Source organism: Felis catus, chromosome F2 (assembly GCF_018350175.1).
Source record: "Felis catus isolate Fca126 chromosome F2, F.catus_Fca126_mat1.0, whole genome shotgun sequence".
Taxonomy (NCBI): domain Eukaryota; kingdom Metazoa; phylum Chordata; class Mammalia; order Carnivora; family Felidae; genus Felis; species Felis catus.
Window position 1 is genome coordinate 2528787 of NC_058385.1, and position 72089 is coordinate 2600875.

The window sequence follows — 72089 nt, forward strand, 5'->3', positions numbered from 1 at the left end:
CCCTTGACATCATGTGATGGTAATGACTGTTTACCTCTGAGTTCTTCATAACAAACAAGATATATTCCAGTCTGAACATGAGAAAAACATCCCACAAACTACAATTCAGGGAAATTTCTGCAAAATACCTGACCAGCACTTCTCAAAATTCTTAAGGTCATTGAAGACCAGGAAAGTCCGAGAAACTCCCAGCCAACAGGTGCCTAAAAAGACATGATGGCTAAGAATAATGTGGGACCCTGGATAGAATCCTGGAACAGAAACAGAGCACTGGACCAAAATGAAGGAAGTGTGACAAATTCTAGAGTTTAGGAAAGTGATAGTGTACCATATCAGTTTCTGAGTTTTGACAAATGGAAGGAACATGGTAACTTAACATGATAATCAGGGAAACAATAAGAGTATGGTGGGAACTCTACAGACTTTGCAACTTGTGTACAAATAGAGACTCTTCTACATAAATATGAAAGTATTCTAAAATAAAAATATGTTTTAACAAAAAGCAGGGCAGAGGTAAGGCAAAATTCCTATTGTCAGTGTTGTTAGTCATCTTGTACATTGAACATCAGTATTTAATAAATATATATTACGTTTCCGTTATATAAGTATTCTATAATCATTCTATCAGTATTTAAATATTTAGTGAGTATCCCAATTATTTTATCATAAAACTTTAATCTTCATTGCTTCGTTTCCACCTTTTTTCCCTCACCTGTAATGTTTAGTCTTTTCCCCCTGAAATATTTTGTTCATTATATGTTTTCCCAATCATTCAATAGCTTCAAATATACTCCCCAGTAATAAGAAGTTGATATCTGGACTTCTGGTCTCTGAAGTCTGTGTATTGTTGTGGTTGGAATATGCTGAAAGGTGCTGTGTGCCAATTGCTTACATCCTTCCTACCCCAACACCCTTCTTGTTTCGCACCCATCATGGCACCTCTCTGCTTATATCAGCATTAACATTTTTACTTTCATTCTGCTTACGTGTCATCATGATAACCGGGACCATAAACTACAGAACATTAGTTAGTTACCATGTCAATCTTCAGTCACCTTTGTATTGCTTCTGCAGCTTTCCCTTTGTAGTCCTCTGTGGCATAGTGACGGGACAGCATACCCATTCCTGGGTTAGGTTCTTTCCTTCCACGTGCATGAATCCTGCCGTAGAAACACTCTGGCCTTTACTCTGCCATGCATTCTTGTCCATAAAAGTATCAGTCAATTATCTGACCAGTGAGTATAATAGAACCACCAATACTCACAGCAGACTCCCTTTTTTACTCTGTGTTTGAGATATTTCTCTCTGTAGGAAGCAAACAGAAAAAGGAAATCGAGAGGACGAAAGGAAAAGGGGAGGGAGTAAGAGAGACAGAAACAAAGAAACAAAGAGAAAAGATCCATTCCTTCAATTTATAGGTTTTTCCTGGCAGACCCTTCCCCTAAGGGACATGAGTGCAATACTGTCTATAATTAGGGAAGTAGGTATTTGTCTGTAGCTCTATTATTAAAGGTGTTGTTTTAATCTCTGCTTGCCCAATCTCCTTGTCCAACCCACAAGTGATTCTGAATCTGTCTGGAGAAGAATTATTTATTGGGTTTTCTGGAATCCACACATACCCGCTATTACGGTCTTACTTATGTTCTATAATCCCCTTACCCTAATAGCAACATGTACTAAGAATAGGCATTTTAAAACTATTTTTGTAGCAAGCCATGGAACCACTAATGACTCAGTAATTTAAATTAACACATTGATCTAGGTCACCTTTATAATTCCCTTTTTACATATGAAAATTCAATGTGGAGGCCCAGACAGCAGCAATTCTGAGGAACTAAGCCACTGAATGAGAGCGGCCTCAGCACCGGCTCCTGCCTAATGATTTCCAAATCCATTCTACCTCTGCTGCCCGTGCTCCTGTCTTTGTTTTGCTTTGCTTTGCTTCAATCTCTCCTTTGGACTGTTAATCTCATTGGACCTCAGGTTCTACCCTAACCAATTTTTCTTCTTGGGCTTCTACAGTTTTTCTTTTCAAACTCTCATGGTTTGGGCTCAAAAACTTCCACTAGTCAAATTTCCTGAGCAAGGCACTCGGGTTGTTTATAACTGGACACCACCTACACGAACACCTCTCATTACCTCACCTCATTCTCTTGTTCTTACAGACACAGCGGTCTGTCTCTATGTCGCCAGCTTGCCAATATGTCCATTCTAGATGGGTTTTCCAAACAGCCTATATGAATATTTCTGCTATTCATTGCTTCTCTTTCATAAAAGCAGAGCTCAAAAATGATTTCCTGCTTCAAGCCCTTATGAACAATTGCTTGGGATTTGCTTACTCTTCCCCCTAGTGCGAAAAAAAAACCCCAATAATATCATTTATGCCTTTTATCAGCATTCTTGTTTTTGTTAATTAATAAATATTGAAACTATACATGAATATAGTAAATATCTCTATTATTTAATACATTAATTGATATGTGTTAATACTGGCTTTATTAAATGTTTAATAAATTAATAGTACTATAAAATATTAAATGCTTAAACGTGTATAAAATGTTAAATAAAATCATTAAATATAAAAGCGCATTAAATATTTAATATATTATATTAAGTATATTCTATATTATACATATTTATATATATACATTTATACTAATTGCATATTCAGAATCTTTCTAGGAAGTAGAAATAATGGACCTTATTCCCTATTGCAATAACATATTAATATTTAAAATCTGCCCTTAACATTTTAACTAGTGTCTTAGACAGTTTGGCTTGCATTACAAAATACCACGGAATAGGAAGCTTAAACAATAGAAATATGATTCTCACAGTTCCAGAAAGTCCAAGATCCAGGTACCCCCATATTTGCTGTATGGTCAGGACCTTTGTTAGGGTGGCCCGTGACACAGGTGGCAAAGAGTTGCACAGAATGGAGCACCAAGCAGGACAGGACAGAGTTTATTTGCTCTCCAAGGGAGAAGAGGGGCCGGACATCTAGAGAAATGTCAGCTCTGAGCTTCCGTCAGGCTGGGCCTTTTAAGTTTTGTTGTTGTTTGTTTATTTGTTTGTTTGTTTGTTTGTTAAGGATGTGACAGTGTTGAAGTTGAGCTCACGGCAGGTATGGAGAGGTATGGCCAGGAAAAGCAAGAGGTGGCAGGTTTTTCAAAGGCCTCTGTCCAAGACTTGTCTGGGATGTGGGTTGTGGTCAGGCTAGAGAAGATTATGTTTTATAGCTATGATTTATTCTCTGAGAATGTAGGGCCCCTTGACCCAGAAAACCAAAGAGGGCCAAGTGCAGACATCTGTGAGTTTTGTCTGTAAGTGTGGTGGGGCTTTGAGTAGAATCCTTTCATTGCTCCTCTCCTTATTTAAAACTATTTTTGATTGGGAGAAGTCATTTTTCCGTAAGTACTTCCTGCCGGGTAAGGGCATAGAACTGTCCCTACTTAGCTGCAAGAGAACTGAGAGTGAAAGATTGATAGTGGACTGCTCTGAAAGCAAGGGCTTAAACGTGAGCTTGTTGAGACCTTAGAGAACGAAGAAGAGCTGAGATTTGGTCCTGAATGAAATTAGATATTTTAAGATACGGGGCCCAAAAATAAGGGCTAGTCCAATAACCACTAAAGGTCCCAGGAAAGGAGAGAACCATGAGAACCAAGAGGCAGATATCTAGTTTCCAGGAAAACCAATCAGAACCCCAGTTCTTATATGGTTTTTGACTGCTTCTAGTTGTGTTGATGATTTTTGTCAAGGCTGTCTCAGACCTGGCCTGACTCATTTAAGTAGAAGCAATATTATTTCCATAGTAAAACATAAGTTCTCCCCTGATTAGCAGTCAATAGGTCTAAAGCTCAACAGTTTTGAAGATCTACTCCTGCCAGGGAATCAATCTGTCTCTCCAAGTGCTTGGAGTGTGGAAGCCAAGCCAGCTTCTTTTTGACTCAAGGTAAGAGACAGCTCCTGTGTATGGATAGAATGGGCTATTCCTCCTGTGCCTAACACAATTTTTGTAAAGATGGCAAGGAGGAAGAGGATAGACATTGGCTCAGTTCTGCAGCAGTGGGATAAAGACTGGGTTTTTACTCAAGTGCCTGTTACACTCTGCCCCAAGTATATGAGGACTGGTGAGTTGGGCAAGTGATGTCAAAAATTAGGTATATGAGGGCTCAGTGCTCCTTCCATGTGGGGGGGGGGTAAGCAGACAAAGGCCTATGTTTTATAGAGAAAATAGATGTGAGAGTTGGGCTCCATGTAGGGCAAGAGGGTGAGTTGGCCTGGTGTAAGCAAAAATCCTAAGGATGAGACATATTGTTGATTAAGTTGAGCTTTGGAGAGGGAGACATTATCACCTTTGTTGGGAAGGCAAGGAAAGTGATGGCGTAAGAAATAGAAGTGGGCAAAGAACAGCTACAGAGGAGAAGGTCATCCACATGTTGGATAAGGGCACTATTTGGAAGAGAAAGGTTAGAGGAATCTGATGCCAGTACTTACCCAAAGAGGTGGTTAAGCTATCCCTAAAGCCCTATGGGAGAATTGTCCAAGTTAACTGTTGGGGGTGTTGGGTGTTGGGGTCAGTCCAGCTGACCCCTCTGTATATTTAGTGTATAATTACTCAGGCTAGGACTTCCAGTACTTATTAAATAAAAGTATTAGTAGCAGGCATCCTTGTTTTGTTCCTGATCTTAAAGCAAAATTTTCAGTCTTTCACCATTGAATATAATGTCAGCCGTGAGCTTTTTGTAAGTGACTTTTATTATGTTAATGCTTTTCTACTCCTGGTTCACTGAGTATTTTTATTATAAAAGGGTATTAAATTTTGCCAACTTTTTTTTTCTACATCAATTGAGATAATCATGTGGTTTTTCTTCTTTATTCTATTATTGTGGTATATTATATTTATTGATTTTTATATGTTGAACTCTCTGTGAATTCCAGGAATAAACCCACTTGATCATGGTGTATAATTTTTTAAATGTGTCACTGAGTTCTCTTTGCTAGGATTTTCTAGAAGATTTTTGCATCAATCTTCATCTGGGACATTCATTGGTCTATAGTTTTCTTGTAGTGTCTGACTTTAGTATCAGGATAATGCTGGCCTCTTAAAATGACTTTGGACGTGCCTCTTTTAAATATTTTTGAAGAGTTTGAGGCTTGGTGTTAATTATTCATTAAACGTTTGATAGCATTCACCAGTGAAGCCATCTGGTCCTGGTCTTTTCTTTGTCGGGCTTTGATTATAGATTCAATTACCTTAACTTGCTATAGATCTGTTAAGATTTTCTATTTTTTTCTAACAATCTAATTTTAGTGGCTTGTTATACCTTTCAAAGAATTTGTTCATTTCATGTAAGTTTTCTGACTTGTTGGCGTATAATTTTTCCTAGTATTCTTTTATAATTATATTCATTTCTGTAAAATCAGTTGTACTTTTTTCTCTTTCATTCTGATTTTAATTGAATCTTCTTTTTTTTTAGTCGATCTAGCTAAAGGTTTGCTAATTTTGCTGAGCTTTCAAACAACAAATTATTGGTTTCACTGATATTGTCTATTGTTTTCCACTTCTGTATACTTTTTTTTATCTCTACTCGAATCTTTATTATTTCCTTTCTTCTCTTAGCTTTGGGTTTCGTTTGTTCTTTTTCTGATTCCTTGAGTATAAAGATAGGTTTCTGATTTTAAATCTTTTTGTTTGTTTTCATTTGTCTTAAGGTGTTTCTAATTCCCCTTTTCCTAATTTTTCTTTGGCTCATTGTTAAGTGAATGTTATTTCCACTTTTTGTGAATTTTTCAGTTTTCCTTCTACTATTTATTTCTAGTTTCTTTCCATTGTGCTCATAAAAGACACTGTGTATGATTTCAATCTTTTTAAATGTTTTAAGACTGTAGCCTAACATTTGCTCTATCCTAGAGAATATTCTATACGTGCTTGACAAAAATGTGAGTTCTGTATATGTTCTGTATATGTCTGTTAGGGCCAATTGTACTGTACTGTTTTTAAGTCCTCTGTTACTTTTTTGATTTGTCTAGTTGTTTCATTATTGGAAATGAGGTATTAAAGTTTCCTGCTATTATTATAAAGCTATCTACATTTCCCTTTAATACTGTTTATGTTTGTTTCATATATGTAGGAGCTCTGATGCATATATATTTATAATTTTCATATTTTCTTCAATTGAACCTTTTATAATTATATAATATTCTTTGCCTCTTGTAACAATTTTTAGCTTAAAGCTTATTTTTTTGTTAGACTAGAATGGCCACTCCTACTCTCTTTTGCTTGTTATTTGCATGGAATATCTTTTCCATTCTTTCACTGTGAACCTATTCATGTCCTCAGGTCTAAAATGAAACAGCATAGTTGAATCTTATTGCTTTATCCATTCTGCTAATTCTTTTGACTGGTAATTTCAATCCCTTTTACATTTAATATAATTACTAATAGAGAAGAGCTTACTTTTACTATTGTGTTAATTGTTTTCTGTATGTCTCTAACTTTTTGTCCCTTAATTCCTCCCTTGACTTGTTTTGTGTTTAATTGAGTGTTTTATAATGACACATTTTCATTTCTCGTTTCCTTTTGTGTATGTTTTATAGATTTTTTTTGTATCTTTATCATGAGGATTACATAAAACATTCCAATGTTGTAACACTCTATTTTGATGTGATAACAACTTAACTTCAATCACTTATAAAAATCTACTTTTCACTTTTGCCACTAATTTTTTGTTGTTAATGTTACAAATTACATTTTTATGTATTGCATACCAATTAAAATAAATCTACAGTTATTTTTATACTTCTTTTATTTTTTAAATTTTATAAAAGAATTAAAAGGGGGATTATAAACCAAAATTAAATAATGGGTTTTTTTGTACGTATAGTTAGAGCTGAGAGCTTCATATTTTCTAATTGCTCCAAGTTACTCTCAGTTACCTTTTTATTTCAATTTTAAGACTTCCTTTAGCATTTCGTGGAGAGCATGAGTAGTAGTAATGAACTCCCCTACCTTTTGTTTATTTGAGAATGCCTTAACTTCCTCCACATTGTTTAACAACAGTTTTTCCAGACATAGAATTTTTGTTTGAAAGGTTTTTTTTTCTTTCAGCCCTTTGAAGATATCATCCCATCTATCTATCTATCTATCTATCAATGCCCTTCTTACAAGGTTTCTGTTGAGAAATCCACAGATCATGTTATAAGGACTTCCATATTCATTACATACTATTTTTCTATTGCTGCTTTCAAGATTTTCTCTTTGTCTTGACTCTTGACAGTTTGATTATGATGTGCCTCACTGTGGGTTTCTTTGAGTTTCCTATTTAGAGGTCATTGAGATTCTTATATTTGTATATTCATGTCTTTCCTCAAATGTATATACTCTGTATTCTTCAAATTCAACATATTTCTTCAGACAAGTTTTGTGCCCCTTTTTCTAACTTATCTCCTTCTGGGTCTCTTATAATGTATACGTTTGTCTGCCTGATGGCATCCCAAAACTTCCTTTGACTCTGTTCACTTTTCTTCATTTTCTTTTCAGTCTCAGACTCCATAATTTCCAATAAACTGTCTTTTAGGTCACTAGTTTTTAATTTTGCCTGCTCAAGTCTGCTGTTGAAGTTCTTTAGTGAATTTTTCAATTCAGTTGTTGTATTTTTTTTCCAGCTCCAGAGTTTCTACTTGGTTCATTTTTATAATTTCCATATCTTTGTTTGATATTCTTATTTTGTTCATGTATTGTTTTCCTGATTTTATTCATTATGTCTTTCTGTATTCATTAAACTATTCAAGACAGATGTTTTAAAAGTCTTTGCCAGTTAATACATAAACCTGGTTGTTTTAGGGTCAATTTCTAGAGACTTATGTTGTTCTTTTAAATAGTCCTTGTTCTCTGTCTCTTTGTATGCCTTGTGCTCTTTGTTGAAAATTGAGAATTTGGAAAAAATAGCCATTTCTTCCAGTCTTCGAAAGGGTCATCTGAAGCTCTTTACCTCATGGCATTCACCACTGCTTTCAACAGCCTCCAACCTAATATCCTACCTATGCTGACTGTTCTCTTCAGCTCTCCAAGTCAAGTACAAACCAGTACCCAGACAGCCCCCAGAGAAGCCAACATATTGCAAGTTCCACTTTTTTCCTTTTTTTTTTTTTTTTTTTTTTTTTTTTTTTTTTTTTTTTTTTGAGCAGCAGGCAAAAGTTTGTTAGAGTATAAGATTGGAAAGTAAGAGTAGTAGGAAAGCTGTCTTCACAGAGAGGGGACACTCAAAAGTGAATGCCCCTTTTCCATCTATCCTTAAGAGGAACTTGGAACTGAGCAGTTTATTCCCCACTACACCATGGTCCACCAGAGGTGGGATATGGCAAGGGCAAGCGAAAATGCCATGAAATTTCCTGGCATTTTGATGGAGGCTTTTTATTGGTTAGGTGTTTGCTTGATTACTGCCACATCTTGACTACTTTCTGGAGTTCTTACAAAGCCATTGTAACCTGTATGTTGCTTTTTATTTAGTCTTTCCGTGGGCAGTGAGGGCTTGGAACTTCTTGTCTGCCATCTGGCTGACACCACTCCAGAATAATCCGCTTTTATGTTCCAATAAACTTTGTGGCCGTGCTCAAACGTCCAATCCCCGTCTTCAGTTGAAGATATTTCGGGATGATTCACTAGGCAGGGCTGATAATGACAGCACCCCCTACCCAGAACCGCAAGTGTACAGGTACATTCTATGAAAAGAAGATCATGCTAACATTCAAAAATGTGAATTTAAACAGATAAAACCTTGAAATATAAACACTGAAAAACGTTATAAATATCTTCTCAAATATAGATTTATAATTGATATAGTGTTACCTCATTCATTCTTTTTGTTAAATAAAATACTGACAAGTACTAAATAAGCAATAAATATTTTCTCTTTCTCCTTTTACTCCACCGTCTTCCACGAGAATGTACTCTTTCCAACTCTTCTCCCTCCCACTATGTTAACCAAAATTTTACAATCTCAGCAATTTTACAATCTTCACTGAATGCTGAAGATTCATTCTATTAATTATATTCAATAGATGGTAACATAGCATGAACATATTAAAATATCCGTGCACTTCAAATATTGGTGTATGATAGTCTTTAATGACTAAATTACAGTACACTTATGTAATACTCTTGATTAAATGTATGCAAAACCTTCTGACCTTGAAATTATACTAAATAATGATTGGCACAATTTACTACCGAGCATAACCAGGAACAGTGTAAAATGTACTTTGAATTATTCTTATCATACCTGGGAAAATTAGAGCATTATATTTTTCATGGCACTTACAAAAATCAATAAAATTTAGTTCCGCTATTTCTGATAAAGTGTCCTTATCTTAGAATCACCAAAGGGGTCAAATTGGGTCAAAGCCCTTTCTACCTTGGTCTGTGGAAGCTAGACCCTGCTGGACTCTTCAAGTTCCTTCGGTGTACAAAACAAGTTTGGAGATAACGCAGATGTTTCTTTGCAAACTATGCAAGAGTTTTTGGAGACAAAAAAATTGCGGGATTGAAGACTTTTATTACAAATATGAAGCTTATTTGTAGCATCTGCATATTAATGAATCTTATGGCCTTTATACCACGGTTCTTTTAGCTGCAGTCTGTCACAAAATGGAGAATCTTTAGAGTCCCTTCAGGAACGATACGAGATCCTTAAAAATCAGGACAATAAAGTTAAGCAGGACATCTGGGAACATGAAGAATGTGACAATGTGATCAGAATATGCTCTGTCAAAATGAGAACATTGAAGAAGGATTTCTAATGGCTCCCTAAACAGACCTATTGGGTGACATAAAGTTGAAATACCAAAGTGGAAATGAAAATTATTTTCTCCCTAGCACTGTCATAGCATTTATCTTATTGCCTTTTGGTTTCACATTTTTGTTTCCTTCATAGGATCACGAGCAATTTGAGGACAAGTTCTGCCTGTTCTTTTTTTACTTTTATTGTGTGTGTGTGTGTGTGTGTGTGTGCCACAGCCCACTGTGTAATGTCTGACACATAATGGACATTCAGTCAGTATTTGTTGAGTGAGTAAAGGAAGGTTAATGTTCTGCCAGCAACATTTTCTATGGGGATAACAAGCACTGGCCAATTAGAAATTAGAAGGCATTTATAAATATATGATGAGAGAGAATCAATAGATTTCAAAATATTCTTTTGAGTCTTCTAGGCTACTAATTGACTGAATGTTCCAAAATCATACGATAGAAATTACTGAAATGGGCCCCAGGACTTAAGGACCACTCTGTGGAACTGATGGGATTATACCTTGGATGTTAGACCCAAAATGAAAATATCAGAATTTGACTCTTCACAGAAAGTATAAAAAATTCTAAATATTAATATACTTAAATAATATGTACAAATACTGATTAGCTATATTTAAGTTTTTCTTATTTGCTATTTCCCATAATGTTTGATTTGACCAATTATGATAAAAATACAGATGGATGATGATAATGATGATGATGATGATGATGATATTTGTGGTGATTTACACACATGGGACCTACTTTGATAATATGCAAACAACTGCTGCAATGTAATATGTAATACAGGCATAATTTCCCTTAATCTTATTGAACAGATAGATTATATTGAGTTTTCTATAGACATGTAGCAGTTTATTCATCTAAAGTTTGTAGAATATAAACCCAAAGAATAACGTTCTTTAGAAAATCAAAGAACAAAAAAGGCTTATACAGAATCAAAAAGGTTGAGAGAGATCCTTAGATCGGGGAATTTTCTCCAAAACACCCATAAGGATTTATTCCCCTTGTGAACATATCATTATCCAGGATCTTGCCTTTATATAGTTTTGAGGCTTATGAACCTAAATTTAGAAAATATTTCAGGTTAGGACTAATTTTAATCTAATTTGTAAATCTGGTACAGTAAACCTACATGTCTATTTATTGATTTCACATGGATGTTTTACATAGCATGGACTCAAAGTCTCCCTATGGTATAGTCCTTTTTTTCTCTCTCTCTCTAAAGAGAGGGATATGTTAGCTTGAGTTCCTCAGACGTGGACCCAGAGATAATCTGTGATTACAAAAGTTTCCCAGAAGAAATGAGTCAAGGAGGAAATGGGACAGAGAAGTGGGGAGACTACTGGTACTCTGTCAGAGACTCGCAGGAAATTTGGAGTGTGCCCAACCTCCGAATTGTCCCGCCCAGGAATAAGGCATCTGGGACACCTGTTATTGCAACCTGTCACTTACTAGTTAAGCCTCATGCCTGTAAGGATGCAAATTCCCAAGTAAATTTTGTTCTCCATTCACACAGCTGATGAAGCCTCTCATTCCCCTTGGGTAGCGTTCCAGAAAGAACGAGTTACAGGTACTCGCTGCTGGGAGCGAACGCTCACAGAAGCTTTGGGGGTGCACAAAATGCTCAAAAGGAAGCCAAGTGGTTCTGGGAAGAGCACCCATATGGTTGTCTCATACACATAGACATGTATGGGAAGCTAAATCATGATTGTAAAGTTTTGTGAAAGCAAATCAGTAGCAAACTTGACTGAGAGACTGGATCATTTCATGTTTTCAGATAAAATAATCTGGTACATCAGTAATTACAGGAAACATGGTCTTTCCCATAAGGAAAGAAGCTAGTCAGCAAAGTTTTCCCTGTCCTGAAAAAGTGTGCATTTTGCCTTCGTGATTACATATACTTTTTCTTTCTTCTTTTCTTCCTCCCTTCCTTTCTTTCTCTTTCTCTTTCCTTCCTTTCTTCTTTCTCTTTTTCTTTCCTTTCTTTCTTCCTTTCTTTACTTTTTCCAAATGTCTTACCTTTTATTTATTTATTTATTTTACAAATAATCAGTCCCCATTCAGAATATCTTGTTCTTTCTTTGGAAATGTCAATAATCTTAACCAGAATATATAAAGATTATCAGGCCAGCAATTTATTGTATAATTTTGACATACTAGTGTCAGTTTGCAACCCTTTCAGAAGCTTCTTTGGTGTAATCTCAAACCAGCCAACATAAGGACAAGGCAGGTAGAGGCTGAGGAAAGAAGCAGCCGCTCCAGGTTCATAGGTGGAAGTTTTAATAAACCAAGAAAACTTACACATGAGGCTTGTCTTGGGGGGCAGCTAGATAAATAGATCCCCACACTTGCCCTCAGCATCTCAGGTTTATAAAAAGGCCTTAGTTTTAGTCAGGTACACCATGCAGGTGTGTTCAACATCTCAAGGCTCTGTCCCAGAGCAGCTTCTGAGAGAGGGAAAGGCAAGTGGAACCCACATTGCAAGGACAGGGGAAGGGATGGAGAACCTCTGAGTTCCCTGGGGGCAGCCCAAAGATCAATCACCTCTCTTCGATGACATTGTCCAACAATTACCACAATGCTTTTATGTTTAAAATGTAATTTTTAGGAGACAAAATTGTTTCCAAGTTATCGATAGAGGTTTGCTGAAGGGTTGAAGTGCTAACAACACACACTGACACTGCATGAAGTTACTAAAGCAGATTTAGTTATTTTACTTTGATCAGAGCAAAATAAACAAACAACAACTATAGACGGTATGAAACTTTTAATCCATTTTGTCAGCACATACCTAATGTTACATTAATAGACATTTCTACAAAAATAAATTTAAAAAAACAGATGCTTCCAGTTTGGATTTTCTCATTTTTTTTTCAACGTTTTTTATTTATTTTTTGGGGGGGACAGAGAGAGAGACAGAGCATGAACGGGGGAGGGGCAGAGAGAGAGGGAGACACAGAATCGGAAACAGGCTCCAGGCTCTGAGCCATCAGCCCAGAGCCCGACGCGGGGCTCGAACTCACTGGACCGCGAGATCGTGACCTGGCTGAAGTCGGATGCTTAACCGACTGCGCCACCCAGGCGCCCCAAGGATTTTCTCATTTTTAATGGGGTGGTCCTAGATATGATGGCATTATCTTTCTTCCCATTGTAAACAACGAAAACACTGGGTGAAATACACATTCAAACTTTTTCCACATATCAGACCACACACACACATACACACACACACACACACACACACACACACAGGACTGTGAGCTATAAGTAAGAGAAAGAAAGGGAACCCACAACAGTGCTTACTCACTCTCAGAGGCTGCTCTGGACCATGGGACAGAGCAGGAAGAGTCAGGGGCAACCCCAAGCAGAGAGGCAAGGCCTCTCTGAGTCCAGGACTGTTAGGGGAGGATTCAGGGGAGGAACAGGTGGATGGGATTTGAGTGCTGGAGTTATAAAGAGGAAGGGACCCTGCAAACAAGCTCAAAAATCTGCATAAAGGACCCCTAACGTGTATGGGGTAATACTGAGTCCCACCTGCACAGAGTGAAGCATCACATGACTGGCAATAAAGGGAAAGGAAGTATAATAATTCCATCAGCTTGCACGACATGGGGAAAGTGTTCTGATCAGCAAGGTTAAGACTCCTTGTCAAACCCCCTGGGTATTCACCCCAGAATTGTAGTGCAGGGCCAAACTTCCATACTGTGCTGAAAAGCAAGACTTAGACTTTTTAGTTTGCTCTCACTTTCTTAATAAGCCCTAAGACATAAAGTCCATGTTACCAATCACTTGCAATTTATGCTAGCATTTTGGCTATTAACATACCTTTTTTACTATTCTAATTTTTTTTATTTAATGTTATCCCATTATCAGACCACATTACATTCTCTGAATACACTAGAGTAATCCTTTTTTCATTTTGCCTTTCTACTGAGTTTTTTTTTTAATGAAACATACCTGTATATTTGTCCCTGTTTTATTTAGCTTACTTCTTATTTGTTTGTCATCAAATTACTGAGTAGTTTTTTTTTCTTAACAGAGCCTCATTTATTTATAATAATAATAAATGATATATTGTTATTATGAACACATATTGTAATAAAAGTCAATGAGCCAGACTATCTTTAGAATAGTCTTGACCAAAACACTTCCTTTCTGTTATAATTCACAATGGACATGAATCTCACTATTATATATGAATTCTTTCCTTAGTACTAAAAATTGCTGGTGTATTCATTACATACACAGTGTTTTTCCTTGTCTCATTGCCTGGGAAACAATATAATTATGGAAAATATTGTGTTTGCCTGTGCATAATATTTCCCAAATGAGAGATAAATGCCTAGATTTCTGCCATGATACGAGTATGTTCTGTCTGAAATATTTTCATATTCATTGAGTATTATGCACAAAGAGTAGGGTATGTATGAATATAAATGTTATATGCTTTCCTCTAAATGTAATTAGTTCCACAAAGAATATAGCTCTTTATTTAAAAATATAAAAAGTGGGAAGGGACCATGGAAAGTTTTTTGCATCTCTCCTCCCTGAAATGCAGCCAGATCAACACCAAATCATCTTGCACACCTAGAAAACTGATTTGAGGATAACACAACAGTCTGCCCAATTTATTTTATTTTTTTTTTCAATTTTTTTTAACATTTATTCATTTTTGAGACAGAGAGAGACAGAGCATGAGAATGGGGAGGGTCAGAGAGAGGGAGACACAGAATCTGAAACAGGTTCCAGGCTCTGAGCTGTCAGCCCAGAGCCCGACGCGGGGCTCGAACTCACGGACCGCGAGATCATGACCTGAGCCGAATCAGCCGCTCAACCTACTGAGGCACCCAGGCGCCCCCAGTCTGCCCAATTTAAACCACAGAACTCAGCAGGCGAAGTCCCAGCAGAATCCAGAGAACAACCACATTTGCTGGTGTTGGAACAAGGACATTAAGAGTCAAGCCTGATCTGTCAGATGTGTGTTGTGAGTTACCATAATCCCTGAAATGCTGCTGCTACACGATCACACAAACTTTTTCTGGGGTGGGCTGTCATCTGGGCATTGCTCAGTGAGACCATTCCCCAGAGGGTCTGAGCAGGTCAAAGCCCCAGTCCCTCAGAAGTGAGGGCTTGTGAAAGAGCCCCATCTGAAATAAAACTCAGGAGGGAGGTGCTGCCTCTCAGCCTGATGGCTTGGTCACAGGCTGTGTAAGAAGCAGGGAGTGGGCAGAAGACTGAGACAAAGGAGGGGTGCTTGATTACCAGTGGGGGAGAGCACAGAGTTCTGAAACTAGAGACTGGGTAGCTGTGTGATGCCATTTTCACCCCTCCTGCACATGTGCATACATGCCTACACACACCAGAACAATCCACCCCAGTAAGCTAAGCAGTGCCATCTAGTGGAGAATGGAACCATTACACTAAGCCCCACCCAACTGGGCCAATTACACTCTTGAGGAACACCACAGGTCTCTCCCTCTGCTTAGTTTACAGACTATAAAGTGCTTCATAGATTGACTTTTAGGGGAAACTGGATGTAATTTCAGTAGGATTTCATTCTGTTAGCTTGTCCATCTATTGATTTTTTTCCTTTCCCTTGTTTTCTCATTCTTGAATACAGAAAAAGAAAAAAAATATTTTTATTTTCCGTTTTTTTAAATTTTTTAATGTTTATTTACTTTTGAGAGAGAGCAAGCAGAGTAGGAACAGAGAGAGATAGAGACTCAGAATCTGAAGCAGGCTCAGCCTCTGAGCTGTCAGCACATATCCCGATGTAGGGCTCGAACCCATGAACCGCGAGATCATGACCTGAGCTGAAGTCGGACGCTTAACTGACTGAGCCACCCAGGTGCCCCCTTATTTTCTGTTTTTGTAAGAAAGAGTTTTCTTTATTTTTTTCTACTGTATTTTTCACTTTTTTGTAAATGTTTTAAATTCTATTTTACTTTCATAGTTTCATTTTATTCTATTTTATGGTATTCAGTTTTTCAAATTTGCAAAAGTTTTCCTTTTTTTTCTTTCACTTTTTTCTCTATTCTATCAAGCTTCTTCCAACAACCAGACCAAAACACATCTAGAGGTTAGAACCCTTAATTTGATTTTTTGTATTGTTTTTAAGTTTTTAATTTTTATATTTTTTACTTTATTAATTCCTTTTCTTCCTTCAAAGTGACAAAACAAAGGATTCACCCCAAAAGAAAGAATAGGAATAAATAACATCCAGGGACTTAATCAACACAGATAAAAGCAAGATGTTTGAACCAGAATTTAGAGTTATGATAATAAGAATACTAGCTGGGGTTTAATATAGATTAGAATCCCTTTCTGTAGAGATAAAGAAGTAAAAGCTAGTCAGGATGAAATTTAAAATGCTATAACTGAGCTTCAATCTCAAATGGATGCCATGGCAGCAAGGATGGATGGGGCAGAGCAGAGAATCAGCGATACAGAGGACAAAATTATGGAGAATAATGAAGCAGAAAAAAAGAGGGATACTAAGGCAAAGGAGTACAATATAAGAACTAGAGAAATCAGTGACTCATTAAAAAGGGGGGAAAAACATCCAAATCATAGGATTCCAGAAGACAAAGAAAGAGAAAAAGGGATAGAAGGTTTATGTGAGCAAATCATAGTGGAAAACTTTCCTAACCTGGGGAAAGACACAGATATCAAAATCCAGGAAGCACAGAGAACTCCCATTAGATTCAACAAAAATTGGCCAACAAGGCATATCATAGTCAAATTCGCAAAATACTCAGGGAAGGAAAGAATCATGAAAGCAGCAAGGGAAAAAAGTCCTTAACCTACAAGGGAAGGAATATCAGGTTCACAGCAGACCTATCCACAGAACTTGAAAGGCCAGAAAGGAGTGGCAGAATATATTCAATGTGCTGAATCAGAAAAATATGCAGCCAAGAATTCTTTATCCAGCAAGACTGTCATTCAAAATAGAAGGAGAGATGGAAAGTTTCCCAGACAAACAAAAACTAAACCAGCCTCACAAAAAAATGTTAAGGGGGACTCTCTGAGGGGAGAAAAGACAAAAACAAAACAAAACAAAGCAAAACAAAACACCAAAAGACCAAAAGCAACAAAGACTAGAAAGGACCAGAGAACACCATGAGAAACTCCAACTCTACAGTCAACATAATGTCAATAAATTCAGATATTTCAGAATTCACTCAATAGACTAATTGTTTCAATAAAAAGACATAGGGTAAGAGAATGGATAAGAAAACAAGATCCATCTATATGCTGTTTACAAGAGACCCATTTTAGACCTAAAAACGCTTTCAGATTGAAAGGAAGGGGATGGAGAACCATCTATCATGCTAATAGTTATCAAACAACAACAACTACAATTACAACAAAAAAACCCAGAGTGGCCATACTTATACCAGACAAAATAGTTTTATTTTAAAGCTAGATTTTAAAATAAAGACTGTAACAAGAGATGAAGAAAGACATTATATCATAACTAAAGGGTCTATCCACCAAGAGTATCTAACAACTGTAAACATTTACGCTCCAAACATGAGGCACCCAAATATGTAAACCAATCACAAAGATACAGAAACTCATTGATAATAATACCATAATAGTAGGGTATTTCACCACCCCACTTACAACAATGGATGGATCATTTAAACAGAAAATCAACAAGGAAACAATGGCTTTGAATGAGGCTCTGGACTGGATGGACTTGACAGATATATTCAGAACATTTCATCCTAAAGCAGCAGAATATACATTTTTCCCAAGTGCACATGGAACATTCTCCACAATAGATCACATACTGGGACACAAATCAGTCCTAAACAAGTAAAAATAGATTGAGGTCCTATCTTGCATATTTTTAGACCACTACACTATGAAACTTGAAATCAACCACATGAAAAAATTTGGAAAGATAACAAGTACTTGGAGACTAAAGAACATCCTACTAAAGAATGAATGGGCTAACCAAGAAGTTAAAGATGAAATTAAAAAGGACATGGAAGCCAACAAAAATGACCATAACTCAAAACCTCTGGGATGCAGCAAAGGCGGTAATAAGAGCAATCCAGGTCTTCCTAAAGAAGGAAGAAAGATCTCAGATACACAAACTAAACTTACACCTTAAAGAGCTGGAAAAAGAACAGCAAATAAAACCCCAAACCAGCAGAAGACAGGAAATAATAAAGATTAGAGCAAACCAAACCAAACAAAACAAAACAAAAAACAGTAGAACAGATCAATGAAACCAGGTACCTGTTCTTTGAAAGAATTAACAAAATCGATAAACCCCTAGCCAGTTTGATCAAAAAGAAAAAGGAAAGGACCCAAATAAATAAAATCAAGAATGAAAGAGGAGAGATCACAACCAACACAGCAGAAATAAAAAACAATTATAAGAGAATATTATGAGTAATTATATGCCAATAAAATTGTCAATCTGGGAGAAATGGGAAAATTCTTAGAAACATATAAGCTACCAAAACCAAAGCAGGAAAAACAAAATTTGGACAAACCCATAACCAGTAAACAAATCGAATCAGTAATCAAAATCTCCCCAAAAAACAAGATACCAGGTCCAGATGGCTTTCCATGGGGAATTACACCAAATATTTAAAGAAGAACAGCTTTTGAAGCCATTCCAAAAAATAGAAGTGGAAGGAAAACTTCCAGAATCATTCTAAGAAGGCAGCATTACCTTGATTCCAATACCAGACAAAGACCCCACTAAAAAGGAGAACTATAGAACAATTTTGTTGATGAACATGGATGCAAAAATCCTCAACAAGATACTAGCCCTAGCCAACTGGATCCAATAATACATTAACAGAATTACTCACCATGACCAAGTGGGATTTATACCTGGGATGCAGGGCGGTTCAATATCCACAAAACAATCAATGTGATACATCACATCAACAAAAGAAAGGATAAGAACCACATGATCCCTTCAATACATTTAGGTGAATGCAGATTCCCTTCCGCTGGGCTTCCTTGGAAACACCTGACGAAAAACAATTTTGGAAAGCCCTGTATGATTTATTTAGTTTCTTGGACCAGGGTTGTCATATGGCGGTTCCCAATATCTTTCAAATTTATAGCAGTCACTTAGAATATTAGTTAATGGACAATTCATGTATTCTCAGCATTCTTATTTTAATTGCTGAAGAAAAATGCCCTAGTATCGTAAAGTTGTGAAGTTTTACCCAATTTGAATATAAGATTTAATCCAAAAGTTAATCCTAACATTCCTAGCTTCTTTATATGACAAAACCTAAAAATTTATAACATAGAGTACATCTTTATGAATACAACCTTTAGGAATACAACCTTCAGCAAAGCTCTGATCAAAATTATATATAGTATACTTGGAAATTTAATTAATATTCAAGCCTCTGATACCTTATGTAGATCATCTGATTAATATATATAAATAAACAGGATCTACATGGGAAACATCGTATAATGTATTAAAAATTGTCTCCTGGCTAAACTCAGGATTTTTACAAATGTGACCATAATACTATAGACGCACAGCAAAGGGTGTACGTTACTTTACTGCAGGTAAACAGTCAGTGAAATATTATGTATGACTCCTCAGAGCAGAGACACAACAAAATCCTGCAACATGGAAAAGTTTTGGAGACCCACAAAGCCCAGCTAACATGGCGAGAGGTTCTTGGTCTCAGTCATCTATGAGAATAATATGGGATCTTGTCAGTTGTTCTGGTTTGTCTTTTGCAAGAGTATTTTTTATATTCCTGTCACTGACAACTGTTCTAGAGAAACTGGCTAGTACTTGTTAAGCTGCCAGGGGAGCCCAGAATATTCTAAGCATGAGGTGTCCCAATCACATTACCCTCCCTGCCAACCCAGGCCCAGGCCCAGGCTCATCTAAGGCTAGTCTTGATTAAACAATAATTAAAACATTTGATCCAATAGTGGTACCAGAAAGGCATCAGAAAAGGGAAAGGATGGGGATGTGTGAGGAAGTGACCTTCCTGCCATGTTTCCACAGCTGGACCCAAGCCTTTACTTGCTCTAGTAAAAGAGAAAGCCACGGTCTTCTCCTTGGATCATTTAGCAAACCATCCATACTGGAACTGGGATGGAGACTCATGAACACTCTGCTTTCTTTTCCCCAATCTTCATGTTAGAAAATATTTGAAAGGTATTTCATGTCAGTCAACAGAATTTGATGAGAACAAAAGAGTAAGCTACCTATGAAATGCGGAGATGTCATTGTATTTTTAGATGCTATAAAACTGGTTCTCCAATTGGTTTCTCTTAAACACCACCATCTAAAGCATTCCAGATTTAAATGTTATAATAAGAAGAAAAGGGCTAATAGGAATTAGAAATATAAAATAAACAGGGTTTATTGAAGGACAACATGGAGGCTATGTTGTCTTTAAAAACATTTTGAGGGCACCTGGGTGGCTCAGTTGTTTAAGTGTCTGACTCTTAATTTGGACTCAGGGCGTGAGCCCTGCGTGGGGCTCCCTGCTGACAGTGAGGAGCCTTCTTGGGATTCTGTCTTCCTCTCTCTCTTCCCCTCTCTGCTCTCTCTCTCTTTCTCTCAAAAATAAATAAATAAATTTTAATACAAAAATAATAAAAATAATAAATAATGGATACTCTTGAGTATCCATTACATACTAAATACAAAAAATACAATATCTTCCCCCTCCCTAAAAGCTTACACATTAAGTCAGTAATTTCTCCTCAACTTCTTGAGAAGCTTATTTAGCCTAATGATGAAGAATCTGTAAGTATGTGAAACAAAATTACAGCTGTTCGTGTCATTCAATTATTCTTAGATAAGCAGGTATCTTTAAAGGTCCTGGCTGAGTGTAAGTGAAGGTACAGATACTTTTATTCTAAATGTCAGTAATCTCGATGGGTTCATGCTGTCAATGCAAGTTAATTACTGTCTTAAGAAGTGATATTCAGGCAGAGAGTTCTATGAGCCTCCTCATAAAATTGAGCTATATTTCCTCATAAATTTTACAAAGCACTTGGAAATAAATCCACACTTTAGGAGAAGATAATATCTCTGACATGTGCAGCAATTTAGGAAAATGAAAATATCACATTGAAACATTATGATAAGGAAGTGTGGAAGGAAAGTTTAGGAAACATCATTACTTATGGAATGTATATTTGTTTCCTCTTGCTGTACAGAAATGTTTAGAGTATTATTTTAATTATATTTCGGTCTTCATAATAATTTTGAGGTAGGTTCTGAAGGTCTGAAAAAAGAGATGCGTCGGGAAAGAAAACTGCCACTGAAAACATTTCAGGTAAGAAGTTTGGCTGTATGGGGGCGCCTGAGTGGCGCAGTCGGTTAAGCGTCCGACTTCAGCCAGGTCACGATCTCGCGGTCTGGGAGTTCGAGCCCCGCGTCAGGCTCTGGGCTGATGGCTCAGAGCCTGGAGCCTGTTTCCGATTCTGTGTCTCCCTCTCTCTCTGCCCCTTCCCCGTTCATGCTCTGTCTCTCTCTGTCCCAAAAATAAATAAACGTTGAAAAAAAAATTTAAAAAGAAGTTTGGCTGTATGTAAATTGAGATTCAAGGAAATCCACAGCTGTATTGCAAAAATAAACGTTGGGTTTTGGCTTTATTAAATTAAACTATAATATGATGCAGAAAAGTGCACAAAATGTAAATGTCCAGCTCAATGAATAATTATCACCAAGGAATAATTTCCACCTGTGAAGTCAGGTGGAATATTGGCCACTGCCCAGAATCTCAAATCATGCTCCCTCCCAATGTTCAGCCCCTCACTTCTCAAGGAGAACACTTTCCCTTCTGACTTGCAGCAGCTTAGGTTGATTGTGCTTATTTTGAAGTTACATTAAATGGAATTATCAATGTATATGTTTTTGCGTCTGCCTTCTTTCATTCAGTATTGTGTTCCTGAGTGTCTCCCATTTGGATGCATATAAGGGGAGGGTTTGCACTTTCACAGAGGCACAGGCAGAGTATTCCCATGTATGTTAAGAACCACAGTTCTATAAGTCCGTATATGTAGGCATTCTGCTCCGATGTTGACCTTTGCATCGTCTCTGCACTTGGGTTCTTACCAACAATTCAACAATAATTATTATGTGTATTCTGATGTATATATGTATGTATTTTTGTTGAGCATATTAATTGAATCATAACTGTTGGTTTTCTTACAGTGAGTCTTCCACAAGCAAAGTATATTTTGCTCTATTTTGCCCATTCTTCTAGGTTCATACTAGGAAATCATTAAGACTTTTATATGCTTTCTCCAATGTGTAATAACATTGAATACCTTTTTCAAATAAACAATTTAATGTGCTGTTTTTGAAGTTCCTAATCAAGCTTTTTCTGCCATTTTTAAGTGAATATCCTGTTTTTCTAACTAATTTGTAGAATTTCTTGTAAATAAATCATAGTCTATGTATGAGACTTCTGTTGTCTATTTGTATCATAAATATCTTCTTCTAGCCCTAGTGGACCTCGGATATGCTGTCTCCCACAGTGGAAGAAATGTATTTGCATATCACGCCAGGTGGGTTTAGAACAGGCTTTTCAAAAATTATAGTTGTAAAATTTGCCGATATTAGCCTGGTGAACCTGAATATAATTATCAATTTTCAGTATTATACATATCATCATATGTGAGGATACATTTCTAAACTAGTTTATGGGAAGTTTGAAAACAAAACTAATTTTAAACGAGGCATTGCAAATATATAAGGATAAGATGAAAATCTAAGAAGCAGTTGGAACGGACGAGATATTAGGAAATGGAAATAAAGAACCTTTTTCTAAGTAAAAAGCCATTATTGGATCCCAGCAGTTGGATCTATGACTGGCCACAACCAAAGTCATGGCAAGACAGGTTGGAAATATTTTCAGTACTGTCCCTAGAGATGTTCTGTATAAGCCCAGAATCTTCTCTGTCTTCTGAGAAATACATTTCAGTTTGGCCAAATAAATGTTCTGCACCGGCAGAAGGCTAGGCTATGGAGGAAGGACAGCATCAGAGTATCATCACATACATCAGTTTACATAACTCGAGACACCAAAGACTTCATAACATGTACAACCATCTTCCTTACTGTTGCCAAAGTGCTTCTGTAAAGTTACTCAGAAAGACAGAAGTAAAGTCATTTACATTACTCCGGTGACTGGGGGAGACCGGCTTTATTCTCATGTTGATTTCTTTGTACCTATGGAGAATATGTTCAGTTTGTATTGGAAACAGAATATCGATAAAGACATACAAGTGCTTTAATGCAATTCAAACCCAGGAGAAATAACATGCTGTCAGTAATTACGTAATTCAAGAAACAAAAGCTACGCAACAGTAAACTTAAAAACAGAAATCTTAATAAACCACAGAAAATCAAAACAACGTTAACATTTAATTACTGTGAACACCTTTAAAATTTCTAGTATTCTAATTTCTTTCAGAAGAATGACTTAGAAGTTCAATGCATAATCAATAAAGCATTTATTTTTCTTTAAGAATGAATAGTGCTCAAAAATAAACAATCCCTTAATTTACTAAGCAGTTAGTAGTATTTAGTGGTAATACACATAAAAGCAGTCGTAAGAGTTGAGGTAGCAGCAATCATCATTTCAGAGGTCTGGGCCGGTTTCTGTGCCATTGAGTGGACACGGGTAAGTTAGACTGGAGGCTACTGACCTGCAGACCAAGCATTTTCATTTCTGTGTGAACTCTGTATTACCTCTAACTCTACAATTGAAAGCATATTTAATTCTGGAATTTGAATTCTGGAAACAACATAGACAAATAGAAACTTGGCCGACCTCTGGTGCATCATCTCTTACCGGGGCAAATATGTAAATTACTATGGCTTGGGTAACATACTTGACATAATAATTTGGAGCAGGGAATCAAGATTGACAATAAATTGCTTAAACATTATTGGAACTGGGGCGCCTGGGTGGCTCAGTCTGTTAAGCGTCTGACTTCATCTCAGTTCATGATCTCACTGTGGGTTCGAGACCCCCGCGTCAGGCTCTGTGCTGACAGCTCAGAGCCTGGAGCCTGCTTTGGATTCTGTGTCTCCCCCTCTCTCTCTGTCCCTCCTCTACTCATGCTCTGTTTCTCTGTCTCTCAAAAATGAATAAATGTGGAAATATATATATATATATGTATATATATATATATATGGGAAAAAAAATAAATGGTATATAGATGGAAAGAAAGATAGCAGGTCATGATCCCACGGTTTGAGGGATGCGGTTTGAGGCCCGCATTGAGCTCTGTGCTGACAGCTCGGAGCCTGGAGCCTGCTTCAGGTTCTGTGTCTTGCTCTCCCTCTGCCCCTCCCCTGCTCATGCACGGTCTCTCTCTGTCTCTCAAAAATAAATAAATATAAAAAATTATTAGAAATAATATTTTTTTTTGCTACAAATGTATTCTCTTATTTAATTCTACCCACCAACTGTGTATAAAATACAAATATAGAGAAGAAGAATTTTTAGGGTATATATAAAGAAGAAATGATTTAAAAATAAAAAATAGAATATTTGAGAATTTATGCAAGAAAAATATTTGTAATGGGTGATTGCTCTTGTTAGAATAAAATATAGACTAAATGCAGTAACAGAAGTATTGTTAATTGAACAAGAAGAAAAGAGACGTATTTTAGGCTGTCTGGTATAAATCAGAAAAAATTGGAAATTTCTATCCTCAAAGAATTATGCAGATTAGAAGTAAAAAGTAAAGTGTAAATTTTTTACCGTGAGGAGGATGTTTTTCAGGTTTGCACTGGAGAAAATGTATTTTGGAGCTTATGGAAATAAAAAACCTTAGGTTTTGAAAATTACAAAAAGAACAAGTTGGGAAGAATTCATAAAAAGTCAGTTATTTGAATCACGGAAGCGATTAAAAATGAGGTATTATCTGTGGCAGGGCGTGTTACAATCCCACCCTAAGAAAAGAAGGACTCTGCCGTCTTTAACCCCGTTAGCTTGTGAGTTCTTTCAACGCACTTATGCTATTCAAGTATATTGAGCAAACAGCATCATAAACAAAAAAAGAGGGGGAGGAGGAACAGGAAGAGGGAGGGAGGGTTCTTATCTTCCATTGGCTAACCTATGTCTTACTGCCTCACCTCCACCAAGTGAGTGACATTAGAAGATTGTAGATAAGGGTCCCTTGGGTGGCTCAGTCCACCGAATGCATTCGACTTCGGCTCAGATCATTATCTCACGTCTGGTGGGTTTGAGCCCGGCATCGGGGTCTGTGCTGACAGCTCAGAGCCTGGAGCCTGCTTCGGATTTTGTGTCTCCCTCTCTCTCTGCCCCTCCCCTGCTCTCTCTCTCTCTCTCTCTCTCTCTCTCTCTCTCAAAAATAAATAAGCATTAAAAAAAAAAAGTGTGTAGATAAATGCAACTGACTCATTTACCCCTAAGAGACAAAGGATCTGGGCTGTATTTACTGTTAGATCAACTACTGTTACTAAAGAAAACAGATTCATTAAGCAAAATTATTACCTGGGTCATATATATTTTATGTATGCAAAGTAACTTCTCATTCATAGACTATTTTAAACAATAAATTCGAATATCTGATAAGATCTTAAGTATGCATTTTCTCTTTTTTTTTTCCAAAAGAAAAAAAAATGTTATAATGATTTCTGTTTTCATACACAGACTGACCAGCAGCACAAGGCTGGCAACAAGCTGAGGCAATCCTAAAAAGACCTTTAAAAAATTCGTCTGGCGTGTGACCCTTTTTCTCTTTTGACCACGGAGCTTCCTCAGAGCTGGACTTTATAGATGTAATATTAGAAACACCATCACATTCTGTAACGTATTTTTAAGGACAGCTTCATGGAAACTGATGGACTGAAATAATTTGCCCATATCCCAATTATTGTGTTTTCTCATAACACCAGAATTTCTGCACATGGGATGCTGCTGTAATGTTTTTTGTCACTTTGCAAGTTTGAGTTGCGAAAGTCAGTCTTGTACACCATTTTCCCTTCCTGTTGTCTCCATTTTGAGTAGTTTCTACAGTGTGAATGGTGGTTTCTGACTCTGGGAAACATGTTGAAGCGTATGTATTGCCATATGATTAAAAGTTATTTTTATTAAAGTAATCAAGGATCAAAAGAACAAATGTAAAGTTGGCATCACTTTAGACACTTTGGAGGGGTACACAGACATCTGTACTTGTGGCCAGCTGTACCTGGCCATGCTCCCAGGGCCCCAGTGGCTCTCCTGGACCCCAGGATGCTTTTAGGAGGACTCCAGAGGAATAGGCTGAGAATGTCTGTTTGTCTGATTTCCACCTTCTTTCTTTTGCTTTCTATCTCCTTTATTGGTATCTTCTTAGCACATGCACCACCTCTAACACATAATTTTTCTCTCTCACAGCAACAAAAAAGGGAGAAATGATAAAAATAATTCACACTCAAATGCCAATGATAATTTATTAATACGAAGGCATAATATTAAAGAGTAAGTAATGAAACGCCACACATTTCCAGTACATTTGCTTCTTTGTAAGAAAATGTCCCAGTATAACCTTTTGAGGATTGTTCAATAAATGCGACTGACCTCAAGTGTTTAAGGTATATAGATATAGATATAGATATAGATATAGATATAGATATAGATAGTATTATGCATTTCTATACTGACTCCATATTAATAAAAAAATGTGTCGTCCTCCGTTGGGTAATAATAGCCATGTTACTTTTTGAGGGTGTCAGTTGTATTATTTATTTAATGCTCAACACAAAGTTTTTAGTATTTTTTCTTATTACATTTTAAATATAAAGAAATTAAAGTACAAAGAAGTGTCTTCCTGAAGCTCATCAATCTTGAGTTTGTATGTTCCAGACTATATATTTAAATCTAGCTGTGTCTGATTCTGGAGCTTTGCTCTATCAATGTGTAATAATTGTGATAATAGATGAGAGTTTAAGGATAGTATGGGAATTTAAAAAAAGGATAGTATGGGAGTGTAAAGGGGAAAATAATTAAAAATTTAGTTTTCATGCTAATAGCCTCTTTAATTTCATAAAAGTTACGTATATAAGCAGAAGATTAGCTCAACCAGCTTATCTTTGGGGGTTAAAATCCTGTCGAGGGCACTTAATTTATTTATCCTCTTGAGAGATATAAACACAAATGGAGCTGTTCACTATACACTTTTGGAAAAATTTTGAATCCATAATTCTGTCTGCTCTGCATACGTTTGAGATCCTACGACTTCAATGTAAGACAAGGAGTTTGCCCCAATATCCTTGGTCGAATTTGGAAATCAGCTGAATGTCTTGGCAGCTGAAGCCTTATTTTATCCCCAAGGCTGTCAGCCACCCTGTAAAAGCCAAATTTACTTGTTTTTATTTTTGCGCATTCGCTCCAGAGTGAATTTTATTCTTTCTAAAGACAACCTGTTTGAATGGAAACGTAGCTCTCGTTAAAGATGGGAGAGATTGCTCTAAGAGGTTTATTTTCCATTAGAGTTTCTATCTACTGCCTCTGTGTATTCTTCCTCTCAACAAAGTCATTTACTTGAAAGGGGTAATAGCTGTTTTCCAGACCTGAAGAAGGAGGAATACACATTTTTATCAGCACAGTGTGTGCATGATTAATTGGGGGCTTCACCCATGAGCAAAATGATGTAGGAGATTTTGTCAACTCCTACCCATTTGATCCGATGAAGATCAACAAATGTATGTCTTTTAGTTCACATTCCCTAAGTATCTGTTTGAACGAAAATCTCATACTTGGTCCCTGACAACTCTTTTCACCAACCGCCTTTGCACCCGTTTTCTATGTACAAATTCAAAGTGTGTGTGATAGAGGCACTGACTTCAGAAGGCTAGACCTGCTGTGATAAGCCCAAGGGGTAACTCAACCTCCAAAAAAGAATAAATATCTGAAGACTTTAAGCCCCAAAAGACTCTGATCTATGTACATATACTACTGAAATTTTATGAATATCTCTAGTCTAGCTTGAGTAAAGAGAAACTGCCTTAGGAGTTAACATTGTTTTGGGTATATTTTGAAAGACACTAAATGGATTGTTACCGTCATTTGGCATTTAAACTAACAATTTTCAAGTTGTTATATGGAAGAAATTTGGTCTTTCTTTCAGTATAATTTTTTAATGTTTATTTATTTTTGAGAGAGAGGGAGAGACAGAGCACGAGCGGGGAGGGCCAGAGAGAGAGGGAGACAGAATCTGAAGCAGGCTCCAGGTTCTGAGCTGTCAGCACAGAGTCTGACCTGGGGCTCAAACTCACGAACCGTGAGGCCATGACCTGAGCCAAAGTCAGACATTCAACCGACTGAGCCTTGGTCTTTCTTTCAAATACAACTCATCAAGTAAAGGTGCCAATATTAAAAATTATATTAAATTATTTAAAAGATTAATTAAATTTAATCTCAAAATTAATTAAAATATTAAATTAATTAAGGGTATAACTAAATATTAATTAAAATTGCCAATTAAGAAAGAAGTAATTAATTATTGTATTAGTTATAATCAGATTTTGATGTAACAAAATAGATATTAAACATAAAATTTATATAATCTTTTCTCTAAATTTTATATTTCCTTTTTCGATAAATGAAAACTTTCTGCAATCTCACCAATTAAACAGTTCTCTAAATATTTCTTCTCATAACAAACTTTCTTTCAGAGTCTACATGTATCCCAACCTGATCAACTCAAAGCACTGAAATATTATTTATATGAATTCAGCAGTGCTTTTCAATACTTACTATTCATAAGATGCTCTGGTAAGCATTTTCTTTTTTTTTTTTAATGTTTATTTTTGACAGAGAGAGAGAGAGAGACAGAGCATGAGCGGGGGAGGGGCAGAGAGAGAAGGAGACACAGAATCTGAAACAGGCTCCAGGCTCTGAGCTGTCAGCACAGAGCCCGACGTGGGGCTCGAACTCACGGACCGTGAGATCATGACCTGAGCCGAAGTCGGACGCTCAACCGACTGAGCCACCCAGGCGCCCCTCTGGTAAGCATTTTCAAGGGAGGCAATGTTTAATATACGATGTCCAAACTTCAGGTAGTCTTGTGATCTAGCAAGCAAAATAAAAGAAATGTACATAAGAAACTCATGCTCAGCCTGTAAACTACGCATGATTAATTGTACGGAAAGCTACAATGCCTTTCTTCAAACATCCTTTTTTCTATCATGCCCCTCCAATGTTACTGTCACCTCTTCTTTAGGTCCCATTTGTGTACATTTATAGTTGTCACGTATACTTCCTTTCTCATGTTTCATCTCTCCAGCATTGGCACTCAGAATAGTTGTCCAATTAGAGCTACTTATCATAGATTCGTGGCGCTGAAAGTTGTGTTAACGCTCTCATTTAGAAACTGTTTCTTGCTCCTCTTTGTATTCACTCCAGCACTTACAACAGAAATTATCACGTGGTAGAAACAGTTCTTTTCATTTGCTGAATTGGGTGGCTGAGTTTCTTTTCTGCTCCAAAATGCTTTTCTTTGATCCTCCCTTGTTTTCACAATGTTCTCAAAATTATGAGACTGAAGTTTAAGGCCCGCTATTATATGTGTTCAATTGATTTATCAATCTGGACTGATATGAGTTCACAGAACTACTCTGCTATTTCAACAAATCATCGTCTTCGTTATCCCTAGAAGATACTATTTTCCTTTTATAGTCTTTGACCTTCTCCGCATGCTGTTAAATCTATTAAAACCTCACCTGTCCTTTAGCAGAAACAAAAAGGAATGTTTTGGGTATACACACACACACACACACACACACACACACACTCATATACATACACATGATGGAATATTATTCAGCCATGAGAAAAAGGGAAATCATACCTTTAGCAACAACATAGATGGACCTCGATGTTATTATGCTAAGTGATATAAATTAGAGAAACACAAATACTGTATTATCTCACTTACATGCAGAATCCGCAAAGACAGTCTGATAGAAACAAAGAGTAGAATGGTAGTTACCAAAAATTTTGTGACTGGGGTATTGGGGAAATATTGGCCAAAGATACAAACTTGAGGGGCACCTGGTTGGCTCAGCTGGTCAAGCATCTGACTCTGGATTTCAGCTCAGGTCATGTTCTCACAGTTCGTGAGTTCAACCCCACATCAGGCTCCGTGCTGACAGAATGGAGCCTGCTTCAGACTTTCTGTCTCCCTCTCTCTCTGCCCCTCCCCTGCTAGCACTCTCTCTCTCTCTCTCTCTCTCAAAATAAATAAACTTAAAAAAAAGATACAAACTTGCTTTTAGAAGATGAATAAGCTCTGAGGATCTAATGCACAACATTGTGATTATAGTTAACAATACTGTGTTTTATACTGTAAAAGAGCTAATACAGTAATTCTTGGTAATCATGTGACATGATGGCGATCTATTTAACAATATGTTGGTAATCATGTTGCAAAACAGACGTGTATGAAATCAATTTGTGTACACCTTAAACTTACACAAAATTATTTGTCAATTTTATCTCAGTTTAGAAAGGGTGATCGCAAACAATTGTTGAATTGAATGGGAATCTTCAGATAATTTCAGTGAAGCCTAAAAGATGCTGAGTAGCATATATTAATTTAGTAGACATGTCAACACTTATTCATCAATTAATTGGTTTTAATTATTATTAATTAAAGCCTATTTGCAAAATTATCAAGATTCAGAAATAAATAAAATAGATATGACCTGCGTTTTCACAGACATTCCATTCTAAGGGGAAAGACTTTGAATGAATAAGCACAGGGAACGTCTATAACAATCTTCACTTTTCTTACATAGCTCTTATAATTTTATCCTTTTTTAAAAAATCTCACTTTTTAAATTTGCTTTTCTCTAATTCCAGCAAAATGAAAAATATTTTAATTTTAATTTTAGAGAGAGAGCACAAGCAGAGGAGAAAGGCAGAGAGAGGGAGAGAGAGAGAATCCCAAGCAGCCCAGCATGGAGCCCAACACAGGACTCCATCCCATGACCCTGGGATCATGACCACAGCCAAAATCAAAAGTTGGTCCCTCAACTGACAGCCACCCGGGCGTCCCAAAATGAACATTTTAAAATTAATAATTAATTGATTATTTTATCTTTGTAAACAAATAAGGATTTATTTTTCCTTTGTAATTTATTATTATCTTTTTCCTAGCTTCATTGAGATATATGTGACATATGATATTGCTTGGGCTTAAGATGTACAAGCTGTTCATCTGATACACAGATAGTGTTTGCCAACCCCATGACCATGTCACGTAATAACCATTTCTTTTTCATGCTGAGAATATTTCAGATTTACTCTTTTAGCAATTTTCAAGTATATAACAGAGTACAGTTAAGTAAAATCAGCATTCTGTGCATTAAAACCCCAGAACTTATTCATCTTGCAATAGGAAGGTTGTTCCCTGTAAATAACTCCCAGTATTCCTCAATTTCCAGCCCCTGAAAACCTCCATTTTAGTCCTTTTATGAGTTAAGTTTTAGAATCCACATATAATTGAGATCATATAGTATTTGTCTTTCTGACTTATTTCACTTAGTATGGTTCAATAAGAGTACAACCATGTTGCAAATGGAAAATTTTCCTTCTTTAATTCTGAATGAATAATATTTCTCTGTCTATCTATCTATCTCTTTAGCCAATCTGTTGTTGGAGTTTAGATGGTTTCCATATGTTGCCTGTTGTGAATAATACTGCAACAAACATGGGGGTGAAGATGTTTTCCATACCCTTCTTTCATTTTCTTTGGATACGTACCCAAAAGTGGGATTACTGAATCATGTAGTAATTTTCTTATTGATTTTAGGAGAGCCTCCGTACTGTTTTCATAGTGGCCGTACTAATTGACATTCCCACCAACAGTGCACAAGGGTTTCCCCTTCTCCACATCATCGCCAACACTTGCTCTCTCCTGTCCTTTGGATGATAGCTATTCTAATAGGTGTAAAGTGATACCTCACTGGGGTTATGATTTACATTTCCCTGATGACGTTGAGCACCTTTCCATGTACCTGTTTGTCATTTGTATATGTTCTTTGGAAGATGTTCATTTAGTTTCTCTGTCCATTTTTGGTGAGATTTTTTTTTTAATTTTTTTGCTATCGAGTTGTATAAGATCTTTTATATTCCCCCATTAACCCCTTATCAGATATGATTTTTACATATTTTCTCCTATTCCTTAGGTTGTCTTTTCATTTTGTTGATTTTTTTTTTTTTTTTTGCTGTGCAGCTCTTTAGTTCAATGTAGTCCCACCTGTTTATTTTTGCTTTTTCTGCCTTTGCTTTTGGTGTTAAATATCCCCCCAAAAATCATTATTAAGATCAATGTCAAGGAACTTTCTCCTTGTATTTTAATCTAGAAGTGTTCTAGGTTAATCTAGAAGTTTAATCTAGGAGTTGATTTTGCGTAAGAAGTAAGATAATGATCCACTTTCATTCATTTACATGTCTTCCCAACAGTTTATTAAAGAAACTATCATCTTCTTATTGTATATTCTTGACTCTCTTGTCATAAATTAATTAACCATATATGTGTGGGTTTATGTCTCTACTCTCTATTCTGTTCCATTAATCTCTGTGCCTGGTTTTATGTCAATACCTTACTATTTTGATCACTATATTATTATAGCTTTGTAATATGGCTTTAAATCAGAAAGTGGTGATGCTTCCAACTTGGTTTTTTCTTAAGATCGTTTTGGTTATTTGGGTCTTTTGTGATTCCATACAAATTTTAGAATTTCTTAAAAATTTCTGTTGAATATGCCATCATAATTTTCATAGGTATTCCATTGAATCTCTATATCACTTTGGGTAATATGGATATTTTAACAATATTAATTCTTCCAATTCATGAGTGTGAAATATATTTCCGATTACTGGGTCAACCTCTTTCATCAATATCTATATTTCTCAGTGTACACATTTTTTACCTCTCTAGTTAAATTTATTCCTAAGTATACTTAGGAATTTGTATTTGGCCTCAAAAAAAGTGCTTGGAAGTATTCTCAACTCTTGTATTTATTTATAATTTTGAAGAGTTTAAGAAGGATTGGTATCTTTCTTCTTTAAATGACTGGTAGAATTCACCAGTTGAAGGCATCTGGACTTGAACTTTTTAATTACTGATTCAATTTTCTTACTATTAATTACTCTGTTCAGATTTTCTATTTCCTCATGATTCAATCTTGGTACACTTTACGTTCCTAAGAATGTGCCCATCTCTTCTCGGTTGTGCATTTTGTTAACACCCAATTATTGACACATAAGAGTCTCTTACTACCCTTTCCATTTGTGTGATGTCAGTCTTTTTAGCTCCTCTTTCTTTTTTGATTTTATTTATTCAAGTTCTATTTATTTTTCTTGGTAAGTCTAGCTAAAGATTTGTCTATTTTGTTTATTTAATAAAAACAGCTCTTGGGATGCCTGGGTGGCTCACTTGGTTAAGTGTCCGACTTTGGCTCAGGTCATGATCTCACAGTTCATGAGTTTGAGCCCTGCATTAGGCTCTGTGCTGATTACTCAAAACCTGGAGCCTGCTTCAGATTCTGTGTTTCCCTCTCTCTGCCCCTCCCCCTTTCACACTCTGTCTCTCTCAAAAATAAATAAATATTAAATTTTTTTCTAAAATTAAAGAAGAAAACAGCTCTTAGTTTCACTGATTGTTTTTTATTGTTTCTGATCTCTATTTCCTTCACTTCTGCTCTGATATTTGTTATTTCCTTCATTTTAATAATTTTGGGCTTAATTTTTTATTTTTTTCTAACTTCTTGAAAAATAAGTTGTGTATTGGAGATCTTTTTCCTCAATATAGGTGTTTATCATTTTAAACCTCAGTTTGCTACATAAGTATTGGTATTTTGCATTTTCATATTTTTTGTCTCAAGATACTTTTTGATTTTTTTCTTTGGATTCTTCTTTGACTCGGTTGTTTAAGAACATGTTTTTAATATCCACATAATTTTGAATTTCCAGTTTTCCTTTTACAATTGATTCTGGTTTTATACCATTGCAATTGGAAAAGATGCTTATATGATTTCAATCTACTTAAACTTCTTAGACTTTGTGTGTGTGTGTGTGTGTGTGTGTGTGTGTGTGTGTGGCCTAACATAGGATCTCGCCTGGAGAACGTTCCATTTATGTTTAAGCAAAATGTGTATTCTTGGGGTGCCTAGGTGGCTCAGTCAAACATCCCACTTTTGATATTGGCTCAGGTCATGAACTCACAGTTTGTGGGATAAAACCCTGTGACGGACTCTGCTCTGACAGTACACAGCCTGCTTGGGATTCTCTCTCTTTTTCACTCTGCCCCTCCCCCACTTGCTCTCTCTCTCTCTCTCTCTCTCTCTCTCTCTCTCTGTCTCAAAATAAATAAACATTAAAAATTTCTTTAAAAAGAAAAACATCTATTCTTCTCCTGTTGGATGGAATATTTTGTAAATGTCTATTTGGTCCATCTAGTCCAATGTATAGTTTAAGTCCAATTTTTACTGATTTTCTATCTGTTGTTGAAAAGGGGTAGTTAAGTCTTCTAATATCATTGTATTACAGTCTATTTTCTCTGTCCAGATCTATGAATATTTCTTTTATATATTTAGTTACTTCCATGCTGGTTGAATAAATATTTACTAATGTTACATCCCCTTGATGGATTGACTCCTTTACCAGTGTATGATGAACTTCTTGGTCTCTCATTACTGTTTTGGCTTAAAGTCTGTCTGGGACGCCTGGGTGGCCCAGTCGGTTAAGTGTTTGGCTTTGGCTCAGGTCATGATCCTGCAGCCTGTAGGTTGGGGTCCCAGGTTGGGCTCTGTGCTGACAGCTCGGAGCCTAGAGCCTACTTCAGATTCTGTGTCTCAGTCTCTCTCCTCTCTCTCTCTCTCTGGCTCTCAAACATAAATAAACAACAGCAACAAAATTATAAAGTCTATTTTGTCTGACACAAGTACAGCTGTCCCTGCTTTCTTTTGGTTTCCATTTATATGGAGTGTCTTTTTCCATCACATCATTTTTAATCTATGTTTGTCCTTAAAGATGTGTCTAGACAGCATGTAGATGGGTTTCATTCAGCCACTGTATGTGCTTTAACTGGAGAATTTAGCCTATTTGCATTTACGTTCATTACTGATAGGTCTGAATTTCTACTGCCATTTTGTCTTTTTTTTTTTTCTAATCTCTTTGTCCCCCTGTACTTCTCTTGCTGTCTTCCTCTGTGATGTCATGATTTTCCATAATGGCATGCTTTGATTCATTTCTCTTTATGTTTTTGTATAGACTATATGTTTTTGCTTTGTGGTTAACATGAGGCTTATATAAGACATCTTATAACAGTCTATCCTAAGCTATAACAAGTTAGCTTCAAACACATACGAAAGCTGTACATTGTTACCTTCCCCACACGTATTTTATAGTTTTGAAATCACACTTTCTTTCTACATTAGTATCCATTAACAATTTATTATCTTTCTAGCTATTTTTTTTCAACGTTTATTTATTTGTGGGACAGAGAGAGACAGAGCATGAACGGGGGAGGGGCAGAGAGAGAGGGAGACACAGAATCGGAAACAGGCTCCAGGCTCTGAGCCATCAGCCCAGAGCCTGACGCGGGGCTCAAACCCACGGACCGCGAGATCGTGACCTGGCTGAAGTCGGATGCTTAACCGACTGCGTCACCCAGGCGCCCCTCTAGCTATTTTTAATACATTTGCCTTTTAATGTTCATAGTAGAGTTATGAGTGATTTAACCACCACCATTGCCACATTAGAGTATTCTGAAGTTACCTCTGTATTTACCTTACCAGTGTTTTTTATATTTGTGTATGTTTTCCTCTTCCTGACTTACGTTCTTTTGTTTCAGCTTGAAGAACTCCCTTTAGCATTTCTGGTAAGGTTTTCTCTAGAAAACACTTTATCTCTCTTGTTTGTAGGGAGCAAGAGGAGACACCCCTGCACAGAGGATAGCACACCTGGACAAGGTCTTGCAGAGTCACTGTAGAAGATTGCTCAGCAAGGAAGTGTCAGGGGAAGTGTTGTTAATGAATGCTGTCACCGTTGCAGATAAAGGGTTTTTGAAAGCATTCCTGCATCTGTTACCCAGAAGGTATTCCTATGCCTGAAATACAATTTTGCGACCTCACCTCATCCTGTTAAGTTAGGGTGCGTGCATGATTGTTTTTTCAGTTCTGAGAAAGTTAGATTTCACATTGCAAGTGATAAAAATGACGTTTATATTTTAAGGCAGGAAGATCACATAAATTAGAATAATCATCCTGGTGATCATCTAAAAAGTAGGATGGGAAATGAAAACACCAGAAAAACCCCTGTGTAGGAAAATAGACAGAGGGGTGAGGGAAATGAAGAAGAAGAGACGGATCTCCTGGGAAATCCAGGAAGTGAAGTGGGGATACCCTGGTGGCTAAAATAACGTGAGGAACATTATGTTTTCTCATTTGAGCAATTAATCCTTTTAATCGTGACTAACAGTATGACAGAGGAGAAGGTGCAAGGTACGAGAAACAGTGGGTTTCACTCAGATTACATAAAATAGAGTACTTGTCCAACTTCTGGTGGAACTATGGTTGAATAATAGTAAGCATAAAATATGTCTGCAACCATAATAATAACCCCTCAGACAGATAAATGCCAGTATGCTAAATTTCCCAATTAAAAAAAAAGATAATTAAGAACATCTTCGTGACTTATTTTTAGCCGCATTTCTATAAAGGGTTCCAATCCCAAACTAATTGTTGTGTCCACTAACTTGCCAGTGGGTTTGGGGACTGTGTAGCCTTTGGAAGCAGCAAAATGAGTCTCCCATACTGACTAGAGAAGAGCGTCCTGCTGTCCACGTACGTCTCTTGGTATCCTTCTTCAAGCCCGTGACTTTCATGCTGGAGTCAGTTCACAGTGAGTAACTATAAGTTCTTATGCTTCTCCCCTAAGTGGTTCTAGGCTATACATATATATATATATATATATATATATATATATATATATCCAATTGTCTGCATGATATCATCTTTTGTATATGCTTAATAGGCTTTCTTTTCTCGTAAATTGCAGAAACATCAACTCCAGATGGCTCAGGCAATAAAGGACTACACATCAGAGTTAGGAACAGCTTCAGGGTTGGTTTGATTCAGCAGTTCAACAGTGACATGGAGACCAATTTCTTTCCATCTCTCGCTCAGCTTTTCTTCTTAAGACCGGTTTCCTCTTATGGTCACAAGATGAATGGTAGCAATTACCTTGGCTCTCTACTTTGTCTTTGGGGAGAAAATTTTGCATTTATTCTCTTGCACAGCAGTGTAAAAGCGCTAAGGTCTTTGCAACTTGACTTTGTCTTGTCCTATTTTGATGACTTTTGGGCAGGTTCCCAGTCTGCCAGCAGACAAATGTGCTTCTTGGACAAATGAAGGGTTTTGTGTTATGGAGAGGAAGATGCCTTCTGTAGACACCCGTTTGCTGATATTGACAGTTTTCAGATAGTTTACAGGAGAGGCATTGAGCCTGTTCTTTTAGTTCTTGTTAATATATCATGAGATGGTAAAGATGTAAAGAGTCCTCCTCTGACAGAATTTAACTAAATAACATGAGGAGTTCTTATAACACTTTTCTTCATCCAGAGTTGCTTTTAGTAGCTTTTTCAGAGAGACAAAAAAGTTTCACTCCCCATAAACCCTCATTAAAAGTTTTCTCAAGGTCCATTGGCTAAAAATGGATCATATCCAACACTGAAAGAATAAATGGTAGCAAGACACAGGAGTTTCTGGCTAGAGTGAGTCTGGGCTGCGTCTTAGAGACAGAAGTCATAATAGCCTCCTGGAACACTATGAGCTGCGTCAGGGAAGAAGGGACCTGACCAATGTTAGGGTGCTTATAAAAGCAAGGGATTTGAGCATTGGGAAGACAATACCCAGACGGTCAAGGAACAGACAACCCAACTTTGATAAGTCTAAAGCAACATGTTGTGTTTTCTCCCACAATTAGCCTTTGTCATTTAAGTCAAGGGCAACACAATCTAGTGCCAATTACAAAAAAAAAAAAAAAAAAAAAAAAAAAAAAAAAAAAAAAAAAGGAAAGCAAGAAAGAAAAGGAAAAAAGAAAAAGCCAAGAGATGCTCTCTCTTTGCTTTGTATCCCTAGCACTGGAATGTGGTTGTGAGCACATCCACGTGGCTCTCAGTTCAGATCCAGTGTTATCTCTCCACGCTCACTGCAGAGCATCTTTGCAGACAAGGTCGGCCACGGGCCTTCCCGGCATGCCTCCACATTTGTTGTTCTATCGTCCAGTCTCCACGTGTATAAATAGACTCTTTCCCTGCCAGAGCTCAGACACAACCAGTAGGATCGAGGTGTGGAAGCATACGACATGTAGTACTTCCGTCTTGAGATACAAATTACAAATATGCCCGCTCTTCCATCACCACCACATACGATAAATAAAAGTGGCCTTGTCTTCTGTCTTTATAACTGACTTCTCACTCAAAGGAAAATTCGTCAGTAAATATGCCCCCTGATGGGAGCTCTTTTTCAAGAGATCAAACAAATATATCATCTGAACAAGTCCTTAAATCATTTGATCTATTTGCAGACTTTACCAATGATGAAAGTTCTCTTTCTTCAAAACAGTTTAGCCACTGCTCTACTCCAAAGCCATTCAGAAATGTTTATTGGATTGCAGCTGTAAACAAAAAATAATAATAATTAACTATAGAGCTCAGCAATAATTACACAAAATAACAACTGTTGTCAAGGTAAATAACAATACTGGCTAAATCGGTAAGCTAAGCTTCAAACTATTATAGTAAGTGAAACTGACTCCATCCAGGAGGTGTATGTTTATTTCATTGGTTTTACATCGCTACAGATTTAACAATGATGCAATGATTGTTTAGGCGTTGGAATTTTAATGACTGTGTTGTTATCCCTCACTATTTTTTATGTCAGTCAATTAAAATTCTAGCCCTGGCTTTGTAAATACCAAGTGTGTAATTTAGAGCAATTTGTTAAGCTTTTCTGAATTTCAATATCTTCATCTATAAATGCTTACTTTCCAGTGTTGTTGGGAGGCACTCAATAAATACCCGTTGTATTTATATCTAAACAAATGCTGAGATTACTTTGAAATTAAAGTTTTCATATCATACAAAAATTAGCATTTTGAATAATTTATATCAATTTTTTTACTCCTCAATTTTCCTTATTTTTTTCCTGGCTTTTCATCCCTGACCTACTGAGCACATTTTTGTTGGACTATTACAGATATAGATTATTCCCGTTGCTGGCCATAAAAAATTGCATGAGGGAGGGGAGACCGAAGGAGGCAAGATCCCTTCACCTTGTGGTCTTCTAATGTGCAACTGAGAAGATTTCTTTTAGAGGCTGTTCCAGTATGTGTCTTTTGGCAAATTTCTTTTTTTTTTCACTTGTATTTCTGCTGCCACATTTATGTTATCATGGAAGTACTATCTTTCATTTGTTTGTGGTTGGAAAAAAAACCACAAACGAATGAGAAGAAACCTACAGTTTGTGGGTTTGCTAATACGTTAGGCATTGCAAAATATTTTTCCATTCAACAATTGAATTTTTCTGGATAATTTGATAAACTGGTTTTTGTTTTTGTTTTTGTTTCTACTCCAGAGAAAATACTCTTTCCATAACTCTGAGTTAGTTTTTTTTTTATTTGAATGAAAGGATGCTTTATCATTTTTTTATGATTGAGAGAATTACAAAAATTAGAATTGGCACAGACATCCAAAATACACAAATATTTATGTATTTCATTATTATTTATCATTTACTGAGTGCTTATAATATGTTAAGTATCATTTGATGAGATTTAAATGTTTTATCTCATGTAATTTTCAAAATCAACCCATTAAGGGAGTATGGCCTTTCTCCTCATTTTGCAGATGACAATTTAAAAAGTAAATAAAAGAAACAAGTCACTGATAAATAGCACAACCTGTTCAAACTCATATAGACAGTAAATAAGAGAACATCCTCTGAATGACAGTGCAATAAAGAAATAACTTTATTTTCTTATTTTCAGATTTTTTTTAGTAACCAGAAATTTTGCTATTTTATTTATGGTGTTGCAGGTGACTATTAAAAATATGTAAAATGTCCTCTTATCAAAGACAACAAAGTAAAAACAAATAAAATCTAATAAAAACAAACAATACTACCCTGCAATCAAAAAAATTTTTTGATAATTGTTCTGACCTAGCCAGTAAAACACGATGGGAAATCATTGCTTTCGCTTCATTAAAATAAAGAAGCGGCCAGATTAAGTCTGAAGTCTCCTCCAGCTTTAAAATTTAGGATTGTCTTTCTTTGACCCATGAAAATTATGTAGCTTCATAGAAATCCAAATTCGCTAAAAAGGTTATCCATGTAACTAGTCCTCCAATGAAGACAGGGATTTCATCATCCCGGAAATTTCCCCTTTATTGTCAATCACCCACCCTCGTTCGTCTCAATCACCAGCCTGGCCTCTGTCCCTGTAGAAATTAATGAAACTGAAATTCTGTTGCACATATTCTTTAATGTTTGGTTGATTTTACTCAATGTGACGTGGTTGACATTAGACTATGCTGATGCCTGCATTACCTATAGATGCGTTTAAACATTTTTGTCTTCTCTATTTATTTATAACAGTTTATTTTTCTTTCTACATCTTGTATTGGCCCAGGGGCTGTAACACAACACTGTAGATTAGGTGGCCTACACAGCAGGAATTTATTTTCTCAGAATTCTGGAGGCTGGAAGTCCAAGATCAGAGTGCCAGTATAGTGAGCTCTTGGTAGACCTTCTTTCCGGCTTGCAGACGGGTGCTCTTTCTCTGTTTTCTCACATGGCAGAGAGAGTGACACCTCTGGTGCCTTTTCTTATATGGATATTAATCATCTTAGGAAAAAGCCCCACTCACATCATGACCATATTTCCTTAACTACCTCCTTTTTGGCCCTATCTACAAGTACAGGCACATTGGGCTTTAGGGCCTCACCCAACTTTGGGGATACAATTCAATCCAGAATACATATTGACCAACAAGGGGGTTCCAGTTTGAAGTGATTCTGAACAAAATGCCATGAGCAATCTTGCCCACATCTTTTTGAGGACACGTGCTTTCGTTGCCTTTCGATCCGTTCAAGTAGCAGAGTTCCTAAGTTGCTAGTTCCTGGGGTGGTGTAGGCTTGGGATTACCAAAAAAGCTACCAAATTCCATTTTCACTCCAGTCAACAATTTTAATAACGTCAGTCGTTCAAAGTCCTCAAAAAACTTTTCAGTGATCCAGACTTTTAATGTTAGCCATGCTAGTGAAAGTGATGTGATTACTTTTCATTTATCTGATCTGTAAGGAAGGTGAGCATTTTTTTCAAGGGTATTTTGTCTGCTCGTATATCTTCTGTGAGGTTTCTCTTCACATCTTTGCACATTTTTATTACTTTTTTTCTTGTTTTAAATTTAATTTGTTTTCTAAATATTTGTGAACATTGTTATTTTGGAGACAGATTGAAGATCAAATATGTGTATTATGAATATTCCCCCCCCCAATTTTGGTTTACTTGCAGATTAAAATGATCTTGTTGAGACATGGTTTTAGAATGTCTTACAGCCTTCAAGAATCCTTATTTTAGTACATTTCTTCATCTTCAGTGTAGCCATTCTACTGTCTTATTTGAGTATTTCAGATACGTGGTAAGATTTTGCCACTCTGGCTGGTCTGAAACTCCTGTGTTTCCTAGCGTGCACAATCTCTACCATTTTCATTCTGTTGTCAACCCAAGCTGCTGCACCTGTATGACAAATAAGACACAGCCAAGGATCCTAGTGGAATGCTAATAGAGAATTCCATCTTTCCCTCTCCCAGCTCTGGTCTTTCTCTAGTGAACTTCCCCAATAGACCCAGGTGTCAGAAACCCTACTTATGATTTCTGTCTCATCAGTACAGTTGGATCATGACAACCTCCTTGTGTTCCATGTCTGTTCATTGTTTCAACTCCAGGAAATTTTATCTATGCAGAGATCCAAAGAATATACTGGCCTCAACTCATGGATTTCCCTGCTCTGAGAAATAGTCCTGTGCTTCTAATTTTGTAAGGTCTAAAAATCGATGCTTTGTATATTTTGTTAGTTCACTTTCAGTTGCAGGGAAATTCTAGTACAGTTATTCTATCACAGAAGGAGGTATAAATAACCATTTTTAAAATATAAGTGAATATTTACGCCAAGAAAATGAAAACATATTTGAAAAGATATATGAACCTCTATGTTTACTGCAGAATTATTTATGATAGCCAAAATATGCAAACAACTTCAGGGTCCATCAATAGATAAGGAAGATGCCGTATATATATGCAGTAGAATATTATGCAGCCATAAAAAAGAGGTCATGCTTGCTGAGACAACATAGGTGGAACTACAGGGTATTATGCTAAGTGAAATAAGTCAGACTGAGAAGGAAAAATACCATAGTATTTCACTCATAAGTGGAATCTAAACAAATGAATAAATAAAAAGCAGAATCAGTCCTATAAATGCAGAGAGCAAACTGAAGGCTGCCAGAGGCAAGGTGGTGGAGATAGAGAAAAATGAGTGAAGGGAGAGGGAGATACAAGATTCCGGTCACAGAATGAATAAGCCATGGGAATAAAAGGCACAGCATTGTCAATGATGCTATAATACCAATGTAGGAGGACAGAAGGTGGCTACACTTATGGAGAACATAGCACAATGCATAAACTTGTTGAATCAGTATGTCGTATACCTGAAACTAATGTAACACTTTGTGTCAACTGCACTCAAATAAAATAATTAAAAACTTAAAGATAAGAGAGAAGATAATTCACAAGAGAGCTTGATATCCTGCCCAGTCATGTGATTCAGGTTCACCAGTTTTCCTGCACTGATATGCATGTCCTTCCAAACTATCCTAGTTACTTGGAAGGAAAACTCAACATAGTCACTTGTTAATAAAGTCATCTGAAATAAACTTGAAATATATATATATATATATATATATATACACACACACACATACATGTATATGTATGTGTGAATACATATGTTTACGTTTCTTCCTTCTTAGGTATTCAAAACAATAATATTCAAATTATGTGGATATCTTTAATCTTATTTTTTAAATCTAATAATGACTCATGGAGATTTTGCCATAATAGTCCATCGAGCTTTGTGTACTACATTGTATGGCTATATCATAATTTATTAATTATTAATGGACATTTAAATTCTTTCTGATGTTTATCATTTAAAATTGAGTTTAAGAATAGTATTACGCAGGAGAGGGGCCAAGATGGCAGAGCAGCATGGAAGTTCTGTGCATCTCTAGTCCTTGAAATGCAGCTAGATCAGCACCAAACCCTTTTGCTCACCTAGAAAACTGATCTGAAGATTAACACAACAATCTGCATAACTTGAGTGACAGAACTTGGCAGGTACATGCATGGAGAGGTAAACTGGGGGAGAGAGAAGCCACAAAGGGTAGGGAAATGTTTTTGTGGAGAGGAGGGAGACAGAAGGGAGAGTACAGGAAAAGCACTCTCCCCAAAAGTAGCTGGAGGGAAAGAGAAAAAGTGGAAGTGACTGAACAAGAAAGGAAGAAAGGAGAAGGAGAAGGTTTCAATACCATTAGGACTCTATAGACAGGGGAGACCAGAGCCAGAAATTCTGGAGCTCAATACCTGGCAGTGCTTTGGTGGGAAGGGCAAATCCCCAGGAGAAGGCAGCAAGGTCCAAGGGGTCCATGGGCGACATGGGGAGAAGTGGTTCCCCTGCTAGGAGGGCATTTGGTAGAGGTCATGTGGCTACCCCATAGGCAAAGGTCCCAGCAGGCCTCAGAGGACAGACAATTGCTGGTATTGGAACAAAGACGCCAGGGTGTGGTGATTGGCATCAGTTGTGTGTTGTGATTTGCTATAATCGCTGAACCACTGCCGCTAGGCAATCATATGAACTCTTTCTGGGGCAAGCTGGCACCCGGCCACAATCTTTAGCCTCTGTAGCTGTGCAATCACAGGAGCATTCCCAGGGACAAGCCAAAACCCAGCCATTGCTCAGGGAGACCCTCCCCCAGCGGGTCAGAGTAAATCGATGTCATGGGGCCCTCAGAAGTGAGGGGTTTGTAATCACAGCTCCATCTGTGATGAAAATTCAGCAAGGAGGTGTCCCCCGGCAGGCAGACAGCTTGGACACAACAGTGTAGAAGCAGGGAATGGTCAGAAGCCAGAGACAAAAGAGGGGTGCTTGATTGTCGCTGGTGAGAGCACAGAGTTCTGGCGCTAGAAACTAGGACGCTGGGTGATCCCATTTTCACCCCTCCCACACATGTCCATACATGTGCCCACATGCCACAATAATCCACCCCAGCAAGCCAAGCATTGCCACCTAGTGGCAATCTCTCCTGCTTAGTGTGTGGACTATAAAATTCTTCATAGTTTGACTTCTAGGAGAAACTGGATGTAATTTCATAAGGATTTCATTCTCCTTACTGGTCCATCTATTCATTTTTCTTTTTCTTTCCTTATTGTTGGATACAGAAGAAGAAAATTTTATTTTTATTTTCCATTTTTACCAATTCTTAAATTTTTACTATATTCTTTCAATTTTTTATAAATTTTTATCTTATTTTACTTCATTTCATTTTATTCTATTTTATTGTATTCACTTTTTAATTTTTATATGTTTTCTTTTCTTTTTTTTCTGTTTTTCCTCATTCTATGAAGCTTTTTTCAACAACCATACCAAAACACAGCTAGGATCTAGCTTCCTTTATTTGATTGTTTGCGCTGTTTTTACTTTTTGATTTTGAGTTTTTGTTTTATTAATTATTTTTCTTCCTCCAAAATGACAAACTGAAGGAATTCACCCCGCAAAAAAGAAGGAAGAAATGACAGCCAAGGACTTAATCAACAATGATAGAAGCAAGATGTCTCAACTCGAATTTAGAATCATGATAATAAGAATACTATACTTGAAAAAAGCATAGAATCCCTTTTTGCAGAGATAAAATAATCTAGCCAGTATGACCAAAAAGAAAAAGGAAAGGACCCAAATAAATAAAATCAAGAATGAAAGGGGAAAGATCACAACAAACATAGCAGAAATACAAACAATAAAAAGAGAATATTATGAGCAACTATATGCCTCTAATTTGGGAAATCTGGAAGAAATGGACAAATTCCTAGAAACATATAAACTACCAAAACGGAAACAGGAAGAAATAAAAAATTTCCACAGACCCATAACCAGTAAAGAAATTGAATCAGTAATCAAAATCTCCTAACAAACAAGAGTCCAGGTCCGGATGGCTTTCCATGTGGAATTACACCAAACATTTAAAGAAGAGTTAAGACCTATTCTTTTGAAACTGCTCCAAAAAATAGAAATGGAAGGAAAACTTCCAAACTCATTTGATGAGGCCAACATTACCTTGATTCCAAAACCTGACAAAGACCCCACTAAAAAGGAGAACCATAGACCAATTTTCCTGATGAACATGGATGCAAAAATTTTCAACAAGATAATAGCCAACCAGATCCAACAATACATTAAAAGAATTATTCACCACGATTAAGTGGGATTTATACCTGGGATTCAGGGCTGGTTCAATATCCACAAATCAATCAATGTGATACATCACATCAATAAAAGAAAGGACAAGAATGACATGATCCTCTTAACAGATACAGAGAAAGCATTTGACAAAATACAGTTATTCTTTCTTGATAAAAAACTCTCAAGAAAGTAGGAATAGAAGAATCATACCTCAATATCATAAAAGCCATATATGAAAGACCCACCGCTAATATCATCTTCAATGGGTGTAAACAGAGTGCTTCCCCCCTAACATCAGGAACATGAGAGGATGTCCAGTTTCACCACTGTTATTCAACACAGTCCTGAAAGTCTTAGCCTCAGCAATCAGACAACACAAAGAAATAAAAGGTATCCAAATCAGCAAGGAGGAAGTCAAACTTTTATTTTTTGCAGGCGACATGATACTGTATATGGAAAACTCAAAAAGTTCCACCAAAGAAATTCCTAGAACTGATCCATGAATTCAGCAAAGTCACAGGATATAAAATCAATGCACAGAAATTGGTTGCATTTCTACACACCAGTAACAAAGAACCAGAAAGAGAAGTCAAGTTATTGATCCCATTCACAGTTGCACCAAAAACCATAAAATACCTAGGAATAAACTTAACCAAAGAGGTGAAAAATATATATACACTGAAAAGTATAGACAGCTTATGAAAGAAATTGAAAAAGACACAAACAATGGAAAAATATTCCATGCTCCTGGATAGGAAGAACAAATATTGCTAAAATGTCAATAGTACCCAAAGCAATCTACATATTCTATGTAATCCCTATCAAAATAACACCATCGTTCTTCACAGAGCTCGAATAAACAATCCTAAAATTCGTATGGAACCATAAAAGACCCTGAATAGCCAAAACAATCCTCAAAAAGAAAACTAAAGCTGGAGGCATCACAATCCCGGACTTCAAGCTGTATTACAAAGCTGTAATCATAAACACAGTATGGTACTGGAATAAAAACACTCAGATCAATGGAACAGAGTAGAGAACCCAGAAATGGACCCACAAACGTATGGCAAACTAATCTTTGACAAAGCAGGAAAGAACATCTAGTGGCATAAAGACAGTCTCTTTAGCAAATGGTGCTGGGAAAACTGGACAGCGACATGCAGAAGAATGAACCTGGACCACTTTCTTACACCAGACACAAAACTAAATTCAAAATGAATGAGAGACCTAAATGTGAGACAGGAAACCATAAAGTTCTAGAGGGAAAAGCAGGCAAAACCCTCTTTGACCTTGGCCGCAGCAACTTCTTAGTCAACACATCTCTGGAGGCAAGGGAAACTAAAGCAAAAATGAACTTTTGAGACCTCTTCAAGATAAAAACCTTCTACACAGGGAAGGAAACAATCAGCAAAACTAAACAGCAGCCAATGAAATGGGAGACGATATTTGCAAATGACATATCAGATAAAGGATTAGCATCCAAAATTTATAAAGAACTTATCAAGCTCAACACTCAAAAACAAAATCCTGTAAAAGAAATAGGCAAAAGACGTGAATAGACACTTTTTTCAAAGAAGACATCCAGATGGCTAACAGACACATGAAAATATGCTCAACATCACTCATCATCAGGGAAATACAAATCAAAATCACAACGAGATACCACATCATATCAGTCAGAATGGCTAAAATTAACAACTCGGGCAACGACAGATGTTGGCAAGGATGCAGAGAAAAAGGAACCCTTTTGCACTGCTGGTGGGAATGCAAACTGGTGCAGCCACTCTGGAGAATAGTATGGATGTTCCTCAAAAAATTAAAAATAGAACTACCGTACGACCCAGCAATTGCAATACGAGGTATTTATCCAAAGGATGTAGGTGTGCCCTTTTGAAGGGCATCCCAAGTTTATAGCAGCACTATCAACAATAGCCAATGAATGGAAAGAGCCCAAATGTCCGTCGACAGATAAACGCATAAAGAAGATGTGGTATATATATACAATGGAGCATTACTCGGCAATCAAAAAGAATGACATCTTGCCATTTGCAACAACATGGATGGAACTGGAGGGGATTATGCTGAGCGAAATTAGTCCATCAGTGAAAGACAAATATTGTATGACTTCATTCATATGTGGAATTTAAGATACATAATGGAAGAACATAAGGAAGGGAAGCAAAAATATATATATATAAAAGCAAGGAGGGGTACAAAACATAAAAGACTATTGAACATAGAGAACAAACAGAGGGTTGATGGAGGGGTTGTTTGTGGTGGGATAGGCTAAAGGGCAAGGAGCATTAAGGAAGACACTTGTTGGGATGGGCACTGGGCATTATACATAGGGGATGAAAGGGATGAATTACTGGATTCTACTCCTGAAATCATCACTACACCATATGCTAACTAACTTGGATGTAAATTGAAGAAGAAGAAGAAGAAGAAGAAGAAGAAGAAGAAGAAGAAGATTATGCATACATTTATTTATTGATTTTTTGGCATTTTATCTTCACTATAATTTCTTAGAATGCTGAGCCAAAGGTAAAGTTATGTATAATATATATTATGTAATATATATAATTTTATAATGACATATTCTCTTTCATTGGAAGTACCAGTTCCATTTTGCATTCCCACTAGTATTGTGTAAGAGTTAAACACACTTTGCGGAAAGCCCATTTCTATTTTGAAAGAGATAGTGAAAAGGCAAATTATAGATTAAGAAGGAAATGCCTTGCCAAAATTCTTTTTCATTAGTTACAGGCAATGGGATCCATTAGTGGCCATTGCTGTGTTGAAAGGAAGTGTGCTCAAATCTTTGCTTTTAAATTAAACAAATGAATAATCCAGAGGAAGAAAACTTTCTGAAACTTGTTCTTGGAGACTTTTCATTTCTAGTTAAATGAACATTCTTAAATCAAAGCTCTTGCAACCTGCTTATGTCTACCTAACATTTAGAAGAGCATTTAAATACACCCCTATAGGGGGCATGGCCAGCAGATTCTTCGTGTGTAGGTGAGCCTCTGTAAGAAATACTCCCCCAAATTTTCCTTTGCTGTTGCATTCTACCCTAGCAATCATTCTTGCCAGCCTCAAGAATTATCCAGCTTGGACTTTCTTACATCCCTCTATTCGTATTCCTCATAATTAGGGAGCAGCTGTTTCTAGCCTTCTCTGACAGCAACTGTCACCTGCAGATGGGATTTTGATGATTGAGGAAAATGACAGATTGCTTAATGTCAGTGACTGAATACCACAGTGAGGAGTCTCGCAGAGATGCAATATCTACATTTTACATCTGAACCTTATAATTGGCTTATTTCTGTCAGATTTCAGCAAGGGGGGCTGCAATTTCTTTTAGAATAAAACCATGAATATATGACTAGACATACCTATAGCTATGTTTCATGCTCTTTTTGTATGAAAATCAAATTACAATAATCAAACACCTTGTTTAAAGCAAGATGAGTTAGTAATGAATAGATTTGCTAGATTATTTACTCTGCAGTTTCCTTTTATATTACAAAACTATTATAAGTTAGACAATATGTGATGAAGGTTTAATTATCATTAACTCCAGCCTAACTTCTAAATTAAGGAAGAGATCGTTACTACAGCTGTCCTTTGGAGAGTTACTTAGTTTTGCCTTTAGAAGGGTAAGGTATACACGAAGAAAAGTCTGAGAGACAGAGATTCCAAAAGCGTCAATTGTGTATTTGATTTCAAATCATATATAAACAATTTAATTAACATGATTTACAGTATAAGAAATTTGAATTCAATGGAAACAACCATATGAAAGTGCTAATTCCTTTAAAGTTATATAATTGATTTTTTTTTCTTTTTTCTGAAGAGTATCAATGGCTTATGGCACGTGAAAATAGAGAAGAAATAAAATAAACTAGGTAACATTCAACTTAGAGATATTATGGGAGAGGCAATATTTAAACATACCTGTCCAAGTTAAATCCCTGATTGTATTCTGCATCATTACATAAATTAGTAATGTTGGAAACAAACTGATTGAAAAACCATCTTTTTTAAAAATCAGAGCACAGCAACATAAGCACTTTCTAAAAATCCAAATATAAGCCACTTTGGATAAAGCATTTTATACTGACTTACCTTCTGTCACTATGTCTGGTATCTGGTAGCTGAGAGGGCAGTGAAGAATTTCCCAGCAAAGATATCAGTTATGTTACTTCAAATAAATAAAGAAACTAAATTTGCACAAACGTTGTTAAGAATTTCTTCTGTACCAAGTCCATACTGCCCAAACCACTTCACCTCATCCCAGCCGTGATGGAAATTCTTTAGGTCTCTAGACTCAGCACATTTGAGCAGAAGAAAAGCATTGGTTGAAACACCTATCAAGGACCATGATGTTATTCCTTCCTGTAGTGTGCTATCAAATGCCATATCATGGGGAGTAAAAATTCCTCATATTTATGGGGAAAAGAGTAGGTATTGGCACCCAGAAAGCAAGAACAGGTAGGCTCAAAAAACCTTTCGTGAAGATGGAAAATACAAGCCAACTTTATAGACCATTTTGTCTTCAGTTGACCAATATGCCTTATATAAATTATTCAGAAGCATTCCAGTCTATTTGATGTAGATAAGCCCCCCAGCATCCAAAAGCTGATTGCTTAGTTTAAACTAAAAAACCCAAGCAGATGGCATTCCAATTCAACTCCAATTGAAAGAGAAGAAGAAAAAAGATACGGTGAATATCGCTTGCAGAAATTTGAAGATCTCAAAACTCATCTTCTAAGTAAGCAACCCAGAAACTGCCCAGAGCAATCTCTGTCAAGTTATTGATGATACTGTATCTAAGTTAATTTTTCACTTTGTGGAATATGAAAGGGACATAACCAAAAAGAAAATAATAAAACACACTGTTTTATAGAAATCCTTTTCTCCTGTTATTGCAACTATCCTGAAAAAGTCTGAACCAAAAGAAAAGCTGGAATTGAAACATATTTCTCAGAAAGACTTCAGAGAAAATAATGTACAGGGAATTGAGCAGAGTTTCATGTACAAATAAACCCAGGAACCTGAATAAAAGTTTGTGTTTATTCCAGAATGCATCCTTGACCCTTCAAGTGAATTGAGAGGATTTATGAGAAAATGGCTAGTAAATGGTACGTGTTAAACCCTGCTGAAAATGACAAAAAACTAAATTTTACACATCTATGCCCACATAAAAATAAATAGGGATGTATTCTTGACATTTCTGGACATAAGATAATAATAAATGAAAATGACTTAGAAGAATTAACGATAGATCACCGTCCATGGAGGCTACAGGTGTATGTACAAGTTTCTAATGTCAATACAGATAACACTGCATCTCAACCAAAGCAGAAGTCAGATACTATGCTTCTCCCAGCAAAAGATCTGAAGGAAAAGGATCTTCATCCTTTGGTCGCGATTCTGATCTGTTAGCAATGAACAGTTCACAGGATCACCTAACAGTTCCGGCAAAGACTCCATCCCAAAGTCCTCCTGAGGAGCCCAATGAATGTGACAATCGGGAATATGGATAGTTCACCTTTTGGTCAGATTCATCAGAAAGTTAAAACACTAGGAATAAATAAGAAAATATGTAACCAACTGTGGTATTAGATAAGGAAAGAACTGAACTTCTCGGTATACAAGAAGGAAAGAGAATTGGCACCTCACCAGTGCGATCTCTACTGGACTTATTTCAGACTAGTGAACGGAAGTCAGAAGTTTTGGGTTTCACAAGCTACACTGGAAACAGTGGTACATGGGATGGTTTAGATATTTGGAAAGAGGAAAATTTAAATAATTTATTGTCAGCCTTCAACTTCTACATTTACTGAGTTTTACACTTAAAAAATAAATCGGGGCACCTGGGTGGCTCAGTTGGTTAAGCATCCGACTTTGGCTCAGCTCGTGATCTTGTGGTTCATAAATTCAAGCCCCAGAGCCTGGAGGCCTGCTTTGGATCTCTGTCTCCCTCTGTCTCTCTGCCCCTCCCTTGCTTGTGCTCTGTCTCTCTCAAAAATAAATAAACATTAAAAAATAAATAAATAAATAAATAAATAAATAAATAAATAAATAAATAAATAAATTTTAGAAGTGAAAAAAAAATCAGGAGTGCAAATGAATAAATGCACTCAAAGAAAAGTTCCTGTCTTCCATTTTTTCTTTAGTTAGCATTTACTTTAACTTTTCTGTTATGTTTTGAGGCATTCACAATAACTTTTTTTGTAGTTATTATACTAATGAGAAAATGGATTGCAGTCATACATTGATACATGGCCTCCTCACATGCATCAAGAGAAAAGATTCTTACTAACCTTGGCTGAACTGAAGCTGCTATGGAGCCACATGTATTGTTTCCAACTGACAGTATTTTTCTTGCATTTAGTGTAACTAACCCACACACAAGTTTTGGGAGATTAAGAGTCCTCAATAAATAGTCCCTCTTTTAACCTGGAGCCTCAACACATAGAGAAATACAAAAAGATAAAACAGAGAGCAAAAAGTCACTTCTAGAACTGATGACATCTAAACAGGAGAATATACACTGAGGTCTCTTAGTGAGGATTGCTAATAAATACCTGAGAATTAGGAAAGCCTAGCATATTTTACAGGCAAAGTGGGACAATCACCCTGTGTTTTCCTAAGGGAGAAGCTTCTATGGAAATGTCACATGGCCTTTAAATCCAAAAGTGCTATGAATGAAATACTTTGGACAATACATTGGACAAATCTTCCAATGATAGCACTAAATAGTTTAGAAAACAATTTTTAACTATAATTACTTGCGAGACTGAATGTACAAGCAATTAAGCAGAAATTTGGCACTAATGAAGAACAAAGCAGTGGATTGGAAGACAGACCAAAAACATCTAGCCAGTGGAGAGTAAAATATATAGCATACAAGATGCAAGACAGAATCTAACTCTGTTTTTGATGCTTTGACTATTGACACTTTCAAGCCCCATTTCTACCCAATTCCCTTTTGCCCCATAACTCATCAGATGGATTAGAAAGCCCAGGAGCTCCTTCCCTCGATGCTGAATAGGAACTACAAATAATGCATATTGTGCTTGGGAATCCTAAGGGTCAGTCCAGCCCTCACTGTAAGAGGAGAGCTCCTAGCACCTGTCTTCACTCAAGCCAGTTTCGATGAGCTTGGGTATCACTATGCTCTCCACAGAGTGTCCCATGATGTGAGTAATATGTTCATACCTTCCCGTTTAGATGTGACATTATCTGTTTTGACATCTGAACCAATTTTAAGTTGATGGAAGTGGGAATTGATTCTGCTTTCCAGGGGGCAAGCAAAAGATACATGAAAAAGAGCATAACTTTTGTGCAAGATAAAGCAAATGAGTCTAACAGGTCCGACGAAAGTCCCAAAGTTAAGTTGTAAACCATCTCTTTCCCATTAGACTTAGTAACAATTTTTAAATCATTTTATGCATAATAAAACGTTTTAAAGTGAATATTCCTCAAATTTACCATCCTCAAATGATTTCATTACATTTCCATAACAATGTAAACTTGGACACTTTCAGAAATTAACCTAATGTTACTATGCTTTTATTCTCATCATTATCGGATGGGTCTTTACTAGCTACGTTTATTGATGTATGTTGTTTACGGAGTCACGAATGAGGCAGATGTTTTTAAAGTAAGCTGCTAATTCTTCTATCACATGCCATCACTTAAAAATAATGGTCATAGGGCTGTCTGCGTGGCTCAGTCTGCTGAGCACCTATTAATTTGGCTCAGGTCATGATCTCACAGCTTGTGGGTTCGAGCCCCGCGTCAGGCTCTGTGCTGACTGTTCAGGGCTTGCTTGGGATTCTGTCTGTCTGCCCCTCCCTGACTCACAAATTCTCTCTCCCTTTGTCTCTCTCTCTCTCTTTCAAAAATAAAGGCATAAACATTTTTAAAACACAAAAATAAAAGTGATGGTCATAGAATAAAAACCTGGTTATTAATCAGAACTTTTTTTACAGCATGAAATTCTCACCTCACTCTTTTCCACCCGAGTGACGGGGTATGACTAACCTACGACAAACAAAACATATTTTTATTTATTTTTATTTTCTTTAACATTTATTTATTATTGAGAGACAGAGAGACACAGAGCGTGAGCAGGGGAGGGGCAGAGAGAGGGGGAGACACAGAAGCCGAAGCAGCCTCCAGGCTCCGAGCTGTCCGCGCAGAGCCCCACTGGGGGCTCAAACTCACAGACCAACAGATCCTGACCTGAGCAGAAGTCGGTCACCCAACCGACCGAGCCACCCAGGTGCCCCAAAAGATATTCTTAAATATAAGACTTAAAAGGCCTTCAAGAAGGTAACTTCTACAATTACAAAATGCCACCTTTAAAGTTATGTTTCGTAATGCTTCAAATGTGAAGCTTTAAATAGTTTTTAAAAATCTCTGCACTTTAGTGAGTCAAAGGTGTGAAGTGACTTCATGGAACATCATTTGCCTAGAGGAACAAAATAATCCGTATGCTTTAAAGTTGGTAATTTTATGATTCTGGAATTGTGGGTTTGTGGAATTATCCAAAGAGCACCACCAGCCTTGGGCGTCTCTGTCACTTTCATTTCATTCTTTGGAAATGGGTTTCCCCATCATTAAAGAAATAAAATTGGACTTGATCTGACCTAGGCTTTCTTCTGCTTCTAAAATTATGTGATTTTCTTTGTGACATATATCTGAAATTCATTAAATTCATTAATGTTAGAAAAATCTTGATTATGTAGATAATATCATATGACTTGATGTTTGTCTGAAGTGGGTATTTTATTTTATCTGTTTTCATCTATTTTTGCTTTTCTAACTATTGATAAGATAAAAGCGAATTTAACAAAACTTCTCAAGACAGTTTTACGCATAAATTACAACAGATGTATGTTGATTTTTTTCTTTGTTGATTCCTCTTCCGATTTACTATGTAAGGTCTATTGCTTCGTTCCTTTTAGTCATAACCATTATTTTCTAAGTTTTGTTTTGCTATGAACATAAAATTGGTATATGGCATCATACAAGTTTCAGACGTACCACATATGACATCTGTATACACTACAAAGTGATCACCACCACCAAAAATCGAATTACTATCCATCACCATAGAATTGACTCACTTCACCCATTTTTAATCCACTCCCACCCCTTCTCTAGTTTCCAGCAATCTGTCTCCGTGTCTGTAAGTGTGTTTTTGTACTATTTGTTCTTTTCTTTTGTTTTGTGTTTAGATTCCAAATGTGAGTGAAACAGTGTGGTATTGTCATTCCCTGTCTGACTTAAGTTCACTTGGCATAGTACCTTCAAGGTGCGTACATGTTGTTGCAAATGGCAACATCTCATTCGTGTTTGTGACTCAGTAGTATTCTGTCGAATATACCACGTCCTCTTCATACATCATTCATCAAAACACCTGAGTTGTTTTCCAAATTTTGGCTATTGTAAATAATGCTGCAACGAAGGATAAGGGTGCATACAACTTTTTTTTTTAATTTTTTTTCAACGTTTATTTATTTTTGGGACAGAGAGAGACAGAGCATGAACGGGGGAGGGGCAGAGAGAGAGGGAGACAAAGAATCAGAAACAGGCTCCAGGCTCGGAGCCATCAGCCCAGAGCCCGACGCGGGGCTCGAACTCACGGACCGAGAGATCGTGACCTGGCTGAAGTCCGACGCTTAACCGACTGCGCCACCCAGGCGCCCCTACAACTTTTTAAATTAGTATTTTCATATCCTCTGGATAAGCAATCAGACACGAAAATGGTGGATGGTACAATATTTGTCTTTTTCTATTTTTTTGAAGCAATTTTGTGCTGTTTTCCATAATGGTTTCACATTTCCACCAATCCCACCAAGGGGGTTCCATTTTCTCTACACCCTCATCAACTCTTGTGTTTTTTATCTTTTTGATAATAGCAGTTCTAACACCTGTAAGGTAATGTTGCATTGGGATTTTGATTTTCCTTTCCCTAATTATTAGTGACAGTGAACATCTTTTCATGTGCCTGTTGGCCATCTGTGTGTCTTCTTAGGAAAAGACGTCTATCCAGGTTCTCTGTCCATCTTTAAATTGTGCTGTGTGATTTTTTTTATTGTTGAGTTTTTCTTGTGAGCTTTATATATATTTTGGATATTAAGTCCTTATTAGATATATGATTTACAAGTAACTTTTCTAATTCAGTAAGTTATCTTTTAATTTGGGTGATCATTTCCTTCACTCTGTAGAAGATTTTTAGTTTGATGCAGTCCCATGTGTTTATTTTTGCCTTTGTTTCCCTTGCTTTTGAAGTCAGATCCACAAACACATCACTAAGACTGACATCAAAGAGCTTATTGCCTACAATTTCTTCCAGGATTTTTATGGTTTTAGGTCTTACATTCAAGTCTGTTATCTATTTTGAGTTAATTTCTGTGTATGATGAGAGAGAGTGCTCTGGTTTCATTAGTTTTCATTTGGCTGTCCGGTTTTCCCAGTACCATTTATTGAAGACTGTTTTTTTTTTTCTCCATTGTACCTTCTTGGCTCCTTTGTCATAAACTATAGCCCTGTATATGGGTTTACTTTGGGACTTTCAATTCTGTCTTATTGACCTATGTTTAAGGCCAATACCATACTGGTTTGATTATTATAGCTTTGTAGTATAGTTTGAAATCTGAAAGCATGATACCTCCATCTTTGTTCTTTATCAAGATTTCTTTGATTCTTTGAAGTATTCAGTGGCTCCATACAAATTTTAGAATTATTATTTTCCTGTGAAAATTCCATTGGAATTTCAGTAGATATTGCACTGAATTTGTGGGCTAATTTGGGTATTATTAATTTTTCTGATCTATGGGCTCAAAATACCTTTTCATTCATTTATATCTTTTTAAATTACTTTTGTCAATGTCTTATAGTTAAGACTTGATGCTTAAAAAACAAAACAACCTGAGAGTGACATCAGTAAGATGATAGATGAGAAGCCCAGGCCCTGGTACCCCCACAGAGAAACTAAGTTAATAACAATATGTAGGGCAAATTGTCTTTATGGCATTAAAAAAAAAAACAGAATAGAATGTGCAGCATCCCAGGCAAGCAAAAAACCAAAAGCCACCTCAAAGTAGGTAAGAAAGCTTGTTGTGTTTGCCAGCTACAAGCCAGTCCTCTACCCTGGAACAGCATGACATGACTGGGGACAAATACGGTGACTAAATTCAAAATTTTACTAGGAATAACTGACTTGATTAAGCAGAAGAATCAACAAACCTAAAAAAGAAAGATCATTTGAAATTCTTGATTAAGAAGAACAAAAAGAGAAAAGAAGGAAGATAATTGAAGAGAGCCTAAGGGATTTATGAGTCGCTAGCAAACAAATGACTATATGCATCATGGGAGTTACAGATGGAGGAAAGAAAGAGAAAGGGGAGGCGGTTCTATTTGAAGAGATAATGGCTGAAAACTTCCTAACTTCAAGGGAGGAAAGAGACATAAAAATTTAAGAAGCTCGATGAACTCCAAGGTATAAATCAAAGGGGCTCCCACTGAAACACATCTGAGAGCAGCAATATCACCCAACTCAACTGCATTCAAGTGGAAACTGGCCATATTATCATCGTGTTGTGTTTTATTCTTTCAACTAGTGTTTCCTGCCCATACTCATTTTGGTCATAAAAATATTATCAATTACATAATTGTTGCATATTCATCTTCAGAGGAACTCAGTTGTGTAAATATGTTGGATGGAGTAATGATCCCAAGTCATCAGTTTGGTATGTTGCATTGCAACATAATCTAATCATAGATTAGATCCTATATGAGATATATCCTATATGAGATCTATAGGATTAAACATATCCAGCCCTTTCTGGAGATATATTAATAAATAAGTGGATTTAGGAAATGAATATACAGACAGGTAATTGCCAGAGAGTCTATTTAATTTTGTATTGTGTTTAGCCGTAAAGCAAATTGAAAATGGTGATTAAGGTAAAAATCCATGTATAAATACCTAAAATGTGTATGCACATTTTGGTGATTTAAATAGAACTACTCTATAAATACTACTATTGTGTAAATGATAACTCTTGAATAATTTTGCAACTAGTTACTTCATTTCTTATTGTAGATTCTTCAGTTTTTAATTTTCTTTAAACTGTCTTTTAAAGAAATGGAAGATGTATTTGTTTGCTTGGGCTTCCATAACAATGTACCACAGACTGGTTGACTTAAAAGAAATTTATTTTTTCACAATTCTGGAAGGTAGAAGTCCAAGATCAAGGTACCAGAATGACTGATTTCTTCTATATCCATTCTTGGTATATAGATGGTCATTTTCTCCTGTGGAGAGGTGTTCTCTCTGAGTGTGTCCCTTTCGTAATCTCCTCTCATAAGGACACCAGCCATATTGGATTAAGACTCCTCTAACGACTTAATTTTAATATTAGTACCTTTTTGAAGACCCTGTCTTCAAATTCTGAGGTATTAGGGGTTAGGACTTCAGTGTATGGATTTGGGGAGTACACAATGGCCATAACATGATATGGGCATATTTTAAGCTAAAATTAAAAATGTACAAATTAAACATGTGTGTGTATAAGACTATATGTGAATATATTTATGCACATGCACAAAATCTGAACTAAGGTCAATTAGGTGGAGAGCCTTTTCCAGACTGAGAATGTTACAAAATATTTTAGGTATAGCTAGAAGCCAGGATGTGTAAATTCCGAAACTAATATGTAAATAGTGGCACAGATGTACTGGATGTTTATCTTATTCTAATTTATCTGTTTCTGCGTATATATTTTAAATTCTCATAAAGGAATATCAAAACAGTTATGGAGATAACACATTAAAATTAATATTGAATTCTTCAATAGAATTTGGATCAATATTTTTTTCAACTAATCGAACACACACTTGATGACTCAGGTTTGCTCTTCATTATAATAATAACATTTTTTTAAAAAATGAAACATGCTTTGTAATATCAGATAAAAAGGAATCTTGGCAACTATTCTTAGTGCCTTCTCCTTTTAACCAGTTCTAGGCCTATAAAATGTGCCAAATTCGATTGTGGGATTATCTCCATATATAGTCACAGTTTAAAAGCTATATACACTTTACTTTGGTGTTAATATCAAAATAGTTTGAAGTCTCTATATTATATACAACTGTGTCATGTATACTAAATGACTTGTACACTTTAAGGTTAAATTATCATATGTTGAAAAGAAAAAGTGGTTGTGAAGTAACAAAATGGGTATTTTCATTCATTGGAGAAGAAAATACACATCATCACAATATCTGTGGGAAATTTGGTAATATTTAGAAAAAGCTTTAAAAATAAAAATTTGCTTAATCAACCAATTCTACTTTAAGAATCATCCTCCAGAAATTTTATGCAATTGTGGATAGATGGGTGAATAGATAAATAGAAAATAGAAAGGGAGGGAAAGGTGTTTATCACAGTACTGTTTTTACAGTGTAAATTTAAAACAACTCAATTTCAAAATCAGAGGATTTGTTCACTAAATAACCGTATACAGTAAGCGTAATAGGCTACCTTGCAATCATTAAAATCAAAATATATTCACACTTACATAATATCTTAAGCAGTTTATTATGTTAAAATTTTTAAAGGCTAAAATCAAAACACTTCTTTATACTCTCATGCCGTATGGTCTAACTCTGCACACACACATATATATAAACACACATACATGTACACGAATGTGTGCATACATAATGTATATAATTATGCATACATTTGTATAATTATATGAGTAGATATATTTGTTTGCATATATATATTTATCTATCTATTGAGACATTTTCAAGCACAGAAACAGAGACATTTCCCTTGAGATGAGTTACTTATAAGTTTTCAAAGAATTTATCTGCAGTTCAATTCATCTTATAGAGCAAATATATATTAGTGTGTCGAGTTGAATTATAGTTTCTTCAATTTCATATAAGAAAAAATATACATACCTAAACAAATACCTAAAAAATAAATATTTCTTTACATTTGTGACTGTGGTGAATGAGCATTTACAATAGTGTTGATTTCTCAATGAATTGAGTAAATGGCCGCAATTCCTATCATGATGCTGGAGTTGTAATTGATCTCACGTCTCATCAGCTAGTTAGTGACCGCCACGCGCTTCACGGACTATAGCAAGCTCTTTCTTACCCTTGGGATTCCATATGCCTTATTATTTTTTCCTTCATTTATACAAAATGAACTTCCACTAATTATTTTTTCTTTCAGACTATATGTCATATCTTCAAAGAGCATCTTACTGATTTCCCAATCTAAATTGAATTTCATAGCAATGGTCCCATTTTGTACATTTACAGTTGCTGCTGCATGATTAATTTGTTAACTAGCTCATACCCCCCACTTGGCTATGAACTCAGTGAGGGACTGAATATGCCTGATTTATTCTCCAATGCATATTCAACACCAAATACTATTCAGCATATTGTAGGCAGTAAATGCACACTTGTTTGAGGAAGCATATAAAATAATTTTACTAACTTCACATATAAGCTTACCTTCAGTCCTTAATATGTTACACAAAGAACACAGTGTTCTATTTGATGCTCGCATATATTTATCTTGATCATTAGAGTAAGATACCAAGTTTCCTCTGAAGCAAATCCTTTGAAAAATATAATCACCCGCAAAATATGAAAAACTATTCTTATTTAGAATATTCACGTAATTTTCCATAGGCTCTGAAGATAATTTCCTCAAGGAAGATTCAAACAGGTTTGAGTATATTAATGGATTAGTTTCCTCAGATAATCTTCAAAATGGGAGAGACATTTATGTATAATTGCTGGCATCATCCAAATCTTTAAATACTGATCACTTTAGTTGGAATGTTAATATCACTATCTGTTGCGGTTTAATATTTCTGGTTCCCATGATGAAGAAAATATATTCCTAAAGGGTAGTACTTCTTAAAGAAAGAAATAACAGCATTGTACAGTCTGGTTGGAATTAAATCATTATTACTATAAGTTATTCAGAAAATGAGCAAATATTATCATTCTAAATTCCTTTCCAAGATAGCTACCTTAGCTTCATTTTCTCTAGGTTATGAGTAAATTAAGATAAATATTTAAATACATTTATATTGTTTAGTAAGTTTTATAATAAGGAAAGTATGGAACATTTCCATAGATCTGTGTGACTATATTATATGGGAATAAAAGTCAACTGAGTAAAATCTTTTGCTTTTAGTGAGTAATCCTGCCCCACAATTACCAGTAAGAAAATCATCTATCTGTTCTTAAACTGTGATGTAAAATATTTAGCCAACTTCTTGATGAACTCCACAGCGGGCGATTGTATGAATTGATGTGTAAGGGCCTTAATTATCACATTTTAAATTTTACATTTACAGTTTCAGAACAACTAGAATTTTTCTTCTATAAGCAATAATGTACTACGTGGATATGTTCAACTGATATTGAAGAAAGAGTGTTTAAAATATCACTCGTTGTTTGATGAAGAAAAATATGTCTTCTTTTACTGTGTTATTCTCTATAGTACTTGGCAGATATATAGCACATTGTTCTGATAAGGAAAAGAATGCTTATACTTTCTTTTGTTTAGCTAATAGTCCCATGATGGCTAGTGTTTATAGACTGGTTGTCTCCCAAATAATCGAAAAGGGCTTTATGTATATAGTTTTCTACCCGTTCTCACAAAAGTATCAGTGAGAAAGTGCTATCACTTTAACCACCTCACAGATAAGTCAAGTGAGATAATATTAAGTAACTCTTAGGCCGCACAGTTAGTAAAAGGCAGAGTCAAGGCTGTTCAAGTACGTTCTCTGATAACTCCCTGCTCTGTTACTTTACTGCTTGTCAGAGGCGGTGACACTTAAGGTATCATCTCGGTTATTAGTCATACTCTGGACTGCGTATTCAAATCCCCCCTTTATAGAGCAGTAATGAAAGTTCTGAATGATTATGTAATGTTCCAGGCAGAACAGAACTTGAAAAGGAATTGCATTGAAAGATAAAGCCAGATCTTTTGAGTCCAAAGTCAAAATTCTTAACCTAAAAGTAAGTAGAGAACTGCCTTAGTCTGAATCTTATGTTGCATAATGTCAGCTTTATCACTAAGTGGAATAATGTAGACCGAACTTTATTTCTCTTGAAATGTCTGAGAATTATAAGATATTTACAACACTAGTTACCAGTAAAAGTTTGAAATATAAGTTTTGTTGATAGAAGTTACTATTGTGGGGGCGCCTGGGTGGCGCAGTTGGTTAGGCGCCGACTTCAGCCAGGTCACGATCTCGCGGTCCGTGAGTTCGAGCCCCGCGTCAGGCTCTGGGCTGATGGCTCGGAGCCTGGAGCCTGTTTCCGGTTCTGTGTCTCCCTCTCTGCCCCTCCCCCGTTCATGCTCTGTCTCTCTCTGTCCCAAAAATAAATAAATGTTGAAAAAAAATTAAAAAAAAAGAAGTTACTATTGTGATAGAAGTAGCGAGCTCTATTGAAAGAAATGCTCCTTAAATTTTATCTGATAATGTTCCAAGTGCAGATGCCAAGGAAAATGAAACCTTAGAATCATCATTTGGTAGATGGCTATTTACACTAATAGCATGAATTTTGTGTTCACATCCTAAAATGTGCGTACCAGGGGTCCCTGGGTGGCTCAGGTGGTTAAGCATTAGACTCTTGATTTCAGCTCAGGTCATGATCTCACAGCTGATGAGATTGAGCCCCACATCAGGCTCTGGATCTCATTGGACTCCTCTCTCTCTCTCTCTCTCTCTCTCTCTCTCTCTCTCATTCCCCCTCCCCTCTCTCTTTCTCTCAAAATAAATTAATAAACATTAAAAAATAAAAATAAACAAATACTATGAGTGTGCCAATTTTTACTAGTGGTCACCTCCAATAAATCCCTACATTAAAAAATGTTCTAGGGCACCTGGGTGGCTCAGTTGGTTGAGCGTCCAACTTCGGCTCAGATCATGATCTCATGGGTGTGAGTTCGAGCCCCACATAGGGCTCTGTGCTGACAGCTCAGAGCCTGGAGCCTGCTTTGGATTCTGTGTCTCCCTCTCTTTCTCTGCCCCTCCCCCACCCACGCTCTCTCTCTCTCTCTCTCTCTCTCTCTCTCTCTGTCAAAAATAAACATTAAAAACAAATTTTTTTTAATGATCTAATGTTCTGTATGTGTTGAAAGTGGAAAAGAGTAACATTAACTGATAAATGTTACAAATTTTGAATAATAAAATTCAATCAAAAATTTTTAAAACAGACATTTAGAAGCAGGATTTTATATTTAGATAATGTGAACAGTGGACTTATCACGACTTGAAAAGTATTTAAGAATAGGTGTATAACCAGCTGCATTTTCTTTTTTCTTTTAATTCTTAATTTATTTTTTAGAGACAGAGAGAGCGTGAGTGGGGGAGGGGCAAAGAGAGAGGGAGGCAATCTGAAGCAGGCTCCAGGCTCTGAGCCATCAGCACAGAGCCCAACATGGGGCTCGAACCCAAGAACCGTGAGATCACGACCTCAGCCAAAGTTGGAAGCTTAACCGAGTCACCCAGGTGCCCCACAAGCTGCATTTTCATTCTCAGTATGATATGAGGAGTTTCAGTGCTGAACACAGAAAAGCACAGATTTGCTTCCACTCAGCCCATAGGAACGGTCCAGTACCATCAGTTTGGGAGATATCCAAACAGGCTGACTCAGGGGCTGGCAGGTGGACAACCCAGTGGCAGGAAACAGTAGAGAGCTACATACAGAGTGGTTTCACTGTCACTGTCCCCTTTGTGGCTTAATTTCCATTCTTTAAACCAAAGCATGTTAGCTTTGACAAGTGCATGTTTTTACCATTTCAGCCTGAAATTAGCACAGATTCTACTCTGTTGATTTTCTTTCTTTTTTATTTTTTTTCTTTTTTTAATAATTTAAATGTTTATTTATTTTTGAGAAAGAGAGAGAGAGAGAGAGTGGGGAGGGGCAGAGAGAGAGGGAGACATGGAATCCAAAGCAGGCTCCAGGCTGTAAGCTGTCAGCACAGAGCCAACGCGGGGCTCAGACTCACAGACCACGAGATCATGACCCAAGCCCAAGTCGGACACTTAACAGACAGAGCCACCCAAGCTCCCTGTCACCAATTTTCTTGATGTTGATTCTGATTTCCATAACAATTTACTCGTCTCTTTATGACTCCAGTGGAGTCACTTGGTCAACCTTAGCAATTAGTTGTTTTATACCCTTTGTGGAATCCAGAAGGGCATGCTCACAGATCAGCCTGTTCTTGGGGAGATGATCTTCAAGTTGACCAACATCAGCAACCACCCACCTCAGACAGCACAGTCAACCAGAGATGTGACTATAGTCAGCTTTGTGATAGTCTTCGTATACTAGGTCATTGATGATCATCGAAAAAAAGACTTTCTGTTCTGAAATTTCCACAGGGAGGTTATCAATGTTGGTACCATGCTTACACTCAGCAATGAGTTTACCCACCATATGGGCCTGTTTGAAAGAGAACTCTCTTATCTCAGCAGCATCTGTGTTTTGTTAATTGTACAGCATTCACAGATCAGGTGCCCAGTAGTTGTTGCTCCGGAGACAGGCCTCCTGCAAACTGTGCATCCTGCCTTGTGTTATCACGTCACACCCCAAATAACCATCCATTACAATTTTCCAGTAACGTAATCCTTTTACCCATTCTTCAGGCTGTGTGCTATCTGTCAAACCTTTCCAGGCATACCTTGGACAATTGTGGGTTTAATTCCAGATCATCGCAATAAAGGGAATATAGCAATAAAGGAAGTCAAATGAATTGTTTTTCTTAGGGCATATAAAAGTTATGTTTGGGGCGCCTGGGTGGCGCAGTCGGTTAAGCGTCTGACTTCAGCCAGGTCATGATCTCGCGGTCCGGGAGTTCGAGCCCCATGTCAGGCTCTGGGCTGATGGCTCAGAGCCTGGAGCCTGTTTCCGATTCTGTGTCTCCCTCTCTCTCTGCCCCTCCCCCGTTCATGCTCTGTCTCTCTCTGTCCCAAAAATAAATAAACGTTGAAAAAAAAAGTTATGTTTACACTCTACTGTAGTCTATTGAGTGTGCGACAGCACTACGTCTAAGTAAAAAACGAATGTACATACCTAAATTAAAAAAAAAAACACTTTATTGCTAAAAAAGTGCCAACCACCACATGAGCTTTCAGGGAGGTGTAATCTTTTTGCTGGTAGAGGGTCTTGCCTCCATGTTGATGGCTTCTGACTGAACAGGTGGTAGTTTCTGAAGCTTGGGGTGACTGTAGCAATTTTTAAAAATAAGATGACAGTGCAGTTTTACACACCAATTGACTCTTCTTTCCATGAATTATTTCTCCGTAGTATTTGCTGCTGTTCAACAACACTTCACCACAGTATAACTTTCCAAATGAAAGTCAATCCTTTCAAACCCTGCTGCTGCCTTATCAACTATTTGTGTAATATTCTAAATCCTCTGTTGTCATTTCAGTACTCTTCAGACCATCTTTACCAGGAGTAGGTTCTGTCTCAAGAAACTACTTTCTTTCCTCATCCATAAGAAGTAACTCCTCATCCATGACAATTTCATTGGGAGATTGAAGCAACTCAAATATAATGATGATGAAAAACATGGAAATATTGTGAGAATTACCAAAATGTAACAGAGAGGTATATAAGTGAGCAAATGCTCTTGTAAAATGATGCTGATAGGTTTGCTCAGTGCAGGTTTACCAAAAAACCTTCAGTGGGCAAAACACACAATATCTGCGAGTGCAAGAAAGTAAAGTGTAATAAAAATGAGGCATGCCTGTACTTCTGCATACATTATAACTAGAAGCGTACGATGCTATTGTTTTGTGCTTTCAATAGTCAGATATCTTTTAAGGAAATTAGAAAAGATGGCAGGGGGGCACTTGGGTGGCTCAGTTGGTTAAGCATCTGACTTTGTCTCAGGTCATGATCTCACGGTTTGTGAGTTCGAGCCCCGTGTGGGGCTCTGGGATGACAGCTCAGAGCCCGGAGCCCTCTTCGGATTTTGCGTCTCTCTCCCCTGCTAGTGCTTTGTCTCTCTCCCTCTCAAAAATAAATAACATTTAAAAAAAATTTAAAGAAAGAAAAAAAGGGGAGGGGATCCATATCTTGGACACTTAACAAATTTATTATTTCTTGTGATCTCTATTTTTCTTCCTGTAAATCCATTTCCTTCAGCCCTAAAAAAATCTAAAAGATTTTTTTTTTGGTCGTGTAGATTCATGGAAAAGATATCTCCACTTGGTTATCAGAAAATGTCTTTATTTACCCCTCACTTTTGAAGTGCATTTTCATCGGATATAGAATTCAGATAGCTTCTTTTCTTCAATATTTGAAAGATGTTACTCCATTGCCTGGCCTTTACAATTTCTGCTGAAAAGTCAACTAAAACATGTATCATTGTTTCTCTGTATGTAATGTATCTTTTCTCTCTGATTGATGCTAACATTTTATCTTTTTCTTTGTTTTTGGTAATTCTGTAGGTTTATTGTGTTACTTATATTTTCTATTTACCTAATTATATTTTTTCTGTTCTTTCTTTTAGCTTTGTGACAGGTACCACTATGATTATAGATTTATTCTTCTTAGAAAGAAGCGTCTGATATGTTCAATATGTAATTAAATCCATCTGTTAGCAAAATCAGTTTCAGATACAGTATTTTTTCACGTCTAGATTTTTTTATGGATTCAAATTCTGTGAGTAAGTTTTCCATTCTTGTATCTATCTTGTGTATCTTTTTTTTTTATTTTCTTGAAGGTACTAATTAAAAGTTAAAATTAAATTTAACATTTAATTACATTTAAAATTACATTTAAAATTAATTTTAAAAAGTTAAATTAAAGTTAAAGCTCTTACTTGCTAACTTTGATATCCAGATCATGGTGACCCCTCCTACTTTCTGTTTTGTTCTCTTACTATTGATCACACAGTCTTGCTTCTTTTAATACCTGTTACTTATTCTTCTTCTTTTTTTAATATGCTAGACTGTGTGTAATATCCATAGGTGTTTCAAGTAGCTAATGCCTGCTTCCTTCTTTCGTGAACATAGATTAGGGCAGATCACCTCAATCAAACTATGGACTTGGTTGGATGGGGACACTAGCAGGTTCACTAAAACTCTGTCTACAATGATTCTTGACTCTAGAATGCAGCCTGCTGAGGCTTTTAGTTGACAGTTTGTCAAGTTTTGCCTCAGGAGCCTAAGATGACTCTAGAAGAAACTGTTTTTTCCTTTGAGAGAAATTTTAGTTAGCTCTTGATGCTCCTATCTCACAAAGTCTTTAATTCCCCAATTGTCTTGAGTGGAAAATTAGCTATTTTTGTCTCGCCTTAAGTGTCTGAGTTTCTCACTCTGGCCCAGAGGAATATCAGTATCCTTGGCCTCTTTCTGTCCTGCAGGGGTGCCTTCTTCCAGGAGCTGAGAGCCATCTTGCATCTTCCAGCTGCACCCAGAATCATTAAGTTCCTCTTGGTCAAAGTGACTGTAGGTAGTCAGTACAATTCGCCACTCTCCCTATAATACACCTGCTCTGTTTCAGGACAATGCTTGTGCTAAGTCTTTGTTTTCTGACAATCGAGAGAACACAGGAGGCTCCCCTCTGGTTCTTGGAAGTTTTCAGGGCAGCGGTGAAGATCTCTGTGCAGTTTCCAGTGCAGTAATGTTTTGTTGCTGTGCTGGGGGTCCCTCAAATCTTCACACCCCAGACACATAACCTCAAAAAGTTGGATGGTTTGTCTTCTCTGCAGTAATGATCCTTTTCCCGGGCCAGCTCTTGATCCTTGTGATTCAGTCCAGGTGCTGGCACTGGTAACATTCTCTCCTCACCTTATCCTGGGACAGTTCCTCCTTTTCTATAATCTAGTCTATCTTATCTTCATAACTTTTCAAGCTCTTTCGAGCCTTCAAATAAGCGATCTTTAAATTCATCTCATGTTTCTCTTTGGTGTTTGTGGGAACATTCATCTCATGACTTCTTACCCGGAAACAAAAATCCCTGACCGGTGATATGTTTCATTTGAAATCACCATTGCCACCGACATGTTCACGACCAGCTGCGTTTAAAGGGAAAGATGCCATTCGGAAAAGTGCCTGTTTTGCCCATCACCGCAGTGCTCCTACACCCGCTCCCAAAGAGGAGATATGAGAAGGCACGACTAATTCCCCTTAATTTGCAAAAGGCTTTGAGGCCTATTTCAACCATTTTATTTGGAAGATTGAAACTCAAAAGTGAGGCATCGTTATTTATTTTGAAGACATTAAGCGAGTTCCTTCACTTTTGGAAAGATCTAGTTATACTTTTTGGCCAATGAAACTGAACATCTTTCCGTTTGGTACAATACAATGGTTTCCACCAGCCACTGACGAAAATTTAAAAATAGATGTAGATTTTTAAAAGGTAGACATAGATGTTTTTTCCAAACAAAATATTCCAAAACAAATTATTCAACAGAAGGAAAAAGTGAGTCTGCCCGTGTCCATCTGGTTCTTCCCTATTTGCTTCCTCACATTAACCCTAAAGGAGTTCCGTGCGATTAGTTTGAAAAATGCTGCCTAAACTATTTCGGTTTTATGTTTTATTTTTCCTTTTCCTTTTACGGGGAACAAAGCAAATCAAGGTTGCTTTACGTTCCGCACCAGGTTCAATCAACGTTCGGAGGGATAGATGAGAACTTCTGATTCCAGAGATTACTTTCTTCCCTCTGCCCCAACAGTTGTTCTGTTCTGCTGCTAAAGCAATTTAGAGCAGACTTTAATTTATATGTTAATCAGATTAGATTATGGGTTAATAAAGCCACAGACAGCCATGATTAACCTAACAGTTTCAAAAGAATTTTACACGTTAATTCCAACTGTCTTTCTACTTCAGGTAATAGATTTTGAGATGACAAGAAATGGCTTTTACATTTTCTTTACTATCAGTTAAGAACCCATTCAAGCCAAATACTAGAGCAAATTAATTTGATTAATGATATTTTTAAATCTTAAATTATGTTTGAACAGAGTATTTTTCTAATAAGGCACTTTAGCTAATGTTAAAGGCAGTATTGAAATGCAATTTGCCTTGTTTCTGAAGATATACTCAATATATGATTTCTGTTATGCCTTAAGCTTTTCTGCTGCGGGAGGAACTCTGGGAGGAGATAATCACTGGCAGACACACTCTATGAGATTTTTATCCTGGATCATCACACACATCGTACTTAGAAGTCAGAGTGGATAAGAGATACGATTTGGAGGAAATGCCAAAGATATTCCTAGAATATTTTCCCTGCTCTTTCCTCTTATGCCCAGATTATTTTATCTATCCAATAGCATGAAAGTTAACTTATCAGAATCAAAACTCATGCCACTCAAGAGCAACCTAGAGGACCTAAGTGTCTGTTGAGGCTCGGGGACAGCTAGCCTATTTTTCTGTCTCCATGGCATTTTAGGGTCAGGGAAGCATCTAAGCAGAAATGGCTCGAGCTCCCTATGCAATGACCAGACACCTCCGGAGATGAATGTTGAGCAGGATGGTGAACTGCCTTCTGAGGTAATCCTGCTGGAGTAGGGAATCTGGAATCTCTAGAGTCCTAGGAGCGGATGTGGGACTTCTACAGTAAACACCAAGCACCAGCATGCTTGTGGAATGAAGTCGTAACCTCTCAAACCCACTGAAGCTTTACAGGGTGGACCTCTGAAATTCTTCTCATTAATTTCCACCCTACCCATCCCAACAGGAATTTGACTTCTTTCCTTCAACCTGACCCAGTTAGATTTGGAGGCTCTACAATTCTTTTCCAGTTGTAATATGGAGTGACACGGTCTGAATTCTCTGACCTTCATCACTGCCTGATTCTGAGGACTATACTACCAATGGTAACAAGTGGGGGAAGGGCAGGGAGAAAGACCACGTGAGCAGGAGAGAGGCAGAGAGACAGAGAAAAGGGGAGAGAGAGAATTCCAAGCAGGGTCTGTGCTGTCAGCACAGAGCCCAATGAGGGGCTCAGCCTTCCGAACGTGAGATATGACCTAAGCCAAAATCAAGAGTCAGAGGTTTAACCATGCAGGCCCCCCAGGTTTTCAAACGTTCAAATGAAGTTTTGGAAACTGCAAAAACAACTGAATAGGCATAAGAAAAAAGTGCTCTAGCAGCAATATTGACCTCCACATATGAATAATCTCTCAAGCCATTACAGGGCTCACTAGCTCAGTAAGTCAAAAATCTTCCCATTGCCTATATGCCTTCCAATTGGTTTCTGTAATTTTTCTCATGCATAATCTACTGTGGAATATGAATGTTTTTCAAACTCGGTCTCCTAAAAAAGCTAAGCAGGTGAATTCCTATTATAATTCCAAAGGAAAAAAAAACCATAGTTTTATACAGAAATCAATTTCATGACACACAAATACAGTAGTCATGTGCTTTTTAGAAACTTTGAAATATTTTAGAAAATAAAGAGAATAAAGTCAAGATTTAATTGTGCAAATGATACTTAATTCTCAGCTAAAAATGCTGGATCTATTGTATCTTCCATTATGTCACCCAAAAATATAGATAAGAGGCCATTCTTCTATTTATATCCTCACTCTGGACATTGGATTTCAAGTATATTTTATTACTTATCTATTACAGACTTTGATGTAAGTCATGTCGGTGCTTCTGACAAAGTAGTTGTCTAAAACTCATTATTTAATTGCAAAAAAGATTTATGAAAGGTAAAAAGAAAATAATTCTGATAAATGATTTAAATGAGACTGAAGGATCTTTTTTTTGTAACATACTTGATTACACTTCTATGAAAGCACTTTTCTCTCCTGGTGGCTATATTTAGACAAAATATCAATAGGACACCTTTCCTTAAGGACAACCTATTCCAAAAATAAAATTGCAAGAGTGAGATCAATTCTTTAAAGCTTGTGAACATTTCTGCCTGAAGGTATTAAGACACAAAGGAATTTTTATCTTGAGTTTGCATTACATGGAAAAGTACATTATTTTAGGAAATAAATATCAGTGCTTTTCTTATAACCTAAACATGGGCTGGAGCTAAGAAAATATTAATAAAATCTGTTCTTAATTAGGCTGTAGAGCCTTCCAAACTTTCCCATAAAATTGTTCTCTGATAATCATTTGAAAATGTTTACTTACTCAAGTAAATATTTCCTCACATAGTTAGGAATTAGTAGAAATAGAACTAATAGAAATTAATGGGATTGTGAGCCAAAGTATAATATTTTAAAAATATATAATAATATTAGATGATGAAAGTTTCATAGGGCAAACCGTACCATCTACAACTAGCACACTCAAGAAAAAGATATTCTAAAGACAGGACAATACACCGTTGAAAGGTGGCAGAACGTGCCACCCCGAAATTTGTCTGTTTGGCATAAGAATTATTTTGAGATTATTTTTTGAGAATCTGCAAACTCAAGGGGCGCCTGGGTGGCTCAGTCGGTTAAGCATCCGACTTCAGCTCAGGTCACAATCTCACCTCTTATGAGTTCGAGCTCTGCGTAAGGCTCTGTGCTCCCAGCTCAGAGCCTGGAGTCCACTTTGGATTCTGTCTCCTCTCTCTCTGCCCCTTCCCCGCTCGCGTTCTGTCTTTCTCTCAAAAATACATAAACATTAAAAAATTAAAAAAGAAAAAAAAGTAAGAAACTGCAAACTCCGGAGAGCTCTGAAAACCTAGGAGAAGTTACTTTTCTGTAAGGGAAATCTACAATTATAAAGGAAATTTACATTAGAAAGGGGGTCTGTACCAGGGAGAGAGCCACCATCAGAGATAAATTTTTCATTTGAGGTACTTAACTGTAAGAACTGCAACATTTGTTTAGCAAACACTCTTCTCACCTTCGTGAATTGCCTTCTCTGCTGTGAAGCCCAGACCCTTATCTCCTTCCTTGGCTCAGGACGGTATATAAATCTCAATCATCTACTGCCTTTTGAGTCTCATATATTTGCGATGCCTTCATACATACATATGTAATTAAATTTTTTTCTCCCGTGAATCTGTCTTTTATTACAGGAAGATTTCAGCTGAGAACTTGTAAGGGTAGAGGGAAAATTATTTTTCCTCCCTTACACTGTGCATGTTCTAAATCAGTGGTTAATATGAATGTTTAACTGAATGAGCCTTTTCACTTGCCTTCCACGAATACAGATAGTGTATGTGTCATGTAAGCATTTCGCCAGCATATACTGCTTGAAAACAAAGCCTGTGATAATATTCTGAAAACGAGTAAAATAAAAATGCCTTTCTATCTTATAGAACAATATGAGATACTTTATGTAAGTTAATTATATTGTATACACTGGTAGTTGGCTTTTACTAAAATATGAAAATATTTATAAACAAACAAAAACTATACTAGACTTTTAGAAGTAGAGTGAATATAAACCACAATTTCTTTATCCATTCATCGGGTGTTGTATGGAAACCAATTTGACAATAAACTTCATATACTGAAAAAAAATAAAATAAAAATTAAAAAAAAGTAGAGTGAATAAAAATGTACCGAATATTACTATTAGGAAAACAGTTCTACAAATTTGAAATATAAGAATTTACACGTAGATTTCATTTCATTTCAGATCTTCTAAAAGGTACAGGACTATGATTTTATCTGTGGTTATAAAATTTCTGGCTAAAACTTCAAACG

General features: G+C 36.6%; 1 pseudogene; it reads left to right on the forward strand.

The window, feature by feature from the left end:
• The first annotated feature begins 11115 nt into the window (after positions 1–11115).
• Positions 11116–51249, forward strand: LOC123383229 (annotated as a pseudogene).
• Positions 51250–72089: the final 20840 nt, after the last annotated feature.